The 72089-nt window shown below is 35.4% G+C and overlaps 1 protein-coding gene across 4 annotated transcripts; it reads left to right on the plus strand.

Annotated features, from left to right (window-relative positions):
• The first annotated feature begins 7999 nt into the window (after positions 1-7999).
• LOC131074644 (uncharacterized) lies at positions 8000-54714 on the plus strand. 4 transcript variants are annotated; one of them, XM_058011302.2, is made up of 52 exons: positions 8000-8363; positions 16390-16690; positions 16848-17076; positions 17244-17589; positions 17692-17805; positions 17961-18089; positions 18436-18627; positions 18724-18921; positions 19317-19454; positions 19658-19783; positions 19869-20122; positions 20655-20758; positions 20876-20970; positions 21056-21298; positions 21409-21576; positions 21790-21892; positions 22541-22629; positions 22923-23068; positions 23173-23281; positions 23389-23535; positions 32284-32331; positions 32415-32543; positions 32700-32936; positions 33023-33166; positions 33277-33362; positions 33465-33570; positions 33680-33775; positions 33925-34077; positions 34461-34640; positions 34741-34988; positions 35081-35216; positions 35309-35434; positions 35531-35575; positions 35675-35752; positions 35833-35949; positions 40159-40285; positions 40362-40465; positions 40611-40748; positions 40878-40970; positions 49901-50047; positions 50190-50327; positions 50467-50514; positions 50602-50748; positions 51120-51181; positions 51371-51524; positions 51763-51954; positions 52050-52154; positions 53212-53346; positions 53435-53650; positions 53748-53849; positions 53939-54121; positions 54299-54714. In XM_058011302.2, the coding sequence occupies exons 1-51, from the start codon at positions 8217-8219 to the stop codon at positions 54092-54094; spliced, it is 7371 nt and encodes a 2456-aa protein (XP_057867285.2). In that variant the 5' UTR covers positions 8000-8216; the 3' UTR covers positions 54095-54121; positions 54299-54714. The 4 variants fall into 4 exon arrangements, with proteins under 4 accessions (XP_057867285.2, XP_057867284.2, XP_057867287.2 ...); XM_058011301.2 differs by lacking the exon at positions 54299-54714 and having other exon boundaries at positions 53939-54265; XM_058011304.2 differs by lacking the exon at positions 54299-54714 and having other exon boundaries at positions 21430-21576; positions 53939-54265.
• The last annotated feature ends 17375 nt before the right edge of the window (positions 54715-72089 follow it).

Raw genomic sequence — 72089 nt, forward strand, 5'->3', positions numbered from 1 at the left:
CATCAACACAAAAGTGTACATAATATTTGGAAAAAGAGACAATGAACCTTGTATATTAATCTTTAGGAAATAATTGCATACATAAGTTGCACTTGTAAATACTTCATTACAGATTGCTTGCACAAAATGATACTTCTTCTTCCTATAGACTTCTCTAATACAAAATGATATTCAATCCTTACAACATTATGTTGTTATTATGACTCCCCCCCCCCTAATATCTATATTTTTTAACCACTTATATATGTGGTTGAATGGGCACCATACCCCTTTTGGGGTGAAAAGTCACCATTTTACATTAAAATTAACAAAACCCTTTGAAATTAATATGCAAACTAGTTAGTCAATAACCTTGCTTTAAGCTATCTTTTGGGTTTTTGTTTGGTCGGCTACCTTAAACTTCAGATAAGAATTTGAAATTTTTTGTGGTGGTAGGAAACATCCAATTATAAAATGGGTCTTCATTATATTTTATATTTGCATACATGTTCATTCCAAGTCGACATCTTCTTTCATGCAAGTCGAAATAACAGGCTTTTCAGCCTTCGTACGGTTTTCTGTATGGTCTATAGCCAAAAACACATTGTACATATCTAATATTTTTATTGGAGCTTGGAAACTTGATTTTCCGAAATGGGTATTTCTTATATTTTCATGTTTCATTCATAGTAATTCTCTGTTCATATCATCTTTTCTACAGATAAAAAACACTAGTCTTTCATGGGGTCCATTGGAATTAATTTATTCATATCCTCCTTTACTCTAGTTGTTCAAATCATTAATTGTCCATTATGTGTCATTTCCATGAAGTGACCACCAATTTTAATAGTAGGGTTCTTGAAATTATTTGGAAATTTGAAGCCCCAACACACTCTTCTTTTAGTTAAAGCTTCTAACCGCTCCTTAGGTGATTGCTCCTCTATGTCACTAAACAGTTTTGTCAAAAGTTATTAAATACCTAACAATTGCCTTCTCAATGGTTTCCTTATCTGCTCGAGGGGATGCATTGTATATACTAGCTACATACGCCAAAGTTTTGTGAATGCAAATAACATTGAATAAGTTGTTCAGTTATAAAGGTTCATAGTGCAGATTATCCTTATGTTTCTAATCTTTCTTAGACTTTACTTTCTTCTTAGGCTCTTTCCTCTTTTTTTCCTTCTTTTTCACTGCAGAAGTCTCAACTGGATAAACCCGATTCTTTATCTTCTTTGCAGGAGGCAAATTGCCCTCTTTATCTTCTACCTCTTCTTTCACTATGCCTCTTTCTTGCCTCGGTCTAATGACAAATTGTTACTTTTGAGCTTCCTCATCAAAACTGCTTTCAATCTCTTCAATTATGATATTATTATCAGGATTCAACTATGTAGTTTTTGAGTCAAACTCATTAACTAATGTTTCATGAGTAGTGGTTCACAAGAACCCATCTCTCATGAGAATGAATGGTACACTTAGCACTTGTTTCTTCTAGGTGATGCTCATAGAGGTGAAGCATTAGGCCTTCTTGGGAGGTCACCCATCCTAGTACTACTCCAACTCAAGTGCGCTTAACCATGAAGTTTCCTCCAAGGTTAAGCCCACTTAGCTTGCAACCCCATTTTCAAAACCTTCAGCAAGTATTGTGCTTGATGAACCATTCATTATAGAGCCCCTTAAACTCACGAGAGATGGGTTCTTATGCACCATTCATTCTCATGAGAGATGGGTTATTGTGAACCACTACTCATGAAACATGTGAGTCAATGAGTTTGACTAGAAAACTACACAGTTGAATCCTGATAGCAATATCATAATTCAACTTGCTATTGAAAATATCTCCTACTTATCAATTGATGAGTTTTAAGGTGCTCTATAATGAATGTTTCATAAGGCACAACACTTGGTGAAGGTTTTGCAAATGGGGTTGCAAGATAAGTGGGCTTAACCTTGGAGGAAACTCCATGGTTAAGCACGCTTGAGTTGGTGTAGTACTAGGATGGGTGACTCCCAGGAAGGCCCAGTGCTTCACCTTTATGAGCTTCACTGAGATGCAACGAGTGCTAAGTGTACCATTCATTCTCATGAGAGATGGGTTCTTGTGAACCACTACTCATTAAACACGAGTCAATGAGTTTGACTCAAAAACTACATAGTTGAATCCTTATAAGAATATCATAATTCAACTTGTTGTGGAAAATATCTCCTACTTATCAATCTCTTCAATTTTTTATATTTTGGATTAGCTTTCTTCCTCAAAGCTTTCTTCTTCTTCCTCAGAGTATTCTTCACTTTTGTCATGGTTTTAGTTGGGAATCTGGATGAACCAATCATCACAGAGAGAAAGGTATACACAAATCTTGTCTTCCTATATTCCACAAAAGTAGCACCAAAAACTTCTGCAATTAGACACATTTCAATCTCCTTGCAATTTTTTTCCATATTTTTCTCATGACCTTTCTTTATCCTCTCTTTTCTCATCTTAGCTTCAATCTCCTCGACGGTTTCTAATTCGGTTTTTTTTGGGATCAATAGGCATTTGAATGATGGTAGCAATTTTTGCTTCAACTTCTTCTTCAGATTCTTCAAATGGTAACTCTGGAATCCATGTAGTTCTTGGCTCAACAACCTCTATATAGCAATGATCTCTACTCACTATAAAAGTAAACTTGTCTTTGTACTTCCAAACCATATCCAGAGGAAACCTTTCTCTTTCTTGCATAATCTCTTGAAAACACTTGAACTGACCATCATATGCTTGTCTATAAGATTTGTTATTTGTACCATAACTCCTAATAATTGCCTTATTTGAACCACAACCAGTAAAAAAATATTCCATTCATGATTTTCTTTGCCCAATAACTCATTCATAAACATGAAAGCCAAACAGATAATCAGGGACCCAAACTTAAAAGTGTACTTACTTTTCTTTGTCTTCTCTAGATCCTCCAACAACTGCTATCTCACCAACTCACATAGATCAAATCTTTTACTGACAGTCACCATCTGATGTGCATTATGTATGGCTATGGTTGTGATATAACACTCCCAATTCTAGAAACAAATTTTGTAAGCAAGGCATTTTGTCACGTATTTCACTCCAGGGTCTTTAATATCTTCCATTGCCATTGCTCTTCCGTCTCACATCGAAATAGTCAATTTTTGACACAATGTCATTTTTTGCAGTCTTCTTCATAGGAAGAGTATAGGTCGAACACAAATTAGTCAACAATTTAATGGAATCTCTTATAATTTGGTAGGGTTTATCAAGACACATTACATCCCCATGCACCTGACTCAACATAATCCTTATCCATTCATCATTGTAGCTAAAATCTGGAAACTCTCTCCAAATTGTTAATTCTAATACTGAAATATTTTTATATTGTTATTTGAAAGAGATTAGGTCAATTTCAACCATGTCTTTCCATAATTCATCGAACTTTCCATGACTCAGCTCCTTCAATTCTGCATGAATATAAGCTCTGACATCTTTTGTGTACACACAACTAATTGGAACCCTAGAAAATACACCTTGTTTGTCATGCGAAGTCGCCACAAACGAATAGGGTTTCAAGATGGGTTGTGGATTTAATTCAAAATCAACAACAACTGGAGTAGCCATCTTACTCAATTCAACTTTTGCACAAGAGCTAGGGTTTGCACAACTCCCACTTCTATTCTTCAGTTTACACAAGAAGCCTTCTTTGGAAGCAAAGGCACACAAAATAGCAAATTCAACAATAACTAAAATGAGCTCAACATCTTCTTTTATCTATCTCTTTTACCAATTAGGGTTGTACTGCCATAAATGCACTTTTACTGTTAAAACTCAAAAACTGATACACTCCCCTTTTTTTCAGTAAGCTCAACAATTACTCCAAACCAACTAAACCATCTTGAATCCTGTAGAAATTTATTCCTAACCTCTGCCAATATGTTGAAAAAAATTCAACACTGAACCATAAGGGGGCACATAGTATTTGTATTTAGTTCTCCCCCTTAGACCATGCATCTCTGCTTAGGTTTTAGAAGAATCAACACCAACTATAACTACAAATCCATCCATATTCATATTTGTTGTCATCTCATCAAACTTTTTTACCCATTCCATCTTCATTTTTTCCTTTTCTTCATTAAGATCAATCTTCTTTACCAGATCAGTAGCCCTCTCATTTCTTCCTATGCAAAACTTACTAATATGTCCAAGTTTATTACAATTATAGCATACTAGACCTCTCTGTGAACCATTTCCATTCACATTTATTTTGAAGTTAAACTTGCACACAACAATCTTGTGCCCATACTTGTTGCAAGCATAAAAATATCCATTGAAACTCTTATCATTCTTGCCATAACTTGTATTTCCATATCCATTCTTGTTCACTCTACTTTTGCACTCATTTGGTTTACGTCCAAACTTATTGTAATTGTAGCATTGACCATTAAATGACTGATTTCATATTTGATTTTTGCTTTCACTAGCTCCATGTCCAAGTTTATTGCATGAAAAACAATTACCATTAAAGGATGAGGAATACTTGGATAGAATAGGAGGAGATATCCTGAAGTTTTTCTTGTTCCAGACCATAATGAAATCTTTTTGATCCTTAACCTTTTCCTTTTCCTTTTCCTCTATGTCGAGAGTGTTAGAGCCTTCACCTTGCTCAAAGCCAAGTCCGCCTTTGTCTTTATTCTGCTTTTGAGCACTGAGCATCACATAAGCGCTTCATTGCCACCTCTAAATTTTAGACCTTATTTAATATGTTCCTTTGTATTTTTTAATTCTTTCTTTAGCCTCGTCACTACTATTTTGAGCTTTGTACATTATTGGGTTTTATTATCAAGCTTATCTTAAAAAGTCATCAATAACTTTCTTTCCTTCATCAAGTAACTCTCTTGAGTATTCAGTCTTTTCTTCTACTCTCCTGTACTTTTTCTTGCTCTCATCTAGATCAACCAACTCATATCTTAGTTCTCCTTCCATGTCAACAACACCTTCAACACTATCCCAATAATTCTAATCCATAACATCCATAGAATCCATGCCTTTCAAATCTTCTCCAAAACATAGTGTTCAAATATCGGATCTACCTCAATGGTTAAATTGCTTCTTCAGGAACCGTGCTTTGATGCTAGTTGTTGAACACTATGGGATGCTAAGAGAAGGGGTGAATCAACTTATACTTAAAATTTGATCAAATGAAAGATTTAACACAAAAAATATTCCATCATATGCATGAAAGTAAATAACAGAAATAGCAAGAGCAATCACACAAGTACACCCAAATTTTTACGTGGAAAACCTAAACAAGGAAAAACTACGACGAGAATGACACTCACAATATAGATATTAATGCTTACAATGATTTAGGTCACAAGCTAGGGAGCTCATTGCTCCGAAAGGGAATTTCAGGCTAAGGCGCACATCCGTAGGGCAAGATACAAAGACTTTCATAGCTAAAGATCACTTCTTTAGGGCAAGATACATAGTCTTAATTACAATACGATATTAGAGATTGAACTATTTGAAAATTGCAATTACTAGAATGCATGTTATAGTTCATTGATTAACGCACATCTAAAACATCCTTCATCTCTACTCTATCACATATTTGGATCACTATATATGTTCGCACTTTATTCATAACTTATATATATAACCCTACAATGATTTTGACCTATATATTGACTGCAACACCTAGGGCATTCATTAAGTCGACTAAGGGTAGATGAAACAAGTATAAGCAATTGTTTGCCTCAATAATAATTTCCAGTGCAAATCCCAAAGGAAAAATTAAACATGTGGAGGACCACACCATGTCAGCACACCTTCTAGACACCTCCAAAATAACACCATATACAACCACACTGACCAAACTCCTTAGATCGATCCAAAAAATATTCCAAAATAAAACATGTAGACAAAGTGGATATTCCAAACTAAAACTTCAATCCAGACCAAAAATACATGTAGACAACCACAAAATCAACTTAAAGTATTAGTGGAACCATAGTAGGCTGTTGCAAGGTGTGCACCCTTGGTCTCCTTGTGTTGTGCAACACAGTGCTTAGGTTTGCGACATGGCTTAATCACCTCCTGTGGATTCATTAAATTTCGTGGTTGTATTAGGCATTGATAGGTCAATCTTTTGGTGCAACAACAACTGTGTTTCTAACAAGTGGTATCGGAGCTTAGGTCACAGGTTCAAACCCCTCACTTGCGCTGGGGGGATTGTTGCAAGGTGTGTGGCCTTGGTCTCCTTATGCTGTGTAGCACAGTGCTCGGGTCTGCGACATGGCTTAACCACCTCCCATGGTTTATTTATCTCTAGTGCTTATATCGAGCATTAATAGTTCGACCTTTTGGTGTAACAACAACCATGTTTCTAACAAGTGGCATCAGAGCCTAGGTCATGAGTTTAAACCCCTCACTTGTGCTATAAGGATTGTTGCAAGGTGTGTGCCCTTGGTCTCCTTGTGCTGTGCAACATAGTACTTAGTCGAGCATTAATAGGTCGATCTTTTGGTGTAACAATAACCATGTTTTTAACATAGCCTTCCTCAACATCATCTAATATATTTCTGGCACATACTAGACCAAAACACCGAGCAACCAGATTGTTCACCAGAACAGTCACAAGTAGCAACATTCCACCTCCGAATTAAACTGACTTACATCAAAGCTCCATAAACACAACATAACATCAATGTTTGCCATCCAAAACACCCTAAAGTAGTTTCCATATGTCCGCACAATATTTGTACATACTTTACACACTTATGCCAACTGTACATAACATAACTACTTCTGGATTCAGAGAATAATATAATAGCACATCTGGTTTACAAGTTTGACATCAATGATAACAACCTAAAGCTGAAACACATATATATATAACACATGCTTGTGAACTCCTATAGATTATTTTCATGGGAACAACCCTCAGAAGCCCCTTTATATTCTATGAAACATTACTAACGACTTACAATAGGATAACAATGCTCATGACTTTATTATACTTGCTTGATAATATATTATTTTAATTATCTTAATATTCATAATTTTGACATCACAACTTTTACTCAAATTTCATATTCTTTAAGAAAATGTTCGTGAGTGGATTGGGAAGAATACATAAGAAATTTCTATACATTCAATAGCTTAAGGAGGTCCTTGAGATGTAGATCATACAAAATATTGTGGAAAATTCTATACATTCAATAGCTTAAGGAGCTCCTTGAGATGTAGATCATACGAAATATTGTGGAAAATTGTCTCACTTTGCAAACTTAATAAATGTCATAATGTGAAAGCCCTCTTCTATCAATGATTATGTTCAATTTGGACTTTAGAAATATCACTTGTCTTATATTGTTGAAGCTGCAACACAATTTTTCATTTAATATACATATATGTTTTTGATAATAAAAGTAGTGAGAACTAGGGCACTAACCCTTTACATAGCATGAACTATAACAACACCATTAAAACACTAGAACACCACAAAACAGTTATAAGCTAAAGTCTTTCAGAAACAAAAAACAACAAGAGTTTGAACCAACAAAACACTAGGGACACCAGCCCAACCAAAGACCAACAAAACAAGACCTAAGCTAGTTATTCTTATATTTACAATAGTATTAAATACAAATGCTAGTTAGAATTGATTTTTAGTTAAGTCATGATTGACATATCTGATTATATGTTATTCTTATATTTGCAATAGTATTAAATACAAGTACTAGTTAGAATTGATTTTTAGTTAAGTTATGATTGACATATTTGATTGTCCTTATATTTGCAATATATGTTTATATTTGCAATAGTATTAAATACAAGTGCTAGTTAGAATTGATTTTTAATTAAGTTATGATTGACATATCTGATCATCCCATAAACCTCCTTTATTTTTCCCTACCTTACTTCAAAGATATTAAATTTATTCTATTCTATTCTATTCTATTCATTTTACAATCTAAAATGGAAATGCTAATATAAATATACTTGTGGGTATTGGCGTGAGGGTCCGTCCTGCATTTTCATATAACATTGAGCAGCTGAAGTGAAGCTTTCGATACGAACGATTGATTGATGCAAAGAGCGAGCGGCCAAGCTAAGTGTAATTATATTTGTATTCTCAAGGTGAAGGAAGCGGGGCTAAAGAAGGTGGGAGTCTTAAGAGCCTTAGGCGCGTGTTAGGGTTTCAAGGATACCGATCTGCAAGAAAGGAGGAGCCATGGCACTGCCTCTGCCACTGGCGCAGACGAGTACAAATTTCAACTTCAATATCAATATGGTCTCAACCCTTGCTAGCCAAATTGGGTTTTTGCTTCGCAATGTAAATGAGGCTAATTATCGCTCCGTCGCCTACCAACTAACTCGCGTATGCTATGTTCGCCCTTTTAGTCAGCTTTAATTCTATTCAATTTCTTTATTCTGAGTGTAGTTACATACTTACAATTATGTTCTCCTGTTGTTATCCTGATGATGGATCGCCACTCCGGAAAACAAAATATACATCTTTTTTCCAAAAAAACTTTTCTTCATCCATATTGAATTTGTTTTCCCCTTTCCTCGCCTTTGAGCTTGCCTGCCTGCCTGCCCGCCCGCTTTCTTCGTTTATTGCAGGAATTTTATTCTTTTACAAGCATGTATATGAGGTTTTCACAGTCCATGAGTTTGAAATTGAAGCTTGTGGAAAATACAATATATATTAATTTAATTAATATTTGGATCACACTCCGGGATCCGGGGTAATAGCAAATATACACAAATTTCTCCAGATGCTTTAGTTATAATATTTTATAAGCAGTCCAGTGCTTCTATGAATGCCCGTTGAATTATGATTTTTGAGGGCTTAGGAAGTTGGCAGGCGTATGAACTGCAATTATGTGTGTTTTCCTGTATCTCTATGACTGGCCTGTGAACTTGCTTTCCTGCCTGCCCTGTTAACAGCCGGAAATTGAATTTTTTTACAGGCATGCACATGAGGTTTTTCCAGTCCACGAGATTGGAATCAAAGCGTCTGGAAATACTGTAAAATTAATTTTCATCAACGTTTTGGTTCACATTCACGATCCATCATCAAGATAGGACAACTATACACAGTTTTTCCCAGAAGCGGCAATATCAATCTCTTACAATCAGTCCAGTACTTCTACGAATGCACTTCATCGTATGAATTTTGAAGTGTACGAAAGGTGTTGGTCATATCAACTGAAATTCCCCTAAATCATCAGCAAACTGTGATCTGATCTGTTGACTTCGTGTGTCATTTCAATTGTCGTGTTTGATATCAAACATATCTGGTTTTTCTCAAACGATTATTGTAAATATCATCAACAAATTGATTTTTTTCTGTTAATTCAACAATTGAAAACGGGGATTTGTGGTGTCAATGGACAACAAATCTATTTCCACACATCCTTAATCTTTGATGCGCGTCATTCATCATTGCCTTCATTGCATACAAATTTTCTTTTTCTGATTGATAAATGATGGTTTAAACAACAATGGTCCCTCACTTTGTTAAAACAATTACAGAAATCTGAGACAATAATACTGTCATCCAAGAAAAGAAAATTGAATTAGCTACGAGAAAAGTTTGTTGTGTTTCCACTGAAAGATGGCCAGACATTGAAGTAGCTATCTATAACCAGTAACACATAAAATTCCACATTGCCAGTGATCACAGAAGAAGAAAGCAGGAAGAAAGATGTCAACAATGGTTAAGATCAACTACTAGCCCTACCCCAAACCACCAATTTTGGGGCATGCTAATTTATAACAAATTTGGCTTCTAAAAAATTTAGTGTGTTTTAGGTTATGTATGTTGTGGATTGGACTTCTAGCAATCAATTCTATTTTAATGAAAGATGTTGCTACACATTTTTGAGAGTTTTTCTTTCTTTTTAATTTATTTAGAGGAACCTTTTCTCTGGTTCTTTACAGTTTCTGAACTTTGTTTTAAAGCATTTTAATATTTTTATATCTAAACAAAGCATGTTACAAAGTTTAAATACAAAAAGTGCATGGTATGAGTTGAATTTGAAAGGTCTTTGTCCGCAAGAGTAAACATCATCCCTTTTGGGAGTGAGGTTGGAAAATTGTAATGCTCAAGAAGAGGATAGCGGGCTGTCTTTGGTGAGGGAAGATGGAAAACTTTAAATACTTCAATGTCAGATGTTAAGGGAACAGTTAGGCACATGTCAGATGTTCTGCAATAATTAGTCATCTTGTTTAACTTGTTTTAGGAGTGACCTATATATATTAATTTGGAATACTTCAATATGAACAATTTTTTTGTAAAAGGGGGCAACAAGGTCCTTGGTAACCTTTCACGACCTTAGTGAAAATTGCGAATGCAAGAGAGTTTTGATTGAGGGAGGCTCACCACAAATGATATCATTTTAACTGTTGGGGTAAGATTTTGACAAATTACATGACAAAGATAGGTTAAATCTTCCATTGAAGGCTTTACATCGGCAAGGTGAAAGATAATGAAGATGCAAAATTCTAATGTTCAAGAAGAAAAAAAGTAAGGATTCATTAGGTGTTCTGCAAAATAATTGAATTTCATTAAAGGATTTGCTTTAAGAGTGGCTCAAAACTTTTTTTTGGAAGCTTCTATAAAATACAATCCATCTTTTAAAGAGGTTTATAAAATCTTGATTATCAATCTGGACAAAAAAAAGTGAGGATTGGGTGCCGGCCACAATCAATAATATTCAACTCCGAGGATAGTATTTTGGCTCTAGTTCACCAGACCTGGAAGGGTTCAGTGTCTAGTCCATTAAGATAGTCCATGAGAAAGGATGCAAAAGAAGATCATCATCATCATCATCATCATCATCATTGTCCTAGTGTCTTTATGCTTGCAAAATATTGAAAATTCTTATGGCTTCAAACCGTGCTGGGTTGCATTGGATTCTCATGCATGTCTTGTTTGGACTTGGATGGATCATAGAGGGCCCGTTGAAAGGAAACTAAAGAGATAACAGAATTCTAAATTGTGCAGATACATCTGGAATATGATTGAATTTTCACTCTTAAAATGGTTTTCAGATATTTTATATCTGTCAATGTTAGAACATTTCAACCATCTATAATCCAGACCTAGCCTGACGTGGAATCCTCTTGATGTTGACACAGTCAAACTAAGATTTGTTGTAGTAGTGAAGGACATCCTGGCCCAGTTGGAGGAAGAGGTATCTGTTGAAATATGATTAAGTGAATCAATATTCTTGTATGCCATAGAAAATTGTAGAATTTCAAAATTGATTTAATCTTTTGTATGTTAAGGGCTTGTCTAGAACATTAAATTAGAATTGAACTCAAGTGATGATAAAATGGCTGAGATAGATCTGGGTAACACGTTTACTAATACACTTCTATAAGTAGACTTCAAATCAGCCATAAAGCAGTCTCCACTGAGAAATATTATTATTGTAGGAGATTGACCTCCTTCTCTAAGAAGATGGAGCAATTGAGCCGAATAGCCTCTTTGGAAGATCAGTTATAGCATAGTAGCATTCCATATAATCGCGTTGACACAAGACAGCAAAAGTGTACATGGAATTCAATTACCTGGGTTTTAAATGGGACAAGCTTAGCAAACTAAGTGTAAATTGAGCCTAAAGATAGGTATATTTAAATAAAATTTGAGAACCATTTCATAATAAGTTCAGGACTATCTGACATGTTTTTATTCAATAATTCAGGACTCACAAATTATTATTGTGAGTTATTGAATAACTTGCGAGTTGTTCTTTGGTTCTTCAAAAGATTGCAGGTTTTTGGGGTCAAGGTTCAGGTTTGACTGAAACTGGCCCAGCAATTAGAATTGGCACTGGAAACTATTTGAACCATGATTACTTGCAATTATTGCTACTATGTTTTCAGGAATGTTTATATAGGACAGAGCTAAGTGTGTGATCTGAATTATTTTGTCAATTCAGAGGACAATACCCAAAGCAGAATTGGTGGTATTGTAAACACATAATAAATCATATAAAAAAAAATTCATTTCATTGAAAATATGTAAGAACCATACAATTTTTGGCAAACTCTGTGAAAGAGAGATGTATGCCCTTGAATCTATCCAATTTGGGCAAACTCTGTGAAAGAGAGTTGTATGCGCGGAATCCATCCAATTTGGGAAAACTTTGTAAAAGAGAGTTGTATGCCCGGAATCTATCCAATTTGGGCAAACTTTGTGAAAAAGAGTTGTATGCCTGAGCCCGTACAAGTTAGGCAATCTTATGAAGGAGTGTATGCCTGTGGACTTCATGAGAGCTGATACAAATTGGCTAACTCAATAGACGAGATGCATGCCATAGCTTTGCAAACTCGTCCTAAGAGTTGTATGCCTATAACTCTGTAACTCTATAACTCTCTAACTCCCTGCAATTGGATTCGAATTGGGCTTATTTATAAGCTTTCAAAGAAGCTGAACAGCCACTACATTTATGTCCTCATCAGAAGTCGAAGAGACAATCCAATATTGAAAGGTTATTACATTTAGATGAGAACAAAAATTGATTAAAGATTAAAATATTTCATTTAATTGAATACTCTGACTTATTTCTGATCATTCGTCCCCTCTTGAAAGGCAATGGGCCCCATTGCTCGATCATCTTCCAAATAAAATTTTGATTGCATTGTTGTTTGGTGCTTCGTGGGTCTTGTCCGAGTTGAACTCAAACTCTTCACTCTCAATTCCCACCTTCTTGACTGGAAATTCCTGCATCTGATTGCGAGGCCATAGGAAACGCTGCAGTCTTCTAATGCAATTGAACCAAAATTTATATCGTAAAATTCATCTTCGTGCATGTGCAGTGCATTGTTGACTAGACTGATAAATTGCAACAGTGAATATTTCCCAGCCATGATAACAGTTTTGTGATAAAAGAGTATATCAGGTACAAATAGAATATAAGAGTTTGTGATGGAAGCCTGCTCTGTGGAAGTTGAACAGAAGATCATGAACTTGTGAAATGTGATTTTTTTTTTCTCATATCTAGGCACCTCCTGAGACATATGCGACGTGGAGATAGTCCTCTGCTCACAGCTATGATCCATGTCACTAGCCATTCTACCAAAAGGTCGCTTGAAGAAATAACCACACTATCACCTCTAGCCTCTCATATTCCACTAATAAGTTTTTGTTGGGTTTAATGAAAATCAAGGTCTCCAGATCCCTGGCCGACAGCTAGAACATTAGTGTGAAGATTGAACTTGAGATCTCTTATCATTTTCATAGCAAGCTCTGCAAAAGTAACACTTTGGCTGCAAACCAACATTTTAGTCTCTCCACCCACGAAGCTTTCACTCAACATAAGAGAAGGCTAATCATTTGACTCCTCTATGAAAGCTGACTTGTCGGTTTCCATTTGCATGGTTCAAATCTGTAAAGAATCTGAAACATCGTGAAATGATAGGACAAAAAGAGAAGACAGGAGATGAATCGACTTAGAGGTATGGGCAGCGGCTCCTCAGGGTCATCTATGAACCATCCAAGAAATATATGATGCATATAATCCAATCACAAAGGCCGCACACTGAAACAACACATGGCAATAATTTTCTCTCCCTGAGAATATTGGAACACCAACTAGAATACTTATCAACATAAAATAGATCACTTGCTTGTAGATGCACCTCCAGCGATCGAAAATGGCTCTGATACCACTGATCCGAATTATTTTGTCAATTCAGAGGACAATACCCAAAGCAGAATTGGTGGTATTGTAAACACATAATAAATCATATAAAAATATGTAACAACCATACAATTTTTGGCAAACTCTGTGAAAGAGAGTTGTATACCCTTGAATCTATCCAATTTGGGCAAACTCTGTGAAAGAGAGTTGTATGCCCTTGAATCTATCCAATTTGGGCAAACTCTGTGAAAGAGAGTTGTATGCCCGGAATCCATCCAATTTGGGCAAACTTTGTAAAAGAGAGTTGTATGCCCGGAATCCATCCCATTTGGGCAAACTCTGTAAAAGAGAGTTGTATGCCCGGAATCTATCCGATATGGGCAAACTCTGTGAAAAAGAGTTGTATGCCCGAGCCCGTACAAGTTAGGCAACCTTATGAAGGAGTGTATGCCTGTGGACTTCATGAGAGCTGATACAAATTGGCTAACTCGACAGACGAGATGCATGTCATAGCTTTGCAAACTCGTCCTAAGAGTTGTATGCCTATAACTCTGTAACTCTATAACTCTCTAACTCCCTGCAGTTGGAATCGAATTGGGCTTATTTATAAGCTTTTAAAGAAGCTGAACAGCCACTACATTTATGTCCTCATCAGAAGTCAAAGAGACAATCTAATATTGAAAGGTTATTACATCTAGATGAGAACAAAAATTGATTAAAGATTAAAATATTTCATTTAATTGAATACTCTGACTTATTTCTGATCAGTCTGCTTGTTGATTATTTAATTGCTGAGTTATTGGGTTCGTCCAGATTGTCCGCTATATCCGGACCGGGTTTGTCCGGGTCCAGGTCTGTGTCTGGTTACGCACGTGTGGCCCGGGTGCGCCCCAGGGGCCCCGGGTTCACTGACCCACAGAACCCGGGCCACACTTGGGCGAACTCAGGAGTGAACCCGGATGAACCCTAGCTAACAAACCGCCAGTCACTTAAGTGACATTTTAAAATTAAAAAACACTTTTTAATTTTTTTTTTCCTCAAAAACCCTAATCTGACCCCTAAAGTATCATTTCACCTTCTCATTTGCTGATTTCATTCTTTCTTTTTCTCATTTTGGCATTTTGAAGGGCAGTTGGTTAACCGGGTTCGTGTGCCCGAACCCGGACCGGTTACTTAGGTTAATTGCAGTATTGAGATGGATATGGTGATGTGCACTAGAAAATTGATTCTAGGACAACTTGAGCACCCTCATAACTTCGATTAGTGCTAACCATGAGGGGATCCAGATAATGAGGAAATATGCATTGATTAGGTCTTCTGTTGCATGATTTGATAGAGGCATTATGCTCAGTCCTGGATGAAAGTGAACTCAATCATTAGCCCCCACCAGTTGTGATGAAGAAGGCAAATGCATGCAAATAGAAGAGCACAGGTTAGTACTGTGGCTAATTAACTTCAATGAAATCTGACAAAGTGCCTTTGGAAAGTTCTTCTGTTTAAAGAGAAAGGAGGTTTAAGTAAGAAAAGAATGGCTGTCTGGCACTTCAGGCAGATGCTACGTCTTTTAGTCCAGTCTAATAATCTCATGCTTTTGTGTATCATACAGTATTTTTTGATGATATCTCCAGGTTGGTTTGTTTCCGATAGCAGTTTTCGGCAGATTGCCTTAAGTTTTTTATGCATATCCTTGTGTCCTGTTTGGGACTTTGGTCAATGTTATACTGATGTTAACATTTATACTACTTCTGTATCATCACATGGGGCTCAAAATAATCTGACTAATACTGAAAAAAACCAAAATGTAAAATTTAAATCCTAATCTGATTATCAATGGGAGCAGACTTGCATTGTTAGAGTTGCATTTTTAGATTTCTGATATACTTGTATTTTCAATGGAAAACATTCTCATTTGGAGAATGAATTTGTGTTCAGTTGCATAGGGAACTGTGCTTTAGATTTCCACAGTGGAGAATCAGAGATCTTATCAAAATAGTAATTTTTGAGAAAAAACCATCTAAACAATTATTGAAGTCTCTGTACCCCAGCATTGCAATTTACCTCTTCAATCATCTTTGAACTCTGAGATGGATCCCACATGCAGAAGTCTAAATGAGTTTTTAGTTGTAACTTAGCTGAATAACAACTTCAAATAACCATACTGTTGTCCTAAGCACCTTTTATGATTGTAAAATAATAGCAAATGGCAAAATTAGATATTACTTTTGAAGAAATTCAGTTCTCTACCTTAATTTTTCACAATTAGCTAACATGGTATAAGTGCCAGCTGTCATTGAAGTCAAAACACAAAAAGATTGTTAAACTCATAAGGAACCAACAAGTGCATTAAAGCTGTCGAAGCATTGTGCATAGATAATTTCCAGCACCATAATAATATAATATATGTATTTCTAGCCTAATCACGCTTGGCCATGACCAAGAGTTATAGAATTCACTTGCACTCTGACTGGGGACCATCTTCATGTGATAGATCATGGGTGGAGGCGCGAGAAAACAACATGGTTAGAATATAGAGATGTTTGAAAACAGAGCTCAAGGATTAAAGCACCTTTTTTTTTCTACCATTGTATTATATTATTTGTATTCTCATGTATTTTTTTGAATTAATGTATTTTTTCATTGTTTAACTGTCTTTGATGTTTTTAGCATCTCAGAATCAGATAATTTGATTGGTAATAGTCTTTTATGTGGTAAACGAGTTATTGACGAGGCTTTTGTTATTCTTAACAGTTTGCAGGATATGGGTTAGATTGTAGCATTGTTTTGCTGCAGAGTTGCTTGGATCAGGTAAATTTGCGTGATGGAGATGTGCAGAACATGCAGTTAAAGTTGGAACTCCTTTCTGTTGTGGTGAGACATTTGGTGCACCAACCAAACTTTAGTACAGTTTTTTGTCAAGCTGTACAAAATACTCATATCACTGAAGATATACTTGGAGATTTGTCAAAGGCCTTGCATTTATCATTACCTGAGCAGCTTGGTTTGGGATTTGCCCTAGCAGATTCAGACAACATAAATAGAAGCCATGAAGGTGGGCATGATTATTTATTTATAGTGAACATTTGCTATTCTTTTGTGGAAATGTGGTGCTAAAGCCTAAGATTATTTTGGTTTTTCTTTATAAAGATTTTGGTTTTCTTTTCTTTTTTTTTGAAAGGATTAACTCTCAAAAATGACCTTTTTTCCAGGCCAAAATTTTTGCAAGGCTAAAATTATGGAACTGTGCCAGAATCCTACATCTGGAATCTCTGAAGATCTTATTGAGCGGATTTTGTTATTCCTTCATCAGAGTGAAGGGCTATCAAAGCATGTACCTTCTTTTCTTCAGGCCTTGTCATTGTTGGAGCCCAAAGCTCAGATGTCACTCCTACTGAAACCACTATTCAAAAATGATGTAAATGCTGTCAACACTTCGAGGTATTTGTTTCTTTCCTTTTATTTTATTATTGTTAAGCTAGTACTTTTCCAACCGTTCTTATTTTTTCAACTTGTGGATAGGCAGGATTAGATCCTTGATTTGGAAAGGTATCTTCTCAGCTTTCACTAGCTTTGTATGCATGCTACTTCAATTCTGTGCCATTTAGTGAATGCAGGAGTTTTCAATCTTGTGCATCCAATTTGCAAGTGTCGGATACTGTTTTGACACAGTTGGAAGAGGCTACTGATGTTGCAAGCATAATGGAGGAGCTTGGATATGGCTGTACAATAGATGTTGCACATTGCAAAGATGTTTTGTCATTGTTTTGTCCACTTACAGAGAAGACTGTTTCCAAGATAATCAGTACTATTGTTCGCACTCACACGGGCCTTGTTGATGCTCATGGCACACATGGAACATTTTATTCTTCACTTTTTAGTAGTTCCACAACTGATTGTTCATGGTTAACCTCCTGGAATATAGATGTTCTTTTAGATTCTATCAAGGAACTGGTGAGTCCTCTATGACTTACTTGTTGCAATGTTATATATCTTATTTGCGTCATGCTTAAAGGAGCTTTGGAGGAAAGTTGAATTCTGATAGTTACTTTGCAGGCCCCAGATATTAGTTGGGTTTCAGTAATGGAGGCTTTAGATCATGAAGGGTTTTATTTACCAGATCAGCAGTCGTTCTCAATGCTGATGTCGACATATGCAAAAATTTGCCAGGTAAATATGGCAGAGTTCTACATCACCAGATCCTATTTGCATGCTTATAGATTCTGTGCATTTCTATAGTGTTCACAGAGTAGGAAGAGAAATGTTTGCTAACCATAAATGATGGACACTGAATATGAATTGTTTTGTACTTTTTCTGCCTGCAGGATCCATTTCCTGTTCAGACAGTTTGTGGAAATTTATGGAAGAATGATGAAGGCCAGCTATCCTTCTTGAGATTTGCTGTATCTGCATCACCTGAAATTCTCACATTTGCAAATTCAAGGAGGCTACAGGTGATGACTTAGCTTACAAGTTCATCTATTTTTTGGCCGATATTTCTCCCTGTGGAGTGTTCCTTACCTTTTGATGTAAAGATTGAGGGTTATCTCTTCCATCAAATTCACTCAGGACTTGCACGTAGCATTGCCCATTGGAGTACACCAAACTCAAAATTAGATGTCACATTCAGCTTGTTTTACTTTTAAACATATAGCTAGTTTTCTTGGAGATTTGAACACAGCTCTCCACTATAAAAGCTTCAATGTTATAACACTTGAACGCATCACTGACACAAGTTCTTCTATTACAGCTGTTATACCATTTGACTTTTGATTAATTAAAAAATTTCCACTTTGACAGGCACCCTTGGAAGGTCCACATGGAAATAAACTTCCATTTGGTAGTATGAATCAGGCATGGTTGTCTGTTGATCTGGTAGAAGTATTGTGCCATTTGGCAGAGATGGGGCATGGGACTGTCGTGCATTCAATGTTCGAGTATCCTATTAATCACTGTCCAGAGACTTTACTCGTTGTTGTTGCCCAAGTCAAAGTAAGTTGTTTGTGGTGCTCTTGTTTCATTTCTATTCTATGTGTGTGGCACTCTTTTTCTGTGTTGACTAAGAAGAACGCAACACAATTTGTGCAGACCAACTTCAACATTCTTCAGCATGACATATTTTCTACTCTTTTTCCCTTATGTCTTGGGGGAAGTCTTAATAGCAGCATTATACTTAACCAACTCTGGCATATCAATCCTCACATTGTTCTCTGGAGTATGATGGATATCCATTCAAAAGATCCTAGCAGTATCTCAAAAATTGCAGACGCATGCCAAGAGATAAAGGTAAGACAGTGAATTCATTGTATCACAATTATGTATGAATATTCCTATCGTTGCATATATAGGATTGAAGCTGTAGTGTTTGTTCACATTTTAATACAGACCATTTCTTCATATCATGTCTCACTAATGTGCCAAAAAGAAAGTATCAAGTGCCATTATTACCTGTAATATTGAATAAAATGTCAGTATCACAAACATTAGCCATGCTATCGTGTCTCGGGGGATGTGTACTGGGGATGGCTGGGGAACCCCATGGTTTCCCTACACTCCAGTGAATTTCAGGGAAACAACTGGAGAGGACCCCTGTAATTTAGATTTCATTATCTTACAGTTGCTTTTCTTAAATACGTAGGTTATTGTCATCACTATATAAGACATAACTTGCAATTTTGCAGGCATTGCCTCTTGTGCTGGACATGACACCCTTTTCTTTTGCAATTGAACTTGCGGCTTTTGCATCTAGAAGGGAGTATTTGAATTTGGAAACATGGCTAAATGACAACTTAAGCACTCATAGGGATACCTTATTTGAGGTAAAGGTTTCAAAGGATGCTTTTTTCTTTATCCTTATCAATTTGGTCCTAATGACAAATGTTGTATGCTTTGGTTTGTGACACGGATTTTGTTTGTTTAAGATAAATTATTTTTCAAGGGTGGTTTACCTTTCTAGTGAAAATAATGTGACCCAACAAATGTTTTGTTCATTAGTGCTACTGTTTCTTGACGTTGGCTACAGGCGTGTCTGAAGTTCTTGAGAGAAAGAACTTTATTTGAAGCATCAAATGATGCACTGGGAAATCCAGTCCAACGTTCTGGACCAATAGTCAATCTATCTTTGGATACAACTGCAAGTTTCTTCAAGGTTTCCCATAGTTTTCTCTCTGTGTTATATTTTAGAATGAATAAATGTATCTTGTTTTGCTATTGACTGTCAGAATTTTTTTCAGGTTCTTCAGTCTAATGTTGGTCAATTGGAGTCCCGAGATCTTGTGGAAGAAATGAAACGATTACATTCTGCAATGGTCCGTGTGAATCCCCGATTATTAAGTGTTGGGGCTGCAGAACAGTCACCATCTGAAGTCTTTGCTGCTGATATTGATGAAGAGTCAAATTCTTATTTTCAGAAAATCTATGTTGGGCAGATGACTATTGATGCTCTAGTGCAAATGCTTGCATGTTTCAAGGAGTCTTCTGAGAAAAGGTATGCTACTTGCTGACCAATTAGCCAAAACATTTGACATTTGTGGCTAAATAAGATGTCATTGGATGGATTTGAAGTCTACTTTGTTTTCAATGTATTCTTTCGTTAATTCAAATATGCATGCAAACTATGTTCAAATTTTTGATGTTGTCTTTATTACTTAGGAAGGCAAGGCTTTAGGAAAAAACAGTGTGTTCAACCAATCACATATCTTATATCATTATTGGCAACTTTAACATTCAAGTAGCCAGTACATTGGAAGTTCATTTTATTCACTGTGTGCTATAAGTAGTATAAACTATTTTCATCTTCATTTTTCATTTTTTGTTATGAGGCAGTGTCTGTTTAAAGTGAGCATTGATCCAATTGAATTGCAATATGTTCCCCATATTTTTACCTGCCATTTTTCAATGTGAATGTTTCTGGCTGTGTCTGCCAGAAATTTTAATATAGTTGATAGTGATACATACCCATTTCAACTAATTGTCATACTCAAGGACTGACATGTTGTCCGGCATGGAGCTTTATCCAGGGAGCAAGAAATTTTTGCTTGCATGATACAGAGCCTGTTTGATGAATACCGTTTTTTCACAAGGTATCCGGAGAGGGAGTTGAGAATGACAGGCATTCTTTTTGGTAAGTATTAGTATTCATCTCTTCTTGCTGATCATATACTGTGGCTTATTTATTGTTACACATTTATGTTAAGTTTAAATTTTTATATGATGACGTGATTGTGTTCACATATCATAGGCTCAATTATAAAGCACCAGATTGTCTCTTCTCTTACGCTTGGCATAGCACTACGTTGTGTCCTTGATGCTCTGCGTAAACCTTTGGACTCTAAGGTTGGGTTTTATAGTTTGGTTTTTTACTGAAGTTGCACCTATGGTTACTATAGAAATATGAGAATTGACTATAAATTATCTGCAGATGTTTTCATTTGGCTTCACAGCTCTGGAACAATTTGTTGATCGACTAGTAGAATGGCCACAGTATTGCAATCATATCTTGCAGATATCACATGTGCGGGATGCTCATGGAGAGTTAATTGAATTTATAGAAAGGGCCTTAGCACGTAGTTCATCTAGCCACCCAGAACCAACAGTAGGGAATCCTCCCTCATCAGACCAACACCAGAGTTCAATTTCTTTGCCAGCTTCTGATACAATTGAGGTAAGTGGTAGACATGTGTTTGGATTTGTCAGGGCACATAAATTACTTGCATTTGCATTCGTTCACAGGCAGTTGAGAGCTGAGTGTCATCCATTGTGCTTGTTTCTTAGAATTCTGATGCTACATGGCAGTCAATTGTGGGTCCGACAACACCACAATCTGCATTGGCACAGAGACAGCAGGGAATTCCAGCAAGCTATGTTAGACAATCTTCGCTTCTGGCAACTGGACAGACAATTTCAGTCAATGGTCAGATTGAATCTGGTCCGGGATTGAAGGTTTATAATGTAGCCTTTTATCAGCAAGGAAAAATATTTTACTTTTCACTTACTGGTTTATTTTTGTCCGGCAAATTATTTTATTTTCTGTTTATTTATCTTGATTTCTGGGGCATTCTTTTAACTGTTTAGTTATCTTCTCTAAGCAGTAAAAATCATGTTTGTATTCACTGCTAGAAATTTAACATGCATTTAAATCTTGTGCATGCTTAGTCTTCTCAAGTAGTACCTTCTCAGCAAGCTGGTAGTGGATCAACATCATCTACGGTATCTAATCAGGGTTTTTTGTGCAATTCTCGAGGCTCAACAGTTCCAGGTATATTTCATCAATCGGTATGCCTTTTTGAAATGCAGGCAATTCTATTATTTTAACTAATCGGAGCTTCTATGGTCAACTTTATTTAATTTCTTTTTTATTTTTAATTTAGATGTTAGATATTCAATGTAACTCATCTGTGACAATCTTTGTGTAATTTGCATTCTTTTATGTATGGTTGTACTAAAGAAGATGTTAGCACATCAACTCTTCTGGGGACTTCACCCCAGTGCCTATAATGTGGGATAAACAGTCACCCTATCTACTTTTTGTATTTTAATTGACGATTCCATGGTAATTAGTGTAGGCTTAAACTGGATGTCATATAAATTATCAGTGACAACCAACTTCCATGAATAATCATGACTCATTTCTTCTTTGACCTTTTTTCCATGCGTATTAGTAAAATCACAAGAAAAGGGGGCCCACAAAATATGTAAACACTTCTAAGCAATGCTAGTACCAGAGATAAGAAGGATGCTATCACATACTTTCTCTTTTGGATTTGCAATTTTTTTGGACTGGCGAGACAGACTGATTGAAGTTTTTAATTACATGGATATTTTTTGTGAAATGATATATCCTATTTTGGCTTTTCTTTATATGTTTATATATATTGATGACTTTACTTGCCCTTGTGCATAACAGTTACCAGACAAACTTTGAACAGCTTTGGACATGCTCTTAACATTGAAACATTAGTGGCTGCTGCTGAAAAACGAGATGCAGCTATTGAGGTGCATTATTTCTCTAACATTTTAAATGAGATGATGCCATTATTTTAATCCAAATCCTCATGGATCCATCAAACAATATAAGTAACCTGTGGAATCACCAAGTAATACTTAAATTACCTTTGAATAAATATATCATGTGAGTACAGAAGCAACTATTTATGTGAATTATAAATATTAACTGTATGTGGAAACATTATATTTCTATGTAAGGATTTACTCGTATGAGGGTTAAAGCTCTTTTTGGTATAATCACTATGGGCATAGGACCATTGACAATATATGAGGAAATACAGGCACCTGGCCCAGAAGTTCAGGATAAGATAGCTTTTATGATTAATAATATTTCAACAACCAACTTGGAAGCCAAATCGAAGGAGTTTTTGGAGATTTTGAAAGATCAATACTATCCATGGTTTGCACAGTATATGGTGATGAAAAGGTGAGTGGTATTCTTGTATCAACTATTTTTCTGAAAGTACCTGGTCATTATATTTTTTAATTAACCTACACTCTTTTGCCAACACATCGGCATTTATTTTGCAGGGCTAGTATTGAACCTAATTTTCATGACTTGTATTTGAAGTTTTTGGACAAGATCAATTCGAAATTACTGCATAAAGAAATCATCAAAGCTACTTACGAAAATTGCAAGGTTAGTTTTATCTTTTTATGGCATCTTGTTCTTTGGCACAGAATACGGACCTCTGTATCTCATAATTTTGTTGTGTCCAAAAATTTGAGATTTTATATCATTGGCAGGTTCTTTTAAAGTCGGAGCTTATTAAATCTAGTTCAGAAGAACGATCTTTACTCAAAAATCTGGGAAGTTGGCTTGGGAAACTTACTATTGGTAGAAACCAGGCGTTGCGGGCTCGGGAAATTGATCCTAAACTTTTGATCATTGAGGTTATTCTTATTTTCTTTTTCTTCTTTTTATGATGACCTTGTGATAATTAATTTATTAAATGCTTTACTTGTAGAGTTGCTTGTTTTTATTTTTCAAAAGCAAGCTGGAATGGATAATAAGACATGCTTTAAATTGATTCTTTCACATTTTGTAAATAAAATATTAATTTTGCATGTTCACTAAATTATTTGTGGAAGTGGGTGCCCAGAGGTGCCAACACATACTAACTTAATGTAAGCAACGAGGCCTTACCAACTTCGTGTTTTGTTTGTTTGTAGTACAGTTCAGTAATTTGAATATACAAACATGGATTGCTAATAAAACACAATTACATGCATTTAAAATTTGCTAGGCACTGTTTCTGTGCTGTTTTGAATCCTGAACAGCCTGTCAGTCAAAGCTGGGACAAAACCTATCAATCCTGATAGAAAATGCAAAACGTAGCCTGTACGTCACCAACATGTCAAAGAAATGCATTTTTACATTGGAAACAAACAGAAAACTGCTTAGCTTTCCACTTTTAAACCTGAGTACCTTTGATGAGTTAAGGAATACGATTTTTTCCCCAAATGTTTGCCTGTTTCAATATTTCTTTTGCTTAGCTGTTTACTTGTAAACTCGAGTATTGAAAATTATGTATACACTGGTCATGCTTGTTCTCCCCATGTAATTCTGTGCCTTTTTGAATCTTGCTGAACAGCATTGCAGTAAAAGCTGGGACCAAATCCATCATCCTGCTGGCAAATGAAATCTTTATTTAATAGATTGTGACTCACCAAAATGTCAGGGGAATGCATTTTACATGGGAAATGAACAGAAAACCGCTGATTTTTCCACTTTCAAAACCTGAGTACTGTCGATGAGTCAAGGAATATGTAATGATTTTAATTTTTTTTTTCAAAAAAGCCCTAGCTCATGATTATAGTAATTTGCTTAATTAAATAAATCTGAAATCCTTATTTTATCTATATGATATTGATCCAAAATTTACAATTAATAGTTTATTATGTAAATCAGATTCAATGCTCAGAATATAGCTCAAAATGACTAAATTAATTCTTTTGGAGTGGCTGTTACTCTCTCCCAATACTACAGTGATTTATTTCTAAGCGAAACTCCCTTTTCTACCTTTAAAACTGCCTGATAATTGCCCTTTGAAAGTCACAATTTGCTGCCAGTTTTAAGGATATTCTAATTCCAACTCGCATTTGCACAATGGTGATTTCCATGTGAAATCATTCTTGGGAATTATGGGGTTTTGTCCTCTAATTCCAGACCAGAGTGCTTTCATTCTCAGGTTGGTTGAACCATAGTTCTTGCTCCACAAGTAGTAATTATCATATAAAAATTTATTCTCAATGATGTCTCTGCTCCTTGCTTAGGGCATGTCCCCATGCTGCTGCTTAGCTTATTTTGGCTAGCAGCAGCTGCTCAACTTTTTGAGGAGCAATTTGTGGAGCAAGTGGCCCCATGGAAAGTAAAGTTACTGCTTATTTTTATGCAATCCTCTTAAATTATTTTTGTAAATGAAATTATTAGTAATATTCTTGCAAATAAAATTTGAAGGCAAAATTGTAGGGAAAAAAAAAGTAGAGGAAAAAAATATGGCAAAGGCACATGTGAGTTTTTTTAGTTTTTTCAATAAGCAGCCACTGCTTATTTTTAGCGCCCCCCTTTTTTTTAAAGCTTATTTTCCATTTTTAAGCCGCTGCTGCTCCACCAAAATAGGGGAAGATTCCAATTTATCCTTTTTTGCTTAAATTTTTTTTGCATGGAAACACTGACTGCTTAATTCAAGCAGAAAAATGTTCGTAAGCAGCTGCATGGGGTTAGCCTCTATTAAATAGGCTGTTTTCTGCCAGAGTCACCACTCCTCAAGTGTCTCTTGATTAAAACACTTGATGATGATTTCATTTCGAAAACGTTATTAATTCTTCCTTCGGTGCTTTACAACTCTTAATTTTTTTTAATCAATGGCTTCTTTCTAATATTAATTAATCCTTGGAAGTTGCATATTGCTTAGAGTTTCACAACCTGCAGAAGTGATAGTGCAAAAACAATTATCCCATCTACTGCAAGCTGGTAATCAGGGGCCAATACCCTGATGTGGATGTCACTGATATTAATGGCAGCCTGTAGAATTTGTCCTGCAGAGAAAACAGAGTATCTGGGGGCCTCTTAGATCGTAGTTATTGTTGATCCAAAAAATGTAATCAAAATATTTCTTTCTTACTCAAGTTAATTCTAGTATAGATCATTAACAGAATCAAAGTCCATTCCCTTCATATAGGATTTCCAAAACCCACGGGAAAATATGAGTGCTGGGTTTAAATTGGGTTTTATTTTCAAAATGGGGACATTACACAATATGGTTTGTTTTTTTCAAAATTTTTATCTTTTAAAATAATTCCTGAATTCTCCACTTGTAATCTTGAGTATTGAAAAATACTTATACACTGGCCACATCGTGTGCTTGCCATGTGATTCTACCATCTTAGATATTATTAATGGTTCTCTCATGCTTTATCTTTCTTTATTTATGTTGCCCACCCTGACCTTCGACTTTTTGTTCTGATCTTGACCCTCTGGTCAGTACCAGTTATTGGGGTAGTACCCTGAGAATAAAGAGATTGAATTCGCTGGTCCAGGGAACACATGAGATTGAATTCCAATTCCAGGGTTGAGGTACAGAGCCCCTGCCACCTAGCCCAAATTAAGGCCTTTGGAACCACACAATCTTCATGGCACACACCATTTCCACTATTTTATCATTTTTTAATGAATTTTTTTATTTTCAAAAAAGTACTTTTTTATGGGGACAGCTGGTTGTCCCTGGGACAGTCAGGTGATCAAGCCATACCTTTTAATTTTCTGGGACCTCTCCTGCTTTTTCCCCAATTTGGGGATAGCCCGGGGATGTCCCTGTCCCGGAAATGTCTTGGGGATTGGGACACCCCAAAATATGCTGGGGACGGGTCCCAGGGTTTCCCTTATAAAATCTCTTTTGTATTTTAGACATGATAGTGACAATAGAATTATTACAGCTTATCTGTAATGGTGACAGTGAAAATTACATTGAACATTCCACTATAATATTTTTCATTTCAATTCTAAATCAATGTCCAATTTTAGTGTAACCACTATTTCATAACATGCTAGTCATATGATGTCTATGTTTAGGGCACAATAGCAGTTGTCTTTCTCTTCACTGCCGCATGATTGCTCTGCCTTCGGTGGTGCTGGGATTAATCCTGGTTGCACCATTCATTTTATTTTTTCTCGTTAAGGTAGAGCGTGTTTCAATACTTTGTTTAGGTTTGTTATTCTAGCCCACCTTTTGGGAGGAGATTCAATTTGCATATTATGTCATATGACCTTATTATCTTTTGGGCTGGAAATTGTTTTGAAGTTGATAAGCCTAAATCTACGAATGTTCATAGAAATATTATAATGTAATGCAAAGCTGATGTAATGTAATCATTCTAGGTTTCCAAAACCTTTATTTATTTAATGTAAAGGTCTTGAATGGTTGTGAGAAGTTATTCTTCAGAGTGGAGGTGATGCGATTGTTGTGTTAAGTAGTTTGGGTTGATTTGACTTTAAAAGTTTTGAACAGAATTTCCTAAGATTGATTTGCATCCAATATAAATGGAGCTAAGCTTTTATGGCTTTCTAGCGTATCCTATAATTTCATTTTTAATTGTGCTCCATACCTGTTGGACTTTGCACACTGTAAGATTTAACACCATTTCCTGTTTGATTACTGCTGCTCGTTTATTATGTTCTTCCTTCAGATTGTAATTTTTTCTCCTTCTATCCTTTCTCCAATATTGTTTCTTTCAATGCAATGAAAGCTGACATAAGCTAATCACCATAGGTGCTCAAAATTTTTGTTTCTTTAATTTTAGGGTCTTGATTACTGGTGCGAAGTTATAGTTCAGAGTGGCAGGCAATGCGTTTATGTGGTACTGGATATTTGTGTTTGATTTAACTTTAAACAGAATATGCTAAGATCAAATTGCATTCAGTTTCAATGGAAATAAGCTTCTCTTGCTTTCTAGTGTTTCCTATAGTTTCATTTTTATTTGTGCTCTCTCCCTTTTTGTGCTTTGTAAGAATTCACACCCATTTACCTTGGACTATTTCTGTTCGTTATGATATTTGCCCCTTCAATCATCTCCCCAGTGTTGTTTCTTGGTGGTTTTGATGATCCTTTAAATGTATTTCAGTTTTCATCCCACCATTGGGGCTTATTCACTTCCTTCTTGTTACTTCTCTCCAGATTACATTTCCAACATAATTTTTCATTGTCTTTAAGTCAATAGGAAGTTGTGCATCATTATAATTGGTACAAAAAATAATGCTGCATCTTTTAGCTAGCAGGGCTAGATTACACTGACAACATGGAACATGTTTCAGAGAAATGTTATATTTGTCTTTTTAAGTTTGAATCTTATTTTACATTGTAAACAGTAGAAGTGCTTAATATAGTTTAACAACCTACACTTATAGCAGTTATGGGCTAAGTCACAGGGTTCACCGAATTTCATGCTTGAAGATCGAAATTTGGCAAACAGTAAAAAAACTTATGAAATTCGTTAAAATTCGCCTTTAGATTCATACGGAAGAGGCAACAAGGTTGCATTCAAGGGTTGAGCAGTGAGCGAAAAATATTTTCTGGTAGGGCACGACTCAGTTCTTCCGCAGCCAAAAAATTATGCATTTCTTCGATTACGGGATTCTGAGATTTGAGCAAGACGGAGCACCAGCAGGTAGGCGTGACTCAGATTTTCCTTTAACTGTGCGTCTCCTGCCGAGTGATGACTCATACAAACTAATTTCCCATCGGGCAACCTGCAAATATCGTACATCTTATTTATATGCTTATTTAAGTATTTTTAATTAAACTTCAACGCGTTTTAGTAATTAATATGTTTAATATGTTTAAAGATATTATATTTAACATATTTCAATTTAATAAGTTATTTTTATTTTATACACATTATATTTAACATGTTTAAATTTAATATTATTTTATTTTTTAATATTAACATTTAGTAAAGTATAATTTAATATTTTGAACGTTTAGTTTAGTTTTTAAATTATTAGTCCCGCCTATCTATAGGCGGAGACTAATGTTTCCGTCTCTCTGCATTTTCAATTAATTTTGCTTTGAAAACCGTTTGAAACATTTACCCTATAGTTTATCTTATAGTTTACCATAATTTATTTATTAATATCATTTTTCTCTCTATTTTTAGATTTTTCTGATTGGCTGGTATACTTTTTCTTGTGGTTTTTATTTTTTTTCTTAAAAATAAAAAGAGATGCCCAATCAAATACCATAATTTATTTATTAATCTCATTTTCTCTCTATTTTTAGATTTTTCTGATTGGCAGGTATACTTTTTTTGTGGTTTTTATTTTTTTTCTTAAAAATAAAAAGAGATGCCTGATCAAATATTAGTGAAAAAATTTAGATGATTTAATAATATCTTGTGGTAAAGATACCGTACATCATTGAAATAAAAACATTGGAGGCCGTTTTTACCGTAAATCAAAACTGAGCAATCCATCCACTGCCCACAAAGTGCTGAGAAATATCTGCGAATCCGAATATTTTCTGAAGAAGACTGGAAAACAAACCGCAGAATTAAGTGCTGCCATTGCTGCAGTTTTTTTCTAAACCCTAATGCAACAAAACCCTCTTATAAATCCTGTGTAGATGATTGAAGCTATTTTTCTTGGTGGTTTCGTTATATTTTTAAATTTTTTTTATTATTAATTATTATATCTAATAAAATTCCTATAAAACATTGTTTATAAAGTTAAAAAAACTTTAATAATATTTGACATTATTTATGATATCAAAAGATAATAAAAAAATTACATAAACAAAATTAATTTTTAAAACTTTTTTAATATGTTTTTGTATTTTTGGCTTTTTTACTATGATTTTACTTGTAATTTTTAATGTAGAAGTCAAAATGTAAATTGTATCAATTTTTATATAGTTTATTTTTATTTCTAATTTTTATTTGAATTATAGTTTTAATTTTCAAATTTAATTTATTTAAGAATTTAACTATATTTATGTTCAATTTTATAATAATAAATTATTTGTTAATATTGAATTTATCTTTCAATTAATGTTATTACTGTTTGTAATATCAATATTTTATATTCTTATACTTTTCAATATTTAAATTTAGATTAAGAAATATAATTTTATTAACTAGAATAATATTATAAAACAAAATAATATGATATAAACATGCTCCATTTAAAAAAAATTAAATCTTGATATAATAATATTATATAGTTAAATGTTATATATTTATTTTTTACATAAAATTGTTATTCAACTTTTTTTTATTTCATTTTTAAAATATATAATATAATTTATACTTACTATTTTATGCAATATTTCAATATTATAAATTGTTATATGTTATATACCATTTCTTATATATTTATCCCCTTCTATCTCTTCCTCTTTATATACACGTCTCTTCCTCTCACCCTCTCTCCCAATCACAAACATAACATGTGCGTATTGGCAATGGATCCTTATTACTCTCTATCACTCTATATCACCATTTAGATCTATCTTTCTTTCTCCCTCTTCCTCTATATCTTGCTATCTCTTTTGCTTTATCTCCTTTTCTATCTTCCTACCTCTCTATATCTATTTGTCTCCCTTTTGTCTCGCTCTATCTTTCTCCTACTCCCTCTATCTCTAGACATGTGTCCCTCTATTCATTTATGTCTGTCCCTCTCTGTCCCTCTCTATCCCTCTCACTATTCTTAGGCCTCTATATCTATATCTCATTGTCTCTTTACCTCTATCTCTCCATACTACTCCCAAATCTCCCTTTATCTCAATCTTGTTATTTTGTCCTCTCTCTCCACCCCTATATCTCTCCCTCACTCTATTTCTATCTATATATCACTTCCTATCTCTATATTTATCTTTCGATCTCTCCCTAGATCTCTACCTCTATACCTCTACAAATTTATCTCTTTCATCTCTATCTATCCTCATCTCATCTCTTTTATCTCTCTTTCTCCTTCTCTCCTCTCTATACCCCTTTCCTCCATCTCCATCTTTATCTATACCTTTTTTTATCTCTATCTCCTTACCCCCTCTCTCACACTCTCCCCCACTCTATCTGTCCCTCTCTCCCTATTATGAACATAACATGAGCCTAATTATCTTCTCAATTCAGGTTTTATTTCACTCCTGATTGGATCTTTGTAAGTGGATGCATAGCTGATTTTAAGATATCATTTCTTCATTAAGACCTTTGTTGCACAAACAACATCACTTGCTAAATGGCCTACCAATTGACCTCATTTAATACACAAGAGTATGCAACTAATAGACCAAAAAATTCCCTAATTGACCTTCCACACCTCTTCGGCGTACCTATTGCACACCAAGGTGCAATTGCTAGTTTTAGGCTAATGTCAGATTACTCCATCAATTGTCTTCTTTCACTTTCACTGTTGAAATATCTGTACGTTTGTTTCAACACCAAAACAAAAATGGTGGCAAACAAAAAGACAGTTGGCTTGAGGTACTAGACAAGCCAAAAACCACATAACATCAATCACTAAGCTCCTTATGAAATCTAAACAAGAAGCAATCCTTTTATTATTTTCACGAAAAAGTTAAAATAATAACACAGTTTTTAGCAAATAGGCAGGGACTCCAGCTGTATCACAACTCTTGTTAATATATAGTATTTAAGAAATTTAAATTAAAATATTTTAAATTAATAAATAAATATAGTATTGTTTTATTTTATAATTAATAAATCTAAATATTTAAATTAATATTTCTAATTTTATATAGTATTATTTTATTTCTGATAATTTCAATTTACTATATATAAAAATTAACAAATTTAAATATTAAAATAAAATTATTTTAAAAACTTACAGATATATTATTTATATTTTAAAAAATTTGAATTTATATAAGGCATTTTTTTTTCCGAATTTATTCTCTTTGATGAAATTCAAAATTAATATTTTAAATTTTATATAGTATTATTTTATTTCTGATAATTTCAATGTACTATATATAAAAATTAAAATAAAATTATTATAAAAACTTACGGATATATTATTTATATTTTAAAAAATTTGAATTTATATAAGGTGATTTTTTTTCCGAATTTATTCTCTTCGCTGAACTTCATCTGAATTTCATCGATGCCGAAGATGGATTCGATATCGAACCTTGTGACATAGATGGGGACCTTTAGTTCAACATCCAGAGAATTAACATATAATCATATTTTCAGATATTCAGAATATTTTAAGATGTGCTAATGTTAATATTTCTTGTAGCAAATCTGTATGTTCTATTATTGTCTTCTCTGTTTTATGTTGTTTGATAATCTTGTATATTTGATTGCTATGCCATATTACATTTTAAAACCAACCAGACTCAACAAAGAATAGCCTATATTTCATCTTCTCTGTTTCATGTTGTTTGATAATCTTGTATGGTTGATTGCTATGTCATATTACATTTTAAAAACAACCAGACTCAACAAAGAATAGCCTATATTTTGGTATATAGGATTTGAAGTGTGCAGTATATTAAGAAAAATATCTTAATAAAGAATTAGATTTTAAAAAAAACTATTTGCAAGATCATCTGATATTTGAAAGATACAGTTGTATTGAATGCCTTTTTAGTGTTTGCTAATGCATTATATGTACAATTGGATCAGGCATATGAAAAAGGGCTGATGATTGCAGTAATTCCATTTACATCAAAGGTATGGTTTGCTGCTTTTATAATTTTTTTGTAGCATGACATTATTTGAGGGGTATGAATTATTGTTACTTTTATAAATTACAGATTTTAGAACCCTGTCAATCAAGTCTTGCATATCAGCCTCCCAACCCTTGGACAATGGGTATCCTCAGTTTACTTGCTGAAATCTATGCATTGCCGAATTTGAAGATGAATCTTAGATTTGATATTGAGGTACTAAATCCCTTGCATTTTGTTATCATTACAATATAGTTACATTTACAAATAGTTCTTTTTGGATAGCAACTAGTTGATATGTGATGACGATACTAACATTTAATGTCCTTTAGACCAATTGAAATATCAAATCTGATTGTTCCTTTTTTGCAGGTACTATTTAAAAATTTGGGGGTAGAAACAAAGGATGTCAAACCCACTCAGCTTCTCAAGGGCCGTGCACGAGAGATTGAAGGAAATCCCGACTTTTCCAATAAAGATCTGGGAGCTTCTCAACAAGTTGGCACTGAGCATACAACAGGAACAGTGTCTTCAATTAGTCAGGTAGAGCTGCAACCTGAAGTTTCAGCTTCACATCCCAGTGCCCCTCATGCTCCAGTTTTACCTCAGGTTAGTTGGAATCACTTATCAACATGTTTTCCTTACGATTGATTCTATGTCCACGAGTCTGGGAGATAACTGTGCTTCTGTTTTAGTTTTCTGCCGCACTTCATCTTTCATCAAGTACAGGAGGAGAGGATGAAAAAGTTAGCACACTAGCGGGTATGCCTGACCGTATGCCAGCTGGTCTTGGATTGTCACATGCCACTCCAGCTCAATCTCCATTCCCTGTTAGTCAGGTCTGGGTTAGCAATCTTCTTTGTAAAATGGTGTATTCTGAAGCTGTACATGTTATTTCTTTGTAGTCTAAAATATTTTGACATAATGAATTCATTATGATATTTTGTAGTTTTCTATCCCAATCTCAAATATTGGTGCATATGTTGTGGTCAATCAAAAACTCAATGCTCTTGGACAGCAACTACCGTTCCAAAGGTACTAAACTTAGATCAAATCAGTTAGTCATTTCAAATATATTCACTGAAGGGAGGTGTATGATCAGCACATTGAGATTTAAGAAATGCACTTTTGTTTCAGGATTGTTCCTGTGGCAATGGAGAGAGCTATTCGTGAGATCATATCTCCTGTTGTAGAACGAAGTGTCACCATTGCATGCATGACATCTCGTGAACTTGTGACAAAGGTAGCCATACATAACTTATTGCTTTGTTTGAAAGGTTGCACAACTAGATAAAGCTTTGGTTCCTTGCAAAGAAATAATTTTTTTTTTGCTTGACAACTATTTCCTCTAGGACTATGCTATGGAGTCTGAAGAAAGTCGTATACGTGAATCTGCAAACAAAATGGTAGCAAGTCTTGCAGGGAGCTTGGCGCATGTAACTTGCAAGGTTGTTTTGTACATTCAACTTTTTCCCAGGAATATGTTTATTCTCAGTTTTTTCATCCCCTTGTGTAAATTGGTTTGTAATATGATATTGGTGCTTTTTACTCTTTTGTATTTGGTACTTATTTAGATTTAATTATCCCTGGTGTTTAGGAACCCCTTCGTGTTGCGATGGCAAATCATTTGAGAAGTTTGCTACAACAACTAAATGTTGTGGGAGAAGTTCTTGAGCAAGCTGTGCAGCTTGTAACAAATGATAATCTAGATCTGGGTTGTGCTGTGATAGAACAAGCTGCAACGGAAAAGGTGATACTGTAATCAGTTTAGGATTTCGTATTTGTTTTTAGCTGGATTGTGCATTAAGCCTTGTTAGAATGTGGTTGACGGATTTTACATGAAGAAAAAACTTAAGAATTTAGTTCATTTAGAAGAGGAGCACTGTTTCTTCAAACCAACCCTCTTGTTATATAATTTATTGCTTTTATACTGAAAGTTATGCTGAATTCTCTTTTTAAATTCGCAAAAGCTGATACTGAATAGTTAATTCTCAAAAGCTGATACTGAATAGTTAATTCTCAAAAGCTGGAGCCTTAGAGTAGTTGATTAGCTAGAGCTAAGTTTGTCAGTTGTATTGATGACCTTAAAACTTTAATTAATGTTCTGATCTGTGGTACTGTTTGTCATGTCAGGCACTTCGTGACCTTGAAGATGTCATTGGACCTGCACTTTCTAGTAGAAGGAAACAGAGGGAAACACTTGGGCCTGCATTTTATGATGCTACTGTGTACTCTAAAAATCTAGCGCGTTTGCCAGAGGCTCTCCGGCCAAAGCCTGGCCGATTATCTTCAGCCCAACAGCGGGTTTATGAGGTTTAATTGCTTATATATCTTGCATGTACTTATATTCTAACAATAATATTTCTTTTGAACAACATGATTTGACCAACGCTTTATGCATATGCTTTTGTAGGATTTTGCAAGACTTCCTTGGCAGAACCAACCTACTCAGAGTTCTCCGGTGGCACCGAGTGGCTCATCCAATTCTAATGCCGGTTCTCTTGGATCTGCTTTTTCTCGTGTTGTTTATGGTTCTGCTTCGGCACAGGGAAGCTCAAGTGGTTACAATTCAACACAAACTACATCAGGACTGGGTGTTGTTGCCCAACCACTGGAACAATCTTCTGAAGAACTTGACTCTCGTGCTGCATCACCTCATAGGTTTTTTTTTCAAGTGACTTCATGTCTTTGTTTTCTCTTGTTTTGACATGAGAAATATGGAATGCAACCTAATTATATCTTTCATGTTGCAGTGCTTCTGGTAGTCAAATTGCTATGGCAGATGGAGGGCTGCGTCAAATTCCAGATATGTTAGTGTCAAGTTCCCTAACTACAAACAGTAGTGCTATAGCTGAGGGGAATATTCTGGAGAATTCTAGTTCTACAAAGGTGGGGTTAATTTAGCCTTGAATAATTTTGTGTTATTTTTTTGTAATCTTATTGTTCAAAGTCACAAAGTTTACACATTATTTTTCATGAAGGAGTCTGGACCGATGGTACGACCTTCAACTCCAACTTCAGCTATAGAACGTCTTAGTTCTTCTGGACTAGAGCCCTCTCTTAACACAGGAGAAGCACTGGATAAATATGAACTTATATCTCAAAAGGTAATTTCATTGAATGTGTAATTTAATTCAATTTATCTTAGAAGGTTTTGTTAGATTATATACATTTCTTCTTAAAATATGTCTCCCATTTTGCAGTTGGAAGCAGCGATCTCAATGGGTGCTAGTGAACAGGAACTCCAGGCAAAATTCTTTTATTAAAATTAGACAAAACTTTCTTTATGCAATAATAGCCAGATTTATATTATAATGCATTATATTGAACAACATTATTTTCTCCAGGGCCTTGTCTCAGAAATACCTGAGATTATCCTGCAATGTATAAGTAGAGACGAGGCAGCTCTGGCGATAGCACAAAAGGTTTGATATTAATGTTTATGAACTGGTAACTCTGTATTTATCAGTTCTCATCTAATATTTTGTCAAATTTGTTGAAGCAGGTTTTTAAGAGATTATATGAGAATGCATCAAACAGTTTACACGTTTCAACCCATATGACCATTTTGTCTTCTATCCGCGATGTTTGCAAACGTGTGGTGAAGGAACTGACAAGCTGGGTATGATTTGCTATGTTAATTTTATTGTTAGACAAGTGTTTTTAATAATATGAGTATTTTTCTTCAGTGTAATATTTGAAACTGGAAAAGTTTAGTGCTTGCTAGGTTGTTCAAATGATACTGTTGTATGTGCATATAATGTTTAATTGTATGATATAACCTCAGCTGAATGTTGCTGAAAATCTGTGATTGGATCTTCAAGAGGAGTAACATAATTCTTTTTGAGACAGATCATATAACTTAGAGTGGGTCACATTGAAACATCCTGGGTGCGAAGTTGAGGAAAGTTACCATGGAAATATCATTGCACTTAACAACTTGAAGTAACATGTAAGGCTTATAATGGATGGGCTTTGTTGGTATGTTACACACTTAGTGGTGGTCATAGTGTGCCTTGAATTCAGCCCAATTTATTTATACTAAGGAAGAAGCTTTGCATTGCCGCTGCTTTTGTTGGTGGGACATAGCTGAAGCAGAAAGAACTATTGGAATTGGTTGAAACACTTGAAAGCCATCACAGGCTTCAAAAGGAGAACACTATGTAGAGATATGTGTTGTCTGGTTGTAACTATGCTAGAGGATATGCAAATAGTTGTCCTATTACTTCCACCATGGTAAAGCCATCGGTTTACAGATGGAAGGAAATGGAATTCAAAGTGGGCAGTTCGGCTTCCAGTTTCCAGCTTTCCCCACCGTGCTTTTCAAAAATGGCTCAAGAAGTGAAGATCATGACTAGAGAACCAAGAGATGTTCTAAACATTTCTGAAGAAGAACTCAAAAGCTTGTGGATCATCAATTGTCTTGGTGCTAGGCATAAAAAGAGCCATTTTGGAAAACCGGAAAACCATAAGAAAGTTGAAATTGTGCTGACATTCAGATGTGGGTTAGCTGCTCCACTCATGAAATCAGTCTGGATCAATTGCCATAGTCTAAATAAAAGGTTTTAGCCACAGACTGAGCACTGATGCATAAAATCCTTGAAGTTTTCTGCACACAAGTGTCAATAGAATTACTGTTGCAAGGTTACAAGGTGTCTTGCCTGCCAAAATTCCACCATAGGGGAATGAATGAGCCCTCTTATGCAGAAGTGTTGTTGTGAACTTCAAGGTAAGTGAGTTTGTACAACAAACTGTGTCTCAAAATCAATTCAAGGAAAGGCATTTGATTGACTATTGGGGGTTGCTGCAAATTTTAGATGCCCACGTAAAATGCTGAGGTTCTTGACTCTTGCATGGAGAGTTCAAGAATTGAAGGGGATGGTGTTTTCCAAGGCTGACCTCTTTACAGGGATCATAATGGTGCCACTGCTCGAGGGCTTGGCCTAAGTGTAGAAATACTTTTTGTATATGCTACAATGGAGCTTTGTGTGTATGCTTCCTTAGAATAATATACCACTAGATGTTCCCTCTGCTTAAGAACTGTATCTTTGGCATATTAGGAAGCATCAACTATATCCGTAAGATTAAATGGCTGAGAGGAAACACGATTAGTGGAAAAAATATCCATAAGATTAAATGGCTGTGAGAGGAAGCACGATTAGTGGAAAAACATCCTTAGAACTATTAAAGAAAGAGTTTTGAGTTTTCTGATGGTGTGCCAATGGAGGGGTTTAGAAACACAAGTAAGGAGAAGTTAATTTCCAATAGAAGTTTTTACCTCCCAAAAAACTCTTGGACCACTTAGCGAGGACCTCAATTTTATATAAATTCTTATGTACATGCTTGTTAGTGGGTAAGACCAAGTGTTTGACTGAAATTTGCCCAAACTTGAGCTATTATTGATGAAGAAGATCCATCACTACTTGCATATGTATGCGGCAGTCATCCCAAGCCCTTTTAATAGACCAAGCTGTAATCATTGATGATGCATGTGAATTTGGCTTCTTTTTCCATTACTACTTACCTTCCACTCTTGGAGAAAGTTGATAGGTGCACTATAAAGTATCTGATGGGGAACTCTACCCCTTCTTGGAGATAAACTCTGAGATAAATATAATGGAGGGAGCCTTATCAAGTATAAGCATCTCCAAGTTGATAGAGAGCTGATTGACTCATTAATGTACTGTTGAATAGTTTGGGCTGGTTATTGGTAAAGATAAAGCCAAACTGTGAGCTGGTCCTCTTCATTCTTGAGACAATAAAATTAACCCCTAGGAACATTTGACTACCCCCTGAAGTACACCTCTGTGGTGTGAATTCAGATATCCAATTTCTCTCCAACAACCGTCCTATCGGAGGGAATGGATAACTTGGTGTTCAATTTTGAAGTAGGCTGGCCGCTGGACAGTTGGATGGAACATATAGTTAGAGCTAGAGTTCTTTCTTTTTTTGGCTGTTGTAGCTGGTAATATTGCTCTCATGCAAGTAGCTGAACCAAATCAGGATTTTGGGTCAGATTTGAGGGTATTTTCTGGATTGTCAGAAGAGATCCATGATTCAGTTTTTTGGTTACTATAGGAAGCAGTTTTACTACCCAAGGAAAAACCAGCTCCCTTTTTACTACATTATTTCCTTCTTTCTTTGCTTTATTTTTACAGGAAGCACAATGATAGAAACACTGAAATTTGATAGGGATTTATGTTTAACAGAAAGTGGGAAAATGAGATTAGAGAACTAAAATCTACCTCTGCAGAATTTCCGCATGATCCATAAACTTCCTATTTTTGCGCAAATAACATGATATGAATTCTGCTGGAGAGAAAGATGATTTCTGCACTGAGATCCTTCTACCGAAGAAATTTATCAAACTGACTTTTTGATGTCTGTAGCAAGGTTGCTTAAAATGATCTGTTAAGAGGTGGTGGTGGTGGTGCTGAAGAGCAGAATGATATACGCACTGAGATCCACCTTTTGGTATATTTTTAGGCTGAGTGAAGGGAATTGATTCTGACACATTTCTTGAGGTTGGAGTTTATTCTTGAAGGAAATCCATATGTGAAGGGAACACAAATTGCAGAACTTGAATATGCCTGTTTGCAGGCTCTGATACCAATTGATATAACCTCACAACTTACAGAAAGTAACTGACAATAGATACAAAAATCAAAATTCATAAGACAGCAGAAAATACAAACAAATGTCACCAAATCTTTTATGTACATCTTTATTAATCTGCACGTAAATTGCCTTTGAATGTAGCATGTAAAGACACCTCATTCAGTTTAACTGTAAATGAGTGAAGATACCATATTTAGTTCAACTGTGATGCAGTTAGTGAATGTCATATAATATATGCATCATGTTATTTAGCTCAATGGAGATATTTGATTCTCTAATGTTATTGGCTAAATGTACGAGTTGTAATGTAGAATGTAGAGTCTAACATGTTCTTATCATTGTCATGCCTATAATTATTAGATACTTACTGATTTCTATTACATCAGTTATCCCTTTTACTTTGCTCTCGATATTGAATTGGTGTATGATACTGTTGTTCAAATTGTCATTATTGGTTTACGTTTTTCAAATTGTCATTATTGGTTTACGTTTAGCACTCTATTACCAGGTACGGGTCTGGGAGCCCAGGTGTCGGGCTGGGTTCGGTCCCGTTGTGGCCCTGGGTTCAACACGGATTCAGCGGACTGTGTGCGGATAATTTTAAATTAATCATGTCTCGCCTTTGCCTCCGTTGACTTACCTGCCTCTGCCTGCAAAAGCTTTGGCTTTAAAATATTTTTATTCAATGTTAAAATTTAATAGTTTAAAATATTCAAGCTAAACTTATATTGTAATATATTTATTATTTATGTTATTATATATTACTATTATTTTAAATAAATTTTTTAAACATATTGAATTATTTATTTTGTTTAGTGTTTAACTTTATTAAATATTCAAACAAATTAGTATATTAATATTAACTTTATAGCTGTACCCATACCCATGGGTTTTTTTTTTTGCCGTACCAGCATACCTGAATCCGAATCCGAATCCATATCCATTCCTGTACCCGAATCGGCAGCCTAGGTTTAGCATTTTTACATTTTTAATTTTTTTTCTTTCCCACTGCAGCAGAGGTGTGAATGCTCATTAGAATTTTCAATAAGTTAAGATATATGGAATTGTTCTAGCGTCTAGTTTTACATTGGGTGATTCCTCTGGCATAGATTGTGACAATTGTTTGGCAGTTGAACCAATCTTATTGAAATAGAGTTTTTTTGAAATTTGATTTCAACACAATGATGCTCCATTGTACTTTTTGGTTTGACAGGTGATTTACTCAGATGAGGAACGTAAATTCAACAAGGATATAACTGTTGGTCTTATACGTTCTGAACTTATTAACCTTACAGAGTACAACATCCATCTTGCAAAACTTGTGGATGGGGGACGGAATGGTATGTTAAGTTTTCATTTTGGTTCATTTCAATAAGACTAGCTGGGTTACTTACCTTACCTTTGTGTTTTATACAGCTTCGGCTACAGAATTTGCTATATTTCTTGTTCAAACTTGTGTGGTTCAAGAGCCAGGCGTCAGTGTTTCTGAGCTTTTCAATCTTATTGAGGCTTTGGGGAAGGTAATTTAAATTTTAATAATTGAAAGTTGAAGATTATCTTTTCCAAGGAGCTCTTGATCCTTCTTTGCATAGAACATCATGATGTTTATTTTTGGATATTTTTTTCTTGGTTTACTTTGATTGATATGCTTTTCTAATTGAACAGGTGGCACAGAGGCCAGGTTCACCTGAGTCTTTGCTACAATTGATTGAAGATGTGAAGAACATGTCATTAAGTGTGGCCTCCCAAACTGCATCTTTGGCTGGCAAAGAAGAGAAAGCTAGACAATCCAGAGATAAAAAGGTCATTCTTGATGCTAAAAATGTATTATGTTTGGTAATTATTGTGGGAGATTCATGATTCAAATGTTAATGAATTTAATTTTTGCAATGGATAATTTTGCACCTAAAAATGCCCTCTTTTTCAAATCAGGCTACCCTTGGTCGTGCTGGGACAACTCGGGATGACAGCAAAATCATTAATCGTGATGGTGGGTTTGTTGACCCTCCAGGTTTTCGCGAACAGGTTAGTATGCAATTTGGGTGATTATGTGATGGAGGATAAATGTTATTTTATTTGTAGAATATTTTCAGTGTTTCACTCATCTCAAACTGATTCTCCTAGTTGACTTGATCTTAAAACTTTGGGTTTAAAGCCCATGAACTGTCAATTTTTTGAAAATGTTTGTGAGCCAACAAAATGGTTGCTGACTTGCCCTTTTCAGGCGCTTCACCTCTGAGAATCAGTAGGAACTATTACAATACAAATTGTTATTTAACTAAGACTGAAATCTAAAATTTCAACCATGCATTTCTTTGTATGTGTTGAATAGAGATACTTACATGTCCTCAGAAGTTTAGCAGTTATGCTAAGAGGCATGACCACATTGGCAATAAGGTGGTTGTAATGGCGTGTGCACAAAAAGTTAAAAATTCTTTTCTTGCCAACATAATAGAATACTAACTGTAAATATAAAAAGGCTAACTACTCTTTGAAATTTAAAGTATTATTAATAAGTAATATATAACTATACTATTTAAATATAATATAGGATATGTAAATATAAAAATTATATGTTTTACACTATGCTGTGTAAAATTTAGAATTAATTTAGAATTTATATAATTAACATATTATATTTATTAATTTATATATTATACCTATTTTTTATAATAATTAGTATTATATATTTTTATATAAATTAATAATATTAATATAAGTTAGATCTAGGAGGTTTTTTTTCTCAGCATACCAAATTATATTGGTTTATCCGGGTATATAATGCATTTTTTTTTGACATGTAACAACTAGCAGAGCTGAGGGGAAATGTATTAATACTGAAAGAGCAAAAATACATGAAGGAAATAGGCATCCGAGCATGGATCAGGAGCCCAATCTATATTGAAATAGTTACCTAACCTATTTCAAAAGTTCTGAATACACAATTACCTCCAACAGTGAGGTTCTAAGCAGCAAAATTCAGAAACTACACTGGTATATATGCCACAGTAAAACTAACTAGGATCTATACATCATTGTCAAACTGAAAGTGAGAGATTGTACTGTCAAAGAGAGCAGGGGCAACACATTTGACCCTTGATGAAACAACATAATTAATATAAATTGTCAAAGGTGCTGTGCCCAAATGGGCAAGCCATTGGGTTCCCATTGTGGAGAACTAGGGTCAAATCTCCAAAGTGACATCTCAGCACCAGAGTGTGGTGCAAAGGGTATTCCTGTGGTGTATGTGTTGGTCCTTGGTGGACAATGAATGGAATTTAAATCTTGTGGTGGACATGTTGGTCTCTAGTGGAAAATTTGTATGGAGTATGGGCCTCAAAAAATAAGCTCTCAAGGGATCAATCTTGAGGTGCTTATCAAACCTGTGCAACTAATTTAACATAGATGTCTTGAGGTTTCTCCCAATGTGAACTTTTTGGTATTTGTGTCATTGTAATAGCTTGTTCGTTTATTTTTAGATTAATTGGTGGCATGTTTCTATTCGGCCTGCAACCAAGAAGAAAAATGTTTTACATGAAACTATTTGCAAAAGAAGGACCATACTGGCTGAAGGATGAAGCTTAAACTAAAAACTGACTAAACACCTAATAGGCTAAAACTAGACATCTCCCTAGCAAAAACCAACAACCATGGTGCTACACCAAAATGGAACATCACCTTGCACCCAAAAACAATAATGGCCCTGTACCTTTAGCTATGCCCCAGCCAGCAAGATCCTCCATTGTTGCTGGAAGCTAGAACTGACCTTTAGAGGAAGATAAGCTTGGTTCTGCAATATCCAGAGACAAGAATTTGAGGCCGTAAATGATTTCTTGATGCCTCAGGGATACCACTTATTATGTCATCATAAGACTATCTAAGACTTTCCCTAGGTCCTTGTAGTATGTCTTTATCACCAGCAGCTCCTTGCAAACCTGCAACAAATTTTACCATCATTGGGTCCTTTTGCTTGAGGATCTTTCACATTATCAGAACTTAAACCTATTGGTAAACCTGCATTTTCACCTTTCACAAGTGTATCCTTGCCAACACTCAGCACCTTCAAGCCACCAAAGTGAACTGAAAGCAGGAGGCACAAAAGCCATGATCTCTGCATGGCATTTAGCACTGCTTCAAGCCAATTTAGAGACAATCTTCCCCATTGATTAGCTTTGGAGCATCATGGGAGTGGATGTATCCTGCAACTCCTTGAACATTCTCCTTGAGTACAAATTTTGCAAACCCTAATGCAGCCATGTCAATGCAGCCATCTCTTGATGGTTGAAGATTGCACACAGTTACTTATTGGACCAAAGAAACGGGACTCGGACTCGGCTCGGACTCGGCAAGGCTGACTTGGACTCGGCATCAGACTCGGCTGGACTCGGGAAAGTAAAAAACTCAAGAAATTTAGAGATTTTTAAAGATTTAAAACTTGTTTCAGACACCCTTTATGGAATACACCTTAAAGACACAAAAACATCATCAAACTTGGCTCATTTGATTACATACACAAGTATACATCAATCACATAAGCATAAACGCAAATTGTAGCTGAAGAAAATAACAAACATAGATATATAAATATTGTCAAATGTATACAATATTACAAAACTCATGGAATAAAAAATCCATGTCATCATATGATCATCATCAAATGTTTCATACAAATACCAAAGGTAAATAGTAAATACTAAATACAAGTGTACAAGCCTATGGCTCAGAGGGTCGTGCACCCTCTCGCCCTGGCCCCCTGGGAAGGCGTTTACAGTAGGTCCTGGAGGATTCAGTAGCCATAGTCGCTCCCCATGACACCATGCCATGCTCACCAACATCAGGAACAACTGTGTCATGCTCACCAACATCAGGAACAACTGTGTCACTCTGAGTCTCAGTATTTCTTGACTCTGCTCATGCTCTTTGCTCCTCCTCTGCCATGGCTACAGCCTCAGCCTCAGCCTCTATATCTACCTGGTCGATCCAATCAATGTCATCATCACTAAAGACAGTTGTAGGAGTCCCAGGAGCTGTCTGATTCTCATTGGCCCACTCTGCTTCAAGATCAACCTCATCTAGAATGATAGGAGAGATGTCAACTAATGCATTCTTTCTCATTCTCAGGTGGAGGTTGTAGTGAACAAAGACGAGATCATTCATCTTCTCCACAGATAATCTATTGCGCCTCTTGGAGTGTATGTGCTCAAACATACTCCAATTGCGCTCACAACCTGATGCGCTGCATGGTTGGCTCAAGATGCAAATGGCCAACTTCTGAATATTTGGTGTCTCTAGGCCAAAAAAGCTCCACCAATGATTTGAGTTTGAAATGAGAAAAATAAATAAAATTAGTCTCACTCATGAACTCATTTAACAAGTTACAATATAGTATTGAATAAAACTAAAATTAAGCCTTACAATTTATTTTTACCTGGCATCATAGTTGTCCTGCCGTCTTTGGCGACAGGATGAGAGAAGGTCTCCCCTTGTGCACTTGAGAACAACTGTAGCTCTCAAAAAAGGTTTATCTGAGAAGTACCAACAAGTCCCATCTTCTCCATGATTGCGTATAGCCCATTAAGGACCTCCACATCAGCCTTGAAAGAAGGGATAAAACAGAATGCCGGATTCAGATAATAGGCTGCCGCATGGATGGGCCTATGAAGTTGATGATGCCATCTCCTATCAATGATCTCCCAAATGGGACCATACTTGCTCTCATCTCCTCCATAGATGAATTTGATGGCCTCCTTCGCCCTATCCATGCCCTCATATATATAGCCCATTGCGGGCTTATCTCCATCTGCAACTCGCAACAAAACCACCAAGGGCTTAACAAACTGCAAAATTGAAAATATTGTGTAATTTAGAAAAATGAGCAAATAAGAGAATACATCTCAGCCTTGCTCATCAAAAATGCAGTCTGCCATATCTTTCCCTGTAGGGGTGGTAGCATAGGATGAGGAAGACCACTCCTCACCAACAATCATACGTCTCAAGGCAGACTTAGACCTAAGCATGGACTGCAATGTGAGGAAGTTTGTGGCAAATCTTGTGATTCCTGGACGAGCTAACTCCTTCTGCTCTGTGTATTGTCTCATAAGAGCCAACACCCATGAATGATTATATACAAATTTGCAGACATTTCTTGCCCTTTCTACACATCTCTTGACCCATGGGATTTTTCCAATATCCTCCAACATGAGGTCAATGCAATGAGCAGCACATGGAGTCCAAACTATAGATGGGTGCCTCTCCATCAATAGTCTACCTGCAGCAACATAATTTGTTGTATTGTAAATTGTAATTAATGGAGGTACAAACTACAAGATAGTAATTAATTTGCAAACAAAATTAGTTTGTAATCAAAAGTTTACCCGCAGCAACATTATTTGCTGCATTGTCGGTCACCCCCTGTACCACGTTCTCCTCACCCACATCTTCAATCACCTCCTCTATCTGCTCACATAGGTAGGTGGCATTCTTGCAATGGGCGGAGGCATCAATGGACTTGATGAAAACAGTGCCCCCTGAAATAAAAAAATAAAGCTAGGTCAATGATCACTCAATAACCCATTAGATAAAAAATAAAAAATTAAACTATATGAAACTAAAATTAATCAATCACCTGCGGAAGAAACAAGAAAATTAAGGAGAGTTCTATTTCTCCTATCCGTCCAACCATCAGTCATGATGGTGCAACCTTTAGTGCTCCATATCTGGCGTTGTTCATCTAAATCCTTCTTCACATCATCCACCATTTGAGACAAAATGGGTCCCCTCAAATCACTCTCACTAGGGTCTTTGAACCCTGCCCCGCATATGGTAATGGCATCAACCATTTGTTGCCAATAAGGAGACTTGTCGCAAAGAAACTCAATGAGATAAGTTAAGTATAAAAATTCAATGAGATAAGTTAAGTATATAAATTAAAACAATCAAAGTTATCAAACATAAAAGTTAGTAAAACATTTACCTGGCTACAAAGAATGGAATATAGCTGTAGCTTCAAAACCTGCCAACTACCATTTTAGCAGCATCATGGACCTCCTTGCATCAAGCGACGGTTGGGACCCAGGAGTAGTGTGAGGCACAAAGAAGGAATCCAACCTAGATTTACGAATCCTAGGTCCAATGGCAACACTCCCACTACAACTACTAGTGCTAAGAGCATGAGAAGTGGCGGTGGCACTGGCACTTATAGAAGCAGAAGCAGAAACGGAAGCACCAGCAATAGCAAACTGAGTGGGACGATATGGAGGTAAGGAAGAAGGGCCTCCAACACAACATAACTGTGTCCCTCTTCCTAAAACTGTGTCTCTCCCAATGGCCGCTCTATCCTTCTTTTGTTTCTTTTTCCTTTCAATCTCCTCAACCATTACATAACATTCACGTACGGCCTCAGGGACTGCTTTTAGGCATGGTTTGACATTATGTCCACGCACACCAGCAATATGGTATTTCAGCCTATATATACCTCCATGGAATATTGTTTTGCAAAACATACAATTTGTTTGCCCCTTTCCTTGCCCTGGAAAATCCTCATGATATTTCCAAGCAGGATCCTTTCTAATGGGGGGTCTAGAAGCTGAAGTAGACATTTTAGGATAGTTTTGTGAAACTTGAAGTTGAGGCAAATAATAAAGTGAAGTTTGCTGCAATAAAACATTACAAATACAAAATAAAATTAATACATATTACATACATTCAAAAAAACTAAAGTAGGGTTTGTCAAACCCTACTTTTAAAAAAAAGAAATTTACAAACCCTACATAGTACAACACTACAACTACATACTACATGCTACATACAAACATACAAACAAACTAATCTTCAAAAAAACAATCTTACCTCTTACAACAAGCTTGAAATGAGCTGCAAAGTCTTCCTATCCAACTCTTGCACCAAATTGAAACACAATGCAGCTCCAATGTGAAAAATTGAAGAAAACTTGAGCTTCCTCCTTGCTGGTTTTTCTTCTATGCACCCTTGTTTTTCTTCCCAACTCACTTTACTCCTCCTTTTTTTGCAAGTGAATGAAATGAAAGTCACTTTTAGTGATAGAAGATAATTAACAAAAAAAACGGACTTAAAAAAACATTGCAAAATAATTTTTTTTTGTGTTTTTCTTTTGGCTTGACGCCGATCGAATCTGGGGCTTAATATCCACCCTACGATGTATAATCCTGAAGACAAGCAAATGCATATCCAGGATCCACAGTGAACACCTTGTAAATAGAGCTACTCTGTAGGGAATGCCAAAAACACAATCTAAGCAATATTAAATGCAATTCACACCTGTGATCAAACATAATGGAGTGGAGGGGAAACCTCTCATTTATAACCTTTGGAAATAATGCCCACATAAATGCCACACCAGTTTTCAGAAAGGGGACTACATGTCCTTAAAAGGAATGTTAGAAAGTTGGGGCACAAAAAATTGACATACTTATCGAGCCCTAACCAAGATGAAGTTCGTTGACTGTAAAGAGCCATTAGGGGATCTTGATTCATGATCAGTTAGTGGATTTTGATCCAGCCCATATTTTGCTAGAAAATCTGTTGTCGCATTAGATGTCCTACGACAAAGGACAACTTTCTTGAATTGAAGGCTTAAAGACATGAGCTATTCCATAGTGTGTTAATCACCACAATATTGCTAACTATTGCATACTTAAAGAGTGTCATGCCCCCTCCAGGATTAACTTGCAAAACAGATTGCAGATGAACCAATGAAATTTTCTGCTGCTGACATTTAGCCAATAATTATACCGATTAAATGGAAATAAGGATGGCAATTGATGAAGATCATGTTTTTAAAATGAGACACTAGTTTCATACTAGTGCTTAGGGTTAAACATAGAAAATTTTACATTCAATTATTATTTTACCAAAGGCAGTGATTTTATGAAGGGGTGTTTAAATTAAAGTTAAATTATAATTACCAAGGGCAATGACTTATGGAAGGGTTGTAACTCCTTCCAACCATAGGATATCAAAGGTAAAATCATTTCAATGAGAGGAGCAGATGAGTGGGGAATAAATAATATGTGACTTTGCAAGTAAATATTACAGCCAAAGAGGACAACAACCCTTACTTCTCCTATCAAGTTATTAGACGAAAACCCATAACTTGTCTAGATATCAAGAACAAACATTTAAGGAAAAAGAGCTGCAAATAGGAAGTAGAATTATAGCAGAAAATCAAGACAAGTCTATTTTTAAAATTTTGTTAAAGTGATAAAAACTGAATATTATAATAAAATTCATAATTTTTGATTAAGTTATATTTATAAATTAAATACAAGTATCGTTTTTTAGTAGAAATTATTGTTTAAAGGCAAAAATAAGAACTGTTTTAGAACGGGACATGACAAAGAGGATGCTAGGCAATCTCCACAACAATACCTTCCCATTCTACTTCGTGAAGAATAAATAATATGCGACTTTGCAAGTGAATATTACAGCCAAAGAGGACAACAACCCTTACTTCTCCTATCAAGTTATTGGACAAAAACCCATAACTTGTCTAGATATCAAGAACAAACATTTAAGGAAAAAGAGCTGCAAATAGGAAGTAGAATTATAGCAGAAAATCAAGACAAGTCTATTTTTAAAATTTTGTTAAAAGTGATAAAAACTGAATATTATAATAAAATTTATAATTTTTGATTAAGTTATATTTATAAATTAAATACAAGTATTGTTTTTTAGTAGAAATTATTTTCTAAAGGCAAAATAAGACCTGTTTTAGAACGGGACATGACAAAGAGGATGCTAGGCAATCTTCACAACAATACCTTCCCATTCTACTTCATTATTGTTTGCAATGGCCTTGGAAGATCAAGCCACTCTAGATCAAGCCACTGTCTTCTGCATTAAGAATAACACTAACACCTGCACTAGCCGGGTTGCACCTTGAAGCCTCATCAAAGTTGAGTTGAGTGAATTCAGGTGGTGGGGGGTGGGACACAGAGATAAGCCAATCATTTTCACCCAGCCTTCAGTTATCTAAAGAACAGAGTTATTGTTTCCTTTTTATTGAATGCTGCTTTACACTTTAACAGGGATACTAGCTTGTTTGTTGAGCCTGATAGATGGGATCTCGGAGTTGGAGATTCAAAAGATGAATATTTAGTTTTGGGTTCTATTTCATGCAATGTGTGTAAGATGGATCAAACTCAGATGTCTCCTACATGGCAATGACTCAACATATCACATATTTATTGGAAAATGCTAGGGAAAATTCACTAATTACTCTACAAATTTAAAATGATTTTTTTTGAGGATTTACAAGGTTATTTATTGACTCAATAGTCAATCTGAGCATTGATTGGGATTGATTCTTATTGGTTCATTATGGACATAGTAGCCAAGTTAAAAAAAACCACATTTTCTCAAATTTTAAGGCCATACATATTAAAATCTCATTTTTTAGAGTGGACCAATGTTGAGCCCCACTCTCATTCAAACCTTAACTGACTCTATACTGAAAAATTAAATAAGTTAGTTCTACCTACTTCGCAGGTATTTTCTTGGAAAGGATTTTATTTGTTTTCATCTTGTTTTTTCTTGAAATTTTTTGTTTGAATTGATTTCATGGTTCATATTCTGTCTAATGAGCATTGCTACTATAGTCTCATGTTTTAGTGTTGAATTTGACAGCTTCAATTTTATTACTATATGAATGCCCAAATATAAAGAGACCAAAAAAATGATAATTGAATAGTTGTTGCATAAAATCTAAATTTTTATTGGTTTTGTATCAATTAAGCTGGCTTCAATTCATAACAGTAATTGCATAGATTTTGTGCTTTGAACTTAGCTATATTTTGTAGGTGACGATTGAATTAATGTAATGGCTGTCTGAGGTAAAATTTCATGGAACGGAAAGGCATAAATTATAACAATGTATCTTACTAATCTGTACAAAACTTGAACTGAAAATGTCTGTGCAGGTTGCACACCTATTTGAGGAATGGGCTCGCATATGTGATTCTCCTGGAGTAAATGATAAAGCATATGCAGTCTACATGTCACACTTGCAGCAAACAGGGATGTTGAAAGGAGATGATGTTTCTGATCGATTTTTTCGTGTTTTGACGGTAATATTTTGTAGTCAAGTACATGACTTCATATATATTTTTGGACACATTTGCAACAATTTCATTGATTCCTCTACAAGAAGAATTGTCATAGCTTTTGTGTCTTCCTAGTGGAGGATTTGAGTGTAATTTGTGAATGCAGGAGCTCGCTGTTGGATATTGTTTGGTTTCTGAAGTATCAGTTCCCAGTTCAATTCCACTTTCTTCCCAACAAATAATGCAAGGCCTATCTTTTACTCCAATTGATATGTATACAAAACTTGTAGTTTTGTTGGTTAAGGTGATTTCTTGCAGCCGTTGTGTATTCCAAAATCGTCTCATTTTATAATCACAGTTTTGCAGCATTAAAGAAATATTTGGATGAACATCACATGGGAAAAGTTTTGGAGGATAGCTAATTTGTATTCTGGTTTTCACAGTATTATGCAGTGGACTCAGGAATGACTAAAGTTAATCTTTTGAACAAGGTTTGCATCTACTGTTCCCCTTTTCCTTTTTTAATACTCTAGATGAGGCTCTGTTGGTACCTTTATCACAAAAGAGATCCTGTGCAGGTGCTTGCAGTAACTGTGCGTGTCATTCAAAGGGATGCCGAAGAGAAAAAGAATGCATTTCATCCTAGACCTTATTTTCGGTTGTTTGTGAACTGGCTTATGGATTTTAACTCCCCTGATCCAGCTCTTGATGCGAGTAATTTTCAGGTATGATTTTATTGGATCTAATGTACTGGATTTATAAAGGTGAAATTTTCCCATTATAAAAAATATGCAGACATAGAAGAGAAATTTCGTAAGTCAAAGTCAAGGTATGAACAGAAGGCACTGTTCTGTGCTACTATTCAATATAAAATAATGCTTTTGTAGTAGTGTCACACTAAAAAGACTTCTTATGGAGCAACTGTTTCAATTCTTCCTTCTATGAGTGCCCAAAACAAATACCTTATTTTTATATGATCCTTAATTGGATATGCCCTGAATACATGTCAGATGGACTATTTATGCATTATAACTTATTCCTCATCCATTAAACAACTCACCATTGGGCTCATCCTATCTCTTTTTGACTTTTACAGGTACTCACTGCATTTGCAAATGCTTTCCATTCACTGCAACCATTAAGAGTACCTGGTTGGAGGTAAGTTGATATCCAATGCATCTATATTGTCTATATAGCTATACATGCTCTTCGAAGTTCAAGCCATTGACTATTATAGACCAGTTTTTCTAGGTTGACATCTGAGGTAATGAGGATGTTCTTTATTTCTCTAAATTGAAATTCTTGGGGGAAAAGAGATGATCATAGTCATGGTTCTTTCTATTGCAGTTTTGCTTGGCTTGAACTGATCTGCCATCGCAGTTTTATGCCAAAGTTACTCTTAAGCAACAATCAAAAGGGCTGGCCATTTTTCCAACGTTTACTTGTGGATTTGTTCAAGTTTATGGAGCCTTACCTGAGAAATGCTGAGCTTAGTGATCCGGTTTGTCTTTATGCTGCTTATTATCTACCGTTTAATAATTTTATTTGAGTTAAATATGCAGGGTTTCTTATCTTCAATTTGGGGAAGAATTCATTGGACATTTTTTAGCACTTGATGTTTTACTTAAAAATATGATTCCATATTCTATGATATTTGAAATTAAAAAAAATTGCTTAATATTTTATTTAAACTATTATAATATAAAACAACTTTCCATTTCCACTTTGCTGGCTTACAGGTCCGATTGCTGTACAAAGGCACCCTTAGAGTGTTGTTGGTTCTTCTTCATGATTTTTCAGAGTTTCTATGCGATTACCATTTCAGCTTTTGCGATGTTATTCCTCCTAGTTGCATACAGATGCGGAATCTCATTCTTAGTGCCTTTCCACGCAACATGAGGCTCCCAGATCCATTTACTCCCAACTTAAAGGTAAGAGGGAAGTGAACATAGAACTAAGTATGGAGGTAAAGTAGTTAATTTGACTTTGGTTTGAATCCTTTTTTATTTCTGTATGGCTTTTTCAGGTTGACCTTCTTCCTGAAATCAGCCAGTCACCAAGAATATTATCTGAGGTAGATGCTGCACTGAAGAGTAGACAGATGAAAACAGAGGTTGATGAATATCTTAAGGTACATTTTTTTAAAAATATTTTGAATGGTTTGTCTGGTTTTGCAGACTAATATTTACATGTAGTTGTATTGAAAAGCTCTATACTATAAATTAAACTGAACTTCCCCTAGTGCCATGCCAGCTTCGTAATACAATTATAGTGTGTAATTGTTAAACTTGGAGGTGCTTATGTGCTAAGTGGGTCACTTGTCTTATAATGTTTTGACAAAAGCATGGGTGCACATGACATATTCGATAACGTATTGACTGAGACACATATACATGTCATATCCCACAAATATTAAAAGCCTTTGACAGATGACAATTATAGTCAATTTATAATGGAAAGATCCAATGAAAGGAATGTATGTGAAGCAAAATTATACTGCTATTTATGGCTTTTACTAGTTTAATTACTTCCGTAGTTTTGATTTAGAAAGTCTCTTTGGACCCTAAGACATGATTTGTGTTTGCTACATTGTTCCTTTTTCTAGGCAAAGTAGTTACTGTGATACATCCTTTTGTTTTGAAAGTAGCTTGTTTATTATACATCCTTACTGCCCAATAATTTTTTCACAGGAAAATGTTAATTTTCCACTAATTGGTTACTATGTCAATTAGGTTTAAACATATAGCTTATGGTTGATGAGAAGGAAGGATTTGACCTTGAAAAAAGGAGCTACATCCTAGAAAATAGGATGATATACAAACCATGTAAATTGTATAGATACCATTTTATTTGATTAATAAAATGTCCTGATTAATTCGGTTTGCATTGAAAAACTATTAACTATACTCACGAATTGTCCTGATTAATTCGGTTTGCATTGAAAAACTATTAACTATACTCGCGAATTTCATGCAACCTATGATTTGGTGTTTTCTTATTGATTTGACAATTTTCAGAATTATGTGTTTGGAAAATAGGTGGAATTAAGTTCAAGTTTGATAGAGCCTAATGTGGCTTGGCTAGGATTTAGTTTGAACAGTGTTGCCTCTATAAAATTTGTTAATACCATCTGAGATTGACAGTTTGGTTAATTTTCCTCTTAAAATTCTATCTTGTTCTTGTTACAGACAAGGCAACCAATGTCCATGTTAATAGTGGATATGAAAAACCGGGTCTTGCTTCCACAACATGAAGCTGCATCTGCTGGAACTCGTTATAATGTTCCTTTAATCAATTCTCTGGTTCTATATGTAGGAATGCAGGTACTATAGGTGTTTTAGGATTTAATTTAGTTTGTGGTTTAAAAAGTGCTAGCTAAACAAATACTCATTCTTTTCCATTTCCATCCAGCAATTGCAGAGCAAAAGTACTCCTCAGCAACTTGCTGTTCCAACGGCACCGATACATAGTGCCCCTATGGACATTTTCCAGAGGTTGATATTAGATCTAGATACAGAGGGTCGATACTTGTTTCTTAATGCAGTTGCCAACCAGCTGCGTTACCCAAATAACCATACACATTACTTTTCTTGTGTATTGCTCTATCTTTTTGCAGAAGCAAATCAGGTACTCACATAATTCTAAGAAAGAATGGTTCGTGTTATGTTTTTGGTGAAACTGATTATTCAAGATTACTGATAAAAATGTGGTACTTATGTTATAGGAAATGATCCAAGAACAAATAACAAGGGTATTGTTGGAACGTTTGATTGTAAATAGACCTCATCCTTGGGGGTTACTTATCACTTTCATTGAACTTATAAAGGTTTGTGCTGTTAGTTTGGTAATTTAACAATTTATCTTAAATTCTTTCACAACTTATGTTTGTAAATGCTCTTTTGTTTTGGCTGACAGAATCCTCGTTATGACTTCTGGAATCGTGGATTTACACGATGTGCGCCTGAGATAGAGAAATTATTTGAGTCAGTTGCTCGCTCTTGCATGGGACCTGCTTTGAAGCCTGTGGAAAGCGACATTTCATCCAGTATATCAGCAGATAGCAACCATTGATAATCAATTATTTTGTACAGTATCAATGTAAATTTTTTGGTCTCTTCACCAGATAAACAAAATCTGTTTTATCTTTTTTATTAATATCAGTAAAGGATTACACAATCTTATAATGACTTTGTATAGATCTTCTTTTGGTAGCATATATTGATTTCAATTCCACGTGCCTTACATTCTGTGTGAATGCATTGTTAATTACTTCAGGTCACGAGTTTTATGGAATTTGTGAACTGCATGTAGTGGATGATTCAGAATCTTTCAAGTTGCATTTGTTTTCTTGGAATTTTCTACACACACCAAAGTAGTTCATGCTATGTGCTTGTACCATATGTTATTTGTCTTCTAGGTGTAATATCCTGTACTCTTTGTAAATTCGGGAGAAAGTATTGCAGCATGCACATGAGCAGCTGTTATTCTTGATTGATGCCCTTGGAGACATAAGGAAAAGTCAAGTTTGTGACTTAGGATGACTAGATAAATGTATTTACTGGTGGCTACATGTATCCAGATTGTACGTTCAACTAATGTAAATGATGAAAATTCTGTAGGCTTCATTATCAAACGTATTTCTTTCTCCCATGTGTCCTTTTTAACCAAATAACTGAATGGAAGTTAGTTTTGATTTGCGACTGTTCATGTGGAGGTGAAAGCTTGAGTAGTGATGCACAAGACTCTTAAGGATATATTCAATTGAAGTTAGTGCATCACCCCTGTTATAATGCAATCCAAATGATTTCTGGTACTCGTGATATTAGAGAGGTACTGAATATTTTTCTTGCGAGTTATTGATGTTGTTTTATTGTATATTATATGTTAATTGAAATGGCTCTTTTTCAGTGTTTTATTTTCTTCCGAAATTTATCTCTTTCATCCTTTCCTTGCTAAAGAATTCAACTTTCAATCTTGAATGTGGCTGTTCTGCCGTTTGCTTGATATGTTTGTTCCTCTCAGTTATTGATAGATCCATTACACAAGTAGCACGATTATTGTAGTGGGGAGGGTGGGAGTTATTGTATAGTTTTTTTGCACGTTACTGATTTAATTAATTGTACATTTATTTTGGCAGGTTTAGTTCTTTTTCAAACTAAGTAATAATTCTGTCTAATGTAACTTTAATCTATTGCCGAAGTATTCAGTTTTCAATCATTAAAACGTGGCTTTTGTGGTCTGTTTTCTTGTTTTGTCAATTCCAGTGTGCCTTCTAAGTCTGCAATAAAAATGATCGTGATGCCAAGAGTAGTTACCATGGCAGCAAGAGGGCAGCAAGGGATTGTAAATATGTGAAATTAAAACATATGGAAACATAAAAAGATTAATAATGCCTCAAAATAAATATTATAATTAGTAATAAATCTAAATATAATATTAGGGCATTTACTTACATATTTCAATTATTTCAACGGAAAATACAATTAATTATCTCGCAAAATAAATATTATAATATTAGGGCATTTACATATTTCAATTATTTTAACGGAAAATACATGCACGTAAGTCCATAGCGCAGGTAAGTGAGAAATGTGCATTATTTTATAGCCAATGAGTGCACAGGGAATGTAGAAGATTTGAATTTTGGCATGTTTTGGGATTAGGAATGTCTAAAATTATTAGACAAGTAATTGCCTTTCTTTTGTTCTCTACATGGGGAAAAGTTTGATTGCTAGAGACAATTCTGTCACTGCGAACTTGATCTCCATGATTCGTAGGCTTTCGTAACTTTGTTCAAATTTTTTTGTTTCACCTATATGCTATTGATGTGAGTGAGTGTTGATAAATACTTTTTGTTAGGTTGTACAATAGCACAGCACTCTAGTCATCAACATGTTTTTAGAATGATCGAGCAAAGTTAAAATATTTATAGAGCAGTAATTAAAGTGTGTAATTGAATGATATTTCGAGTGATTTGGACTAGAATGAATTCTTTTGAATACAAAGACTAGCATATCGCAGAAATTTGCATGCAGTTGGAATTAGATTGAGAGGCAAGAATGAGATATTGAGGTCCATTAAATGGAATGAAATAGAAATACTCTATCCATAATCTGGTGAGAGGCAGAGAACCAACCGATTCCCCTTCAAATACTTGAGGAGTTTGTCTGATGTATTCTCTGAGAGTAGTTAGCTCTAGATAGGAAGGGTAAATGAGAGAGGTCATTTACATTTGACTTTTAAATGTTAATTGGGCAGGGCAAGTCCATAATTATAAGGATGATCTTACAATTATAAATTGGTTTTATGATAGAAAAAAGGGCTAGATCGCAATGGCTAGTGTGTGCATGGGAATAAGTGAACATAATAAGAAAGTGCTTAGAGCAAATATATATGAATATGTGAACAAGGGAAAGGAGATAATTGCTAGGTGCATAGGAATATGTAGCTAAATAATATAGTACTAACCTTTACACAAGGTTATGTCATTTGTCAATATTTCTATGTATCAAAGCACCTTCCTAAAAATCAAGAAAAACAAATGTAAAATTGCATGGGTATGTAAATTTATCCCCCATTTTGAGGTGCACCTAAATCTTAGGTATGTGATACTCTCATACATGAATGCACAGTAGATGTTTAGGAAATCAAAGGATAACACAATTGGGTCCATGCAAAGTAGTGGGCCTAGTGAGGATGTGGTCGTGTATATTTGCCTTTTGTCTTATTTGTGATAAGAGTGTCTATAAGCACTTGTAATCATCTTCATATTTGAACACATGAACAATAGTGATAGATATGCTCTTTCATCCTCTTCCTAAAAATTGTTATATACATTGGAGATGGTATAAGTGAATAATAATGTTGTCACAACATAGGCAAGGTGTGGCCCTTCATGGTTAATAACAATCATTTAAGTATATTGGATACAATGATGGGTATATGCTTCCCAATGTGACATCCAAAAGTACGTGTGAGTATACAAATTAGTAAGGAGTGTAGTACATATAGGCATATATCAAATTTATGGGCAAGGACCCAATGCATAAAGCATAAAAGCCACCATAAGAGGCAAAAGCTCTTTATAGGTATATATAAGTATTTTGGGTACTATGATGGTCATATGCTCCCAAACAATTAGCCCCTATAGGTATAGAATCGTAATTATGGGAAGGGGCCCAAAATAAGCATAAAGTAAGAGGCAAAAAGTCTACTAGAAGGAAGGAGAACATGAAGAACACTTAGTGCAATTTTCCAAGTGCAATCAAGATGACTCAAAGGTGAACAATAATGTAGGATGTAATTGTGAAATATTGAATCAAATAAGGCCCCCATATAGGCAACTATAATACAATGACTACAATAATATGCAAAAGGGGAATGCCAATACCCTCATGTCAAAATATATGTTGATGATAGCACAAATGTAAAATGTGGGATGGGATAGATAATGCTCCCTATGTGTATAGATATAGGAATAATAACAAAAATAGAAAGAGAGGATACATTATGCTCCTCATATGTGAAGACAAGGTAATTATAGTCTAAATGTGAAAAGGGAACAACATGGTGCCCCCCAATAAGACTTGAAAGTTGTACTTGTGAGAAGGTCACACTGAAAATCAAATAAGATAGCTTGATAGGATTGTAATAGTGAATTATGCATGTCATGTCTAAATTTAAGTATGAGAGCATTAGTGATATAGAATAATGTGATCATCAAGGCACATGCAAGTTTAACAAGTAATTATATAGCAATATAAGTTTAACTAGTAATTATGGGGAGCAAGATGTGTTAATGTATAGGTTCAATGTGTAAATCTCTAGGAAGAAATATTGATGTAAGTCCAAAGTATACACTTGAAATGATATGTCAATGTATAATATCATGTATTAAAAAGAATAATTTGTAATATCTAGCAAGTGTGATATATCAATATGAACAATACATAAGCTCTAGGAAGCATGATAACTAATGTAAAATCAATAAGTAAGCTCTAAAAAGTAATATAATAACGAGTCCAATAAATAAGGTCAATGAAGCAATGCGATAAAAGAATAAAGACTATTAAAGCAAAGGTAGTGTCCTCTAGTGAGAAGCAAAAGGTAATGGTAAATGAAGCAAAGACATGAAAATGATGTAAATAACAAGAAAATGGAAACCAAACATGACTCAAGTGAGAAAGATAAAAATGAAACTATAAATAGAAGGTGGAATGGTAATGATAAATGAAGCAAATGCATGAAAATGGTGTAAATAACAAGAAAATAGAAAACCAAACATGACTCCTAAGTGAGAAAGATAAAAATGAAACTATAAATAGAAGGTCCTCATGTCAAAATATATGTTGATGATAGCACAAATGTAAAATGTGGGATGGGATAGATAATGCTCCCTATGTGTATAGATATGGGAATAATAACAAAAATAGAAAGAGAGGATACATGATGCTCCTCATATGTGAAGACAAGGTAATTATAGTCTAAATGTGAAAAGGGAACAACATGGTGCCCCACAATAAGACTTGAAAGTTGTACTTGTGAGAAGGTCACACTGAAAATCAAATAAGATAGCTTGATAGGATTGTAATAGTGAATTATGCATGTCATGTCTAAATTTAAGTATGAGAGCATTAGTGATATAGAATAATGTGATCATCAAGGCACATGCAAGTTTAACAAGTAATTATATAGCAATATAAGCTTAACTAGTAATTATGGGGAGCAAGACGTGTTAATGTATAGGTTCAATGTGTAAATCTCTAGGAAGAAATATTGATGTAAGTCCAAAGTATACACTTGAAATGATATGTCAATGTATAATATCATGTATTAAAAAGAATAATTTGTAATCTCTAGCAAGTGTGATATATCAATATGAACAATACATAAGCTCTAGGAAGCATGATAACTAATCTAAAATCAATAAGTAAGCTCTAAAAAGTAATATAATAACGAGTCCAATAAATAAGGTCAATGAAGCAATACGATAAAAGAGTAAATACTATTAAAGCAAAGGTAGTGTCCCCTAGTGAGAAGCAAAAGGTAATGATAAATGAAGCAAAGACATCAAAATGATGTAAATAACAAGAAAATGGAAAACCAAACATGACTCAAGTGAGAAAGATAAAAATGAAACTATAAATAGAAGGTGGAATGGTAATGATAAATGAAGCAAAGGCATGAAAATGGTGTAAATAATAAGAAAATAGAAAACCAAACATGACTCCTAAGTGAGAAAGATAAAAATGAAACTATAAATAGAAGGTGGAATGGGTGTGAAAAGTACAACAAAAAGGTGAAAATAGAAATTAGATCAAAATGTAAGGACACATAAGGTAAATAGAAGTGTGGGATCAGATAGGTAAAACTGTTTGAATATGAATGCTACAGAGCACAAGGAAGATGTGACTCGAAACATCACAATACATGTTTGTAAACATGCACCAATAAGATTGTCTTTGCGTCATCCACATGCTAACTACAAACATGAAAAGATGAAGCCAAGCAAAAGAGAAAAAATATAAGAAAATGGTGAGTAATGATAAAGATATTGAAGCAATTCACTTGAATTGTTATGTCATGTGTAACCTTAATGGCACATGTTATGATTAAAAGTAAGTTTAATATATGTGAAGGCCCTATGGATAGTAAAATGAGCAAAAACTATAATATTGTCTTTGCATCATCCACATGCTAACTACAAACATGAAAACATGAAGCCAAGCAAAAGAGCAAAAATATAAGAAAATGGTGAGTAATGATAAAGATATTGAAGCAATTCACTTGAATTGTTATGTCATGTGTGACCTTAATGGCACATGTTATGATGAAAAGTAAGTTTAATATATGTGTAGGCCCTATGGATAGTAAAATGAGCAAAAACTATAATATTGTCTTTGCATCATCCACATGCTAACTACAAACATGAAAACATGAAGCCAAGCAAAAGAGCAAAAACATAAGAAAATGGTGAGTAATGATAAAGATATTGAAGCAATGCACTTGAGTTGTTGGTCTTTTATGTCGTGTAACCTTAATGGCACATGTTATGATGAAAAGTAAGTTTAATATATGTGTAGGCCCTATGGATAGTAAAATGACGATTGGAATACAGTTTATTATAGGTCATTACTAAGCCTTAACTATCTTTGTGTGAATCAGGTGTATAAAAGTAGGTAATAAAAAATGGTTATACTAAGAAAATGTGTATAGAGCACACATGGTGAATTAAATCATTCTAAAGGCTACCACGTTTATACAATCTGAACTCACAAATTAATAGAATATCATCTATGTGCATATAATTAGCAAGTAAAAATGATTTCACATGGAGGGGATGCAACAATTGACCCATTGTAATCATCATTTAATATATGATAAGGTAGTGACCTATTAACGTGAAGCTAATGAAGTATCAATACACTATCATTATGTGAAGGAAGGTGATAAAGGAAAAGTATCCCTAGAGTCAATTATGATGTATACAAATGACAATAATATATCACATAATGTATAATAGAGGATAATTCATATAAAACACATGAATCTAAGGAAGTATCATGGTATGTAAAACATGTGTCATAAGTAGGTACATTAATGTCATGCCTAGACACATCACATTATATATCCTTTCTTAATATATGATCATCATGGGATGTGTGAGAAAATGAACTAAGATCTTTAGAAAATTTGAACTTAGCGATATGAAAAACAAATCCATAGAATAACAATCCATAAATGTATCAAAGATATGTGCCATAAATTATGAAAATATAAACATGTCAATATGGTTTATATGAATGTAAATCAATCATGGAAAAAACCCTAACATTGGATACAATAGTATAATAAGCTAGGGTGGCAAGATGGAAATAAAGCAAATCACCATGTACTGACACACTAATTAAAAGATATAAGCATATTATGATCAAACCTTATACAAGGCTAAAATTATGTGAAAAATACAATAATACTATATTTGAATATGAAAATTAGAAACCTTAGAAGAAGGTTGAGAAATATAGAGATTGTAAAAGCTCACCAAAATGTAAAGGAAAATTGACTCCCCATTAGTGTAACCTAGTCTAATCTAATAAAATGCATGCACATAAACACAAATTAACCTAGGTAAATAAACGAGAGTTGATTTAACTTAATATTGAATATTTAAATAATTGTATGCTAGAAATATAAAGAAAAATTAATATATTTAACTTGATAACCAATGAATACACAAAAAATGAAGAATATCTAGATTTGGTATGTTTTATGACTAAGAATAGCCATTATCAAACTAGTAATTTCCATGGAAACATAATTCTTTGTGGATGCTATGCAGGGACAAACCTAATTATTAAGGATAAATTTTTTAACAACAAACTTGTTTACTGCTTGCAAGCTTGATTTGTGTGATTTGTAGTCTATTTTTCTTTACTTCACATATAATTTCTCAAATTTTTAATGCTTACTAATGTCTGGATTGGCTAGTAGTATTGATAAATATCTTTGTTGGGTTGTTGTATAATTAAGTTGCAAGGACATTGCACCTTGATCATCCCCTTGAAATTGAAAAATATGAAAAGATTCTTTAATCATGATAATTCACTTAGAATGATTGTGCAGAGCTAGATTCCCTTTAGATCTATAATTGAAGAGAGTAGAGTGTGTTTTCTCCTTATAATTTGACAGATAGAATGCTTGCATTGGATGACTTTAAATACAAGGACAGGGCAACATATCATACAAACTCATGTTCAATCAACCCTAGTTGCAACTTAGTTTAATTTAATTTTAAATATTAAAAAAGGTTGGGATTAGGTTCCTTGTTTTTAGCTTTACATTTCCCATGACATTCTTGATACTTGGTTCTAAAACATTAAGGATGATATACATTATATTGATAAATGAATGTACAATTTTGTGAATTTTAATGTAATGTGATGGAGTTTTATGCTAATTATGATTATTAATGTTGATGAGATTCTTTTGAAGAAAACTAAATTGCAACAAAGGATGACTGTCAACTTGTAGCTGAAGGATGATCATCTACAATGCATTCACACTTCCATAACCAATGGAGGTAGTGGTAGAGGAATGTGGAAATGGTTTATTTTAAAATATTTTCATCTTACCCGATGCTATCACTAGGAATAAATACAATTATGAGAATAAGGAGATATTTTTGGGAATAATAGATCATGGTTCATAACTTACTATGCCTTAATATTGCATGTTTTTAGTTATAATTGCTTTCATCATGATGTAGAGTTTTGAGAAGATTGTGACACACACATTTGTATAATTAGGTTTCTATTATTGTTTAGAGTTAGAATAAGTCCTCTCCCTATATTCTTGGAAGAGTCGACATTTATTTACAAGTTGTTTTGAGTCCAAAAATAATAAGAATATTAGGATCTTGTATATATATGTTAAACCCTGTTAGAGTCAAGTTAGTAATTTGGTTATCATTAGCTTCGTTAGTCAATATTTTGTTATCAATTTTGCAATAAATAATCGATTTAGTCAATGAATCTCTAACTTAAGATTTGAAATAGATATTTTGGGATTGCAACTACTCAAGCAAGGGCCACTTGAGGTAACTGCAATACTCCTCATAGTTTAGATTGTTTTAAATAAAGAACACTTTGTTAAGTTGTATTTTTTTTTTTTTTTTGCGCGGTAATAATATTATTTTTATTAATATTCAGAGAGATATACAAAATTCTAAAGTCCAAATTTCATCTTTCCAAAACAACCATAACTATCAATGGATGCATCTCCATCCAATCCAACTAACCCATAAACGACATGTTCTACATCAAAAACTACAAAATTCATGCCAAAATCTACTCCCCGACCAAACAATATAACGACCATAACATAATTACTAAAAAATGGACAAAGACACCATTAACAAAACTCACTGGAAGTCAGAACAACTATAGACTCTAGATCTTCCGTGCTATAGTTTGGAGCTGTAGCTTTGTTGGGTGTGGCGTGACTATGCTGGTTGTTGCTGGTTTTAATCATCTTTGCTAGATTTTGGCTGCGGTTTTTTATTGTTTGTTTCTTTTAGCAGCCTGCTTTGTTGGGTTCTAGATCTCGGTAAAATCTATTGGGTTTCGAGTCCCTCCAAAACCTGTTGTATGGGTTTTGGGTCCCCTCAAAACCTGCTTTTCCCCTAATAAAAAATTAGACTCTAGATGACATTAACACTTCTTCGAAGAACTCGCTTCACCACCCGACTCGGTACATGCTCTCGGCTTCCTCAGACGCAAAACCCTCCTCCCCGCACCCTCTACATCGACCTTGGCTCTTTCAATTATTGCATCCAACTCTTTTATCTGCACCAGGAGCTTCAGGGCATCCCATCCATTCCATGCCTCTGCCCTGCGATGGAACTTACATTGTCCTCGCGACCATCTCACAAAAGGGATTATTACTACCTTAATACCCTACCCTTCATGCTCCACACCTTCATCAATATCAAATCCCTCCGAAGGTATCGCCCATTCTAGAAAGGATTCCATTTTTCCCAAGTACTCATTTGGAACCAGAGCCTCCATTACCCATCTCACTATTCTAATGTCTTCGCTAACCTCCAGACCCCATTCCATAATCAAAGAATAAACATCCATCCTTGTCTTGTATCGATGCCTTATCATATCAAAAGCCTTACCCATGATGAGATAAATACATGGCACAAGATGTTCGTCCCAAAACATGAAAAAACTCCGCACTCTCTTCACTGTTAAATCCTCGTAAAAGGGGCATAATTGCTTCCGAGTTCGCAGGGTGAAATTCACCTCCATTTCACCACCCTGCGCACCACAACCACCTTTAAACCTTCACAAAACCTCAACTTTTGCAGAGCGTTTCAACGACTCTTCTCCACCACCGTTTTAGATTGAACATCAAACAATGAAAAGAAAAAGTGATCGACAATTAAATACGACTCCTCTCGGCTCTCTCTCTTTCATTAATGAATTTGCCCAACATAATTACCTACCGCCAGAAAAACAACAAAGCTTCATTGTTTGTACTCAAAGTGTACCAAACAAATACTACTCAATCTTTGGTAGTTTTTTAAAAAAATGTTAAAAATCCTCAATGCTAATATGCCGAAGGTCTTCGAATCTCATTTCACCTATCTCATTAAAGGTTAAAGCACATTTAGAAAGAATGTTCACCTCCACATTTTTCGACCTTCTGACATAACTCACTTTGAAGTCTTCAAAGTTATTTAACTCTTCCACAATATTAAGAATTGAATTCTGTAGATGCCATGCCTCAATTGTTCCCTTCATTATTGCCTGAATGATGATCAGAGAATCCCCCATCCAGATGCAACCTTCTAACACCTATCTTCCTACAAAATCTGACTGCAATCAATGTAGCTGAAGCTTCAGCCATATTACTAGTTCCCAGGTCAATTTTTTGAGCTCCCAAAGCGGCTGCATCCCCTTTCCAATCTCAGACAATTAATCCTGCACCATATGGTCCAGGATTACCTTTAGATGCACCATCAAAGTTAATCTTCCACCACCCCTCCAAAGGTCGCTTCCAAATCTCCTTAGATTGAGAAGAAGAGCTAGATTAACCCAACCACACCCATTAACATGCAAAAGGGTTTGTGGTAATCCTAGTGAGAATCGAACAAGAGGCACTGAGATCATTAGCCTAACACTATGCCTCACGAATCACCTTCACACCAACTCGGCTACACACCCTTAAGGGTTTGTGGTAATCGTAGTGAGAATTGAATCAAAGTTGATGCGTAGTATCGAGATCATTAGCCTAACACTACGCCCCACGATTCGCCTTCACACCAACTCGGTTACACACGCACCCTTAAAAGGGTTTGTGGTAATCCTAGTGAGAATCAAACTGGAGTTGATGCGTAGCATCGGGATCATTAGCCTAACACTACGCCTTCACACCAACTCGGCTACACATGCACACTTGTTAAGTTGTATTTCTTGATTCCATAATTAATGTGATTAATTTTTATTAACAATTGTTTAGAATAAGTTGTATGTGTGTGTGTGAAAAGTGGACATGTATCTGTATCTGGAATACACAACACTTCAATTAAGTCATTAGATGCATGGTTAGTAAATCAATAATCAATAAATAATAAACCATTACAAAGCGACCCATTGCCTTCTAGTAGATGCGAGTTTAGATTGCTCTCAGATTGCTAAGCTATCCAGTGACTAGACAACACCTAAACGAAGGATTTTAAATCTATATGAGCATGAATATGAGCTAAATGGATGCAAGATTTAAGCTAGATATGCAAGATTAATCTAACATGATTTAAGCAATATATGAATATTTAAGCTAAATAATTTAAGCAATATGAAATAACTAATATACAATATCTCAATGCAAATTCTCAATGAACCTAGAGCAAAAACAACATAATAACAATATATTCTCCAGGATCTTTGAATGAGAGATGAGAGTCTGAATTTATAGAAAATTCAGAAAGAAACCAAATGCTGAGATCAAATGATGATGAGCGGTCAAGATTTTCCAAGAGGAAGCACAATCCAGGTGAATTTATGTTGTTGGCATTTTTGATGATTATGTTGTGATTGTCATTGATGAACACACACTTGCATTGAGATAATTTTTGTGTATATAAGTTAAAGCTCAACCGGTACATGTTCCAACCGGTATGATGCATTATAGTCCTTAGACTATTGGTGTTTTGCAGAAAGTGATTACCGATCTGAAGCGGTATGTTGACCCCAAGCGGTTCAAGGATCTCAAGCGGTACGAAGGACCAAAGCGGCATAACACATATTTCCTAGTCTTCATTTTATCAAACTGACAACCGGCATTTTGCTTGAACCGGTATTTTGTATGAACCGGTAATACTCTGTGATGAGTTACCAACTAACATTTTGCGATGAGTTACCATCCACCGATTGTTTGACGGTGCCGACACTTTAAGAATGCTTTTTGTGTCGTGTTACCAGAATATGTCTAGATGCATTGAACCTAGGAAATTGTAATGTAATCTTATTGGACCGACATGAAATCAGATTCCTTTATAAGGACATCATGTCTAGGGTTTTAGATTGTTGGTGAAGTTGATGTTGTTGCGAGGGTTTAAGGTGGTTGATATGTTAGAGAGAGTATGAATGTGTAGAAGACTGAAGTAATGTTGGAATGCATTAGGAACGAGCTATCAAAGATCTAACCAAGCAATCTGTGCTATTTGCTAGATCACTCACTTGTTGATTACTCACATCTTTGACAAGTATGTAGCCCTTAGCCAGGTAGGCCCAAAAGCCTTTTGTAAATCCTCTAACAAGGTGGTTCACATCTGTGGATCTAAAATCCTCTAGCAAGGTAGTCTTAAATCGGACTTATCTCCTAACAACGATTGAGATTCCTAACAAGATCTGTTCCGGTAAAGAACATTGTAAGACCTTAACCGGTCTGGTTTCTATTTTGCAGATAGTTACTTGTGAGTTCCATCTCACCGTGGTTTTTCCCATTTGTGTTTCCATGTCAAAATCTCTTGTGTTATGGTGTTTGTGCTTCTATGGGTGAATGCATTATTTTCTATTTGGTTTGCATGTGTGTTAATCGGTTTGTTTACTAAATTGCTTTGCCGGTTTACTGTTAGTCTTGCAAAGTGTTTAAGTGCAAAGATTTTTGGCATACTAATTCACACCCCCCTCTTAGTATTCATCAATAGGTATCAGAGCCTACCTTTCTATAAGTTTAACCACTTGAAAAGAGATATGGGGGAATACACATTGAGGGAACTTACTCATCGGCTCACTCAGTCTGAGCAAGCCTATGATGATCTTATGGTCAAATATAAGGCCTCTTAAGCAAAAAGGAGAGAACATGCTGAAAAGTTGATGGAGCTATCTGAAAATAGTTCTTCTGATGAAGCGGACATGGAAGCCTTGATTCAAGAAGTAGAAAAGCTGAATGAATCCAATTCCAATTTGAGAAAAGAATTGGAAGGACTAACTAGTCGAATGTGTCAAGAGCTTGAGAACCGGAGGAAAGTTGAAGATCTGGTCAAAGACAAAGATCATGAAAACTCCAAGCTGAAGCAAGAGATCAGTGCCCTAACTGCTCAACTCCATGCGAGTAAAGTGGAAAAGGAAGACATGCAAGGAGAACTGAATATTGCCATCTCTGAGAATGAAAACCTGATGGAAACAAATGCTGCTATTTCCAAAGAACTCTCTGAGTCAAAGGAAATACTTGCTAAGTTCAATAAGAGTACTGTCAAGCTAGAGCAAAAGCTTGAATCTGCCAAACCTGTCAAAAATACTGATGGACTTGGTTATTCCGGTCATGAGGAAGGTGAGACCTCTGGTACAAGTGCTGGAGCATCAAAGAAACAACCGACATCAAAGGATAAAGGTAAGAAAAAGTTTAAACCTGTTTGCTTTAACTGTCTTAAAGAAGGTCATACTGCAAATGTGTGTAGGAGTAAGGCTTAAAATAATTTTCCTTATTTCCTAAATGATAAGCCTAGATCCTATAAATTAAATGGTAACTGTTATGCATGCAACAAGTTCGGGCATAGAACATCTGAATGCAAGTCTGTTATGAATAACACTGGAAGATATCCTTAGAGGACCCAAAGAGTTGGTCTTGAACCTTTTGTGAACCAGAATCACAACCGGTTTAATACCTTCAATCATCAGCCAAGAAGCAGTGGCTATCAAGCGGCAACCAGATGGAGAGAAAACTATCTGATCTGTCATAATCATGGCCACACTGCTGCAACATGCAGGATGAAGAACGACAACATGAATAATGGACCTTGGAGAGCACCTGGAATGGTTTGCTATCACTGCAACAAACCGGGTCACATTGCCAGATTCTGTAGATCAAGAAAGAACATATCAGATGATATACCGGTCACTCCGGAAGGAAAGATTGATATTGACACCGTTCAAGCGGATATGAACAAAACCTGGAAGAAGAAACCAGTGGTGTTACAAGAAGAACCGGTTTCTGCACCTAGTGTGGAAATATCGAAACCGACAAACTAAGCATCAAAAAAGCTTAGGGGGAGCAAACGGCAAAATGTTTCGAACCCCTGGTTTACACCAGTAAAAGATCTTAACCGATATGCGATACCTGTCATTTGGCTGAAGACTGGAAACAGTAAAAGACAAATTAAGGTTTATGCCCTAATGGTGGAGCATTAATTGCAGTAGGTGAGGAATATGTTTAAAAGGAATTTTCAAAACATTTCTCACTATCATTTTTCGAAGCAAAGAAGGTTTTCAAGCATAGAGCGATGAAAAAGTGATTTGTGTTGCAATTCAGAGATATTTTAGAAACCTTGAAGGAGATTGAAAAGCAAATTGCAAACGGTAAAGAGAAGAACTCAAACCAGTGATTCAACAACCGACGAAGTGGAATTTGCAAAGCCCTAAATTCTCGATCTTTGAAAGGTATTTCTCGAGCTTTCTGTTTTGTCATGGCTTCCACATCGCATGATAGTTCTAGTGCAACTGTCGACTCTATGGACTTCATTCAAAGAAAATCAAAATATAATCACAAGTATCGGCTGAGATTATAGTAGAAGAAGGGATTTCAAATTATATAGATTGCAAAATCGAAGACCTAGGGTCTCTTGTGATCCATTCGCAGCTAGGTCTATTATGTGGGAAAGATAAAAAGATCAAACTGGAGTATAGCATTTTGGAGAAGAAGAAACTTCACAATGCGGTTTACTTCCTAGAGGATTTCACAGATGACCACATAAGAATAATTCTGAGCAGAGTTCATGGTGACAAGATGTACCTGGAAAGAACACATGATATCACTCCAGAAGCTATTCATGCCGTCACCGGTTTCTGCAATACAGGGGAAGTGCCAGCCCTAAGGAAGGTCAGCAAGATGGAAATGTCCAAGCTCACCGGTTCAATGAGCAACTCACGAGGAATGATTGTTAATTCCATCAAGGATGACCTCGTGAAATATGCATGTATGGTGATTGGATACCGGACATTCTCTGCCAGAAGAATTAACTCTATATCTGCTGCAGCAGTAAATGCCGCTTACCGGATGATCAAGGAAGATGCATCATTCGATCTCTGCACCGGTATGCAAAGGCAACTCCTGTTGAATCTAAAATCAATCAAACAGGATAATGCATTGAAGTTCAAGTTTGGTCAGCTACTGGTCGGATTATTCTTTTATTTCTAAGGATACTTCCCAGGAGTGGGAGACATTCAGTGGTCTGTGGACCAACCGGTTACCAAGTAGATCAAAGAAAGTCTGCAAGCAATCAGAACCGGCTACCCTGATGTTCTGAACAAGTACTTTAATGAGTTCAGAAGCAAGATGAGCCTAAGGACGAGGATATCCGATGACATAGTCAAGAAGTATGAAGATGATATCTGTCTTATCATCAAAGTTGATCAATGCATAATGGAGGTCGTTGAGCCTAGATAGGAAGAAGTGGAGCCTATGGGCTATGAGGTGATGTATGATATGTTGGACGGGTATGCATCTACCCTAATTGCCTTACCCCTAGATCCCAAGGCAAAGAGAACCGGCACCTATCTGGAAAGGGTTGCACCGGTTGAAGAACCTCCTAAAAAGAAAGGAAAGGCAGTGCCTTTGGCATCGGCACCGGTTATTGCAGCAAGTCCCAAAGTGACCAAGCAGTCACCTGCAAAGAAGAAACCGGTAGCAACACCTGCCAAAGTCTTCGAGAGAAAGAGGAAGACAAGGAATGCCTCCTCGGACTCAGAAGAAACTGTGTCTGAGGAAAAACCTAAGAAGACAAGACAAGCAAAGAAAAAGACAAAGAATGAACCGACATCATCGGCACCGGTAAATATTGACATCTCCTTCTACAAACCTTTGACACATTGTCAAAGAACTATCAAAAACATTAGGAGAAAAGTATTGAATGATTTGATTGATTGTTTTGATGATTTCAATGATGATGAAAAAGAAGCAGTTGAAAAAGAAATCATTAAGTATTTGTGTTAATGACCGGTCGCCCTCAGAAATTAGATCTGAGACACCAGATTCTTTGTATAAGTCCCTAGATAATAAATGGCGCATTGCCATAGAGAAAGAACAGGAAATCAAGGAGAAAGTTTTTGCTCAATACTTTCCTGACCTGTCCAATTCAGAGTTATTTGATGTCATCAACCAAAATAAAGGACTCTTCTTCACCAGAAGAAGAAAACTCTGGTTGTTGGAAGGAATAATTGATGATGTTGAAAAAAACACTCATCTGCATATGACAATGATGGTTCATATGCATAAAGTGCTTCAAGCTAACAAGAAGGCTGAACAAGAACCGACAGTGATAGAACTAGATGAAGTGTTTGATGATGAAGGAAATCCGGTTGTTGAACCTATCGACACTATTGATGTCGATGCTCTGGATGGAGAGGATGTTGCTCAGGGTGCACCATCGGAAGCAACAGGACAGGAGAAGCAGGCAGAACATGAAGTAAAGCAAAAGGAAACTGAGGACAAAAAGGAGGAAGCAAAGAAGCAAGTGGAGAAGAAGAAAACAGAAGATGAGAAGAAGAAGGATGAAGAGGAGAAGAAGAAGAAGGATGAAGAGGAGAAGAAGATAAAGGAAGAAGATGAGGAGAAATGGAAACAAGAAGAAAAGAGAAAAGAAGAAGAGAAGAAAAGAAGAGGATGAAGAGAAAAAGAAACAAGAAGATGCAAAGAAGAAGAAAGAGGAAGAGGATGAGAAGAAGAGAAAGGAAGAGGAGAAGCAAAAGGAAGCGGAAAAGAAGAAGGAAGAAGAAGATAAGGCAGAGGAGAAGAGGAAGGAAGAGGAGAAGAAGAAGGCAGAGGAGGACAAGGAAGCAGAAGCGGCAAAGAGCACACAGATGGAGACTCCTAAGGCAACTGGTAGTCAAGCCAAACCGGCTGACCTCACTAGTCCCATTGACCTCCAGTTTGCAAGTGAAATGGAGCTACTGCAGAGCAACAAGGTTGCTTAAGAACACCTTGAAGTGATACAGAGGAAAAAGGAGCAAGATGTGATCCAAGTGGCGGTGGACACTCTTACCAGTTTGTTACCCGACACAAACCTCCCCAGCACTGACTCATCATTGGCCCAATTGAAGCTCCTATGCACTGTAGTGGATGATCAAGTGCAGAGCTTAGAGGAGGTAGCAAAGGCAAATGCCAAGAAAGACCATCAAAAGGCTCTCAACATTGCCCTGGTGAAGAAGCTTAATGAGCTCTGGTTTGAACTGCAAAAAGCACAGAAGGATATAAGGAATGCTCTAGATGAGGGGAATCTTCTACTCAGCAAGATTTACCAACCCCATCTGTTTTGTGATGATGTGCTTGCACAGAAGCAAAAGCTTCAATATGATTTACAGTCATACATGAGCACCTTCAAGCTGCCATATGACTCTTTTACAACTTATGGGCAAACCATTCACTGGTTTCACATCCAGTCTACTAAAATAGAGCATGAGATCAGCACCCGGTCTCGAGATTTGCAGGAGCTACAACTAGTTCTACTCCCACATCTGCAAATACTTCAGAAGTGCTATCTTAATCTGGATGCCTTAACGGCGACACAGGAGATGAGTACATTAGACGCCATGGAAGAACATGTCTCCCAAATGCAGACAGAGAAAGAAGTAGCCACCTCCCTACTTGAGTCCTGGTCTTTATCTATGAAACAATTCTTGCAGGACTTTAAATCTGTTTTTGACAAGTTTTATTCTTTACTGTCATAAACACTTATTATTTTAATGAAACATGGGTTAGTCTGTAATATTATTTTTGTCATTGTTGGCAAAGGGGGAGAAGTATAAATTTTGAATGTTTTGATGTATACTTTCATGTTATTTCTGTTAAGAAGTAGTATACATTGTATTTTTTGCAAAAAGGGATAGTGTATATGCTTAGGGGGAGTAATTTTGATTCTGGCATATTTTTTGTTGTAAAACACTTAGATGTCAAAATTTCCTAAGTGTTGCCATCAATGCCAAAGGGGGAGATTTTTGGCATTTTTGATGATTATGTTGTGATTGTCATTGATGGACACACACTTGCATTGAGATCAATT

The sequence above is a fragment of the Cryptomeria japonica genome, chromosome 4 (genome assembly GCF_030272615.1).
Source record: "Cryptomeria japonica chromosome 4, Sugi_1.0, whole genome shotgun sequence".
NCBI classification, from domain to species: Eukaryota; Viridiplantae; Streptophyta; class Pinopsida; order Cupressales; family Cupressaceae; genus Cryptomeria; species Cryptomeria japonica.

Bases quoted from the DNA above. Each gene is read 5' to 3' on its own strand.
- LOC131074644 (XM_058011302.2), top strand. From the start codon at position 8,217: ATGGCACTGCCTCTGCCACTGGCGCAGACGAGTACAAATTTCAACTTC. The intron at 34,641-34,740 runs GTTTAATTGCTT...ATGCTTTTGTAG, and splicing joins CCCAACAGCGGGTTTATGAG to GATTTTGCAAGACTTCCTTG. The intron at 51,525-51,762 runs GTTTGTCTTTAT...GCTGGCTTACAG, and splicing joins ATGCTGAGCTTAGTGATCCG to GTCCGATTGCTGTACAAAGG.